The sequence below is a fragment of the Choristoneura fumiferana genome, chromosome 29 (assembly GCF_025370935.1).
Source record: "Choristoneura fumiferana chromosome 29, NRCan_CFum_1, whole genome shotgun sequence".
Lineage (NCBI taxonomy): Eukaryota > Metazoa > Arthropoda > Insecta > Lepidoptera > Tortricidae > Choristoneura > Choristoneura fumiferana.
In genome coordinates this window covers 11,477,999-11,550,087 of record NC_133500.1, presented here as the reverse complement: position 1 = coordinate 11,550,087, position 72,089 = coordinate 11,477,999, and the positions used below count along the sequence as shown (strand labels likewise).

Sequence of the window (72,089 nt, the reverse complement as noted above, 5' to 3'; positions counted from 1 at the left end):
CCTATATAAATAAGTCGCTGATAAGGTAGGCGGTAGGCGTCGTAATGTACGGTCTGGTACACACGGACCGCATTCCAATTGCAATCCGGCTGTAAAATGGCAGAACTACATCAGAACTGCGTAAGAACTGCACTCCGACTGCCTAAAATTGCAGTTGGAATGCAGTCCTCTGACAGTTGGGTCCAGTGCTGGTGCAGTTGTACTAACTGCGCAATAACTGCATCCAAACTCCCATTTTGCAGCCGGATTGCAGTTGGAGTACATGTTTTGTCAATAATTTACTAGTGCAACCAAGTGCAACCATCTTATTTTATTAAAATAATTTATGTTAAATAACTTGGCTGAATGCAAGATATTACCTTTGCCTGCAAAAAAGTGAGAAAATCTAAACTTAGATCGAAACTGTTGCATCTACTATCAGAAATGTCAGTGAAACTGTCAAAGGGATCAAGCAGGGCTACTACGAAACTCGAAACTAGAAGTTCGTGTCGTGCGTCCCTCTGACACTTATACTATTTAATACGAGAGCGAGAGGGACGGTACGATACGAACTTCGAGTTTCGAGTTTCGTAGTAGCCGCAAGGTTCGCCGCATGTTCGCCATGAGTAGTATAGGTTATACAACGTGCCTACATTTGTATGGCAGTCGCGGTAAATCTGGACGAAGCCGTCCGCGTCCGTGAGCAGCCGAGGCCCGCGCCAACCAGCTTGCGGTAGTAGTACGAATGTGAAATCCGCTCAGCAGGGCTGCTACGAAACTCGAAGATCGTGGGTTGCGGTCCCTCTGACACTTATACTATTTAATACGAGAGCGAGAGGGATGGTACGATACGAACTTCGAGTTTCGAGTTTCATAGTAGCCGCAAGGTTCGCCGCATGTTCGCCGTGAGTAGTATAGGTTTATAGAACGTGCCTACAATTTGTATGGCAGTCGCGGTAGAATCTGGACGAAGCCGTCCGCTTCCATGAGCAGCCGAGGCCCGCGCCAACCAGCTTGCGGTCGTAGTACGAATGTGAAATCGGCTCAGCAGTGCTGCTACGAAACTCGAAGATCGTGGGTTGCGGTCCCTCTGACACTTATACTATTTAGTACGAGAGCGAGAGGGACCGCACGACACGAACTTCGAGTTTGGAGTTTCGTAGTATCCCTGCTGACTCGCCCGACTCTGGCCGGTCGATTAGTGTGTGGTAGGTACTTACCGTTTAGGTACTCTAATGCTTCTCATATGTGCTCTGAGTTCACTTATGCGTTTCCTCTTTCGCTTAACTTTTTTAATACTGCGATTACCCATATTATTTGCTCTCAAAAGTAGTAGCGCGTTAGAAAAATGTGCACAGGTCCGTCGTCGACTACGTACACGCGTGTACTGGCGACTGGGAAATACTTGGCCGCCGCCGCGCGCTAGAACCGTTTTATTTGCCAAAGACGAAATAAATTGGTATGATTGATGTACTCAACCTATTGAAAATCTATGAAGCATAAATCGAAATCTACTAAAAACTATTTAAAAAAGCAAATTTTGTGTTGATATTCATAATAGTTTTTCATAATATTTGGTTTAACGTGTAAATGAAGGCTCTTTTTCAAAAAAATAATCTATCGAGGTTTTTGTCAGCAATCGTGTTTTTGATGAAGTCAAAAACTAGCTAATAGACTGAAAATATACATATAAAAAATTGCAGTTGTAAGTATTGTGTAAGTATATTTTAAATAGTTTCTAAAATTGTAGTTTTCACTGCGTACAGCGCCTTAAACGGAGTATAAGCGTGAAAAAAATCGTAACTACCGAAACGACTTTGATAAAACTTACGTGGGACTACCACTATTAACTTAAACTATCGAGCAAAAAACAGTTTTTTTTTCACTTTCTGTGTTCCTTAAACTTAATCTGATTCAATATAAACACGATATAAATGAGCATGCACTTTAAGAATCCAAAATATGATATCAATTACTATTCTATCAATGGTGGTATTTCAAATACAACTATCGTGAATGACAATACAGTGGAATATGAACAGTCGACCAATTAGATCTCTAGTCTCAGTATCTCGAAGCACATTGGTCTAAAATTAGTGTTCTCTTTCAATGTACATCAAGTGCAAAAATATTTACAGCCAAATATGTGGTCTACCACCTTAAAGTTGATAATCGTTTGCATGTCATAAAACAATAATGCCAATAGACGTGTCTGTCAACTTGAAAGTTCGACTTTAGCGACATATTCATTTGATAGGAATTTGTTTAAAAATTGATAGACCACTTATTTGGCTGACGGTACATATTCGAACCACTCACAAATATGTTAGGACCACGGCCTTGTTAAATCGGAGTAAGAGTTTGTGGTACAGTCACCAGCACCAATATTTGATACAACAAGCGTGCATAAATATCTGATACGACTCTATTTCTAGGGCCGGAAGGACGTGTCAGATATTTTTGCACACTCCGCTGTGGCAGATATTAATGCTGGTGATTGGATTGTTATATATTTTTGTTGGGTTAGATAAATCCGTATTTTTGCACTCGACTGTACGAATCAAAACAATGATAAGAAAGGAAATAAATAAAGAAAAATTCCATTACACTAAATGCCAATACACGAGTCTACTGCGAAGTAAATCGTAGATATTTCTCACTGGCGTCTATGTCGTAGGGGTCGACCCATATCGTCGACGTAGAATTGTCGCTCGGACTCTTGTATTTTATCTGTTTGGGGACCACTTGCTTGTCTGTACAGATAAGTTACAATAGGATTACACGCTAAGCAGCAGCGCTTGTACTGTTGTGCGGTCATTACAGGAGATTCTTTGAATTTTGACAATGATGCATAGATGCATTGAATAATGTTTTGAAATCGTATTCTATATCTTGCTCTGTCAATTAGCTAAAGTAAAGTTTAATAAGCTAGTTGAGACAGCAAGGTAAATGGGTATGAATTATAATACCCAAATACGAAAGATCGAATTTCACAAGACCTATGGACGGAAGGCCGAAAAATAATAATGCCGAACAGTCATAATTACTACAAATAAAATAATTGACGGTCAATATATCGCAAATCAACATACCGAAACCATCGTTACACAAAAGTCTGCTATATATTTTTAAATGACCCCATTCCGACTTTTTCAAGCGGGGGTAGATTGACATTTATCATTTTCTGTGCTGTTACAAAAAAATACCTAACATCGAAGGCTAAGACGGGAGCTACGCGGCGCTTCGCTCCCGCCTTAGCCTTTTTCTGAACCTAAACTATCCGAGTCGTTTCTGATCTGAAACGTCTTCCTCGATCGCTCCGTTCGCTCGCTGCTAGCGAGGTACCAAAAGTAGGTGTCATAAGGACATCATCCGTGACATTTATTGTAAGTCCTGGAGCTCCCCTTTGGTACACCCTAGCTGGTGCCTCGCTGACAGCGAGCGAGCGAAGCGAGCGAGTAAGACCTTTCACGGCAGAAGCGACTCGGATAGTTTAGGTTCAGAAGGCTAAGCCTTCGATGTTAGGTTTTTTTTTTGTAACAGCACAGAAAATTATTATTAGGGTATTGTGAATGCCAGTTAGTACTTTCGGTCATTTGAAAGTAGATAGCTTCGGTGTATCGGTTATCGACATTTTGTACTTTCGGTATTCTGAATTTCGATGTGTTAAGTGTCGACATTTCAACTGTAGGTATTATGATTTTCGGTATTATAATACATACCCAGATAAATACAAACTATAAAATAAAAAATACGATGGATGGATGGATGAATGTTCAGGGTTTAATTTCTCTGATAAACGCTTCGTCTTCGACTTAAAAAACGTGAGATCAAAAATTATTTTTTTATAACATCATCAATTCTAAATCATTATTTAATTAGTTTTAGAATATCTTCAAATGTAGTTTTGTTTCTCTTTAACATTAAAAAAAATGTTTTCGTGAAGGGGGGGGGGGAGGAGCAATAAGGAGAGGAGTGGGAGGAGACTCACGGGGATCTTCTCGGGAGGGGGCAGGGTCGCTCTTGCCGTCTTCCGCTTTCCTCTTGCCGGTGTTGGCCGACAGGTTACGTGCCCTCGGGGCGCGGGCTACCACAAAGCCTATAACCCAGGTGATGAGGTGACTGAACTGACTAAGGTGATTGGTATGGAAAAAGCGGTTTTTAAGCGGTAATTGCAAATATAAGGGTCCGGCCGACATAAGCTTTGTGGTCAGGTTCTCTAACCACTCGACTATCCGGTTGTCCTGGGATGGGGTTGGTTTACATCACGCACCGCGGAGCTCCTAGGTCATACAGTTTACGAGGACCCCACAGTCTAACCATCAATCATCATAGCATCAAGTATCACTTTGTTACTCTTTACTACACGGGTGACAACACCTGTGGCAGGGGGGGGGGGGTGCCAGGTGGCACGCTAGTTTAACTGAACCACTTAGTTTGAATACCTAACCTGAACATATTCATTAAAGGCTGACCAGGAATATAAAAAAACCTGACGCGATCGCAGCACTTCTACGTTTTATGACATGAAAAACATTCTTTACACTTAGGGGCTGTTTCACCATCTATCGATTACTGTTAAGTGACGGTTAAATGTGATGCCGTCTCTATTTGTTTTGTTCGAATAGACGGAGACGGCATCACATTTAACCGTCACTTAACACTAATCTATGGATGGTGAAACAGTCCCTTAATATCAGTCATATTGACAACGCTGTCAGTGATGTTATTTAAAGGAATTTTTTAATCCCTCGGACTTTTTCCCTTAAAAGGGTATCGAAAATCTTCGGAATTTTAACGCACAAAAAACACAAAATAACACTTTACGCGCACACAACGTTAAACTTTGACAGCAATAGACAAATGACATTTGAATTTAGTGTTATACCAGTGCAAGAAATTAGTTCTATAGGTTTTTCGCAATATATGGCGAGGTTTTTTATAATTCTGGTCAGCCTTTAGAATAATTTGAATCTCATGTAGACTTATCTTGTAGGAGTGACTATGAGTATTCTATGTCCAACACAGACGTGTCGTTTTGTCGCTTCATCATCAGCCGGAAGACGTCCAGCTGAACAAAGGCCTCCCCCTTAGAACGACAACTCGCCACTTGCATCACGTTGCCCGCGAGTCCAAGTTAGTCCACCTAGTGGGAGGCCTGCCAACGTTCCGTCTTCCGGTCGTGGTCGCCACTCGAGGATTATTCTCCCCCAACGGTTTTGTACACTTGTGGGAAGGCGGCCTTCCACGTGTCTTTTCATGCGTGTCTCAATCAGAGATGGACATTACTCGATTTTTTTTAATCAACTAATCAATCGATCGAAGAATTAATCGTCATAAAATTAATCACGATTAATTTAGTCGCGATTAAACTAATTGACGGAGTATTCGAATAACGATTAATCAATTACACGATTAAATTTCACGATTATATTTCGATTAAAAAATGGAGCACGCACGTTACAAATATTAAATAAGTATATTTTATCATGTGTTGTTCACTTGGAAAATCATTCTAGTATGTATACCGTGTGATATTTATCCCACTAATATAATAAATGCGAAAGTTTGTAAGTCTGTTTATTTGTTTGTTACTTCATCGCGTCTAAATCGCTGAACCGATTTGGATGAAATTAGGTATACACATAGTTTGAATCCCGGGGAAGCACATAGGATAGTTTTTGTCCCGAAAGTGCATAATTTCCGCGGGATAGTGAAAACCGAAATTTACGCGGACGGAGTCGTGGCTAATAAAATGTATTTATTCCTACCACCAATCGAGAGAAAATTAATCTAATTAATTAATTGATTAATAATTTAGTTGCTGGTAATTAATCGACGATTAATTTAATCGTGACTAAATCAATCGAAAGTCTTACGACTAAGACCAATCAATCGTAATTTTAAATTGTTAATCGGGATTTAGTCCCACGTCTGGTCCCGGTGCCGGTTGTGAAGCAACTGACCGACGTCCTCCTGCGCGCGGCGGCGCTGGGCAGGTATATCTGGTGGAAGACCTTCCCGGCGGCGGCGGCCCAGAGCGCGGCCTGGAGGCGCTTCTCCCAGGCGGCGGCGGGGATGGCCGACAGCTCGGCCGACTGGTCCAGCAGCTCGGCGCGCGCGCGCTCGAACAGCTCGTCGCGGTCGAGCTCGCGCTGCCTGCAACACAGAACAGACAACAGAGATAACTACGGTTACGGTCTCCCCACATCTATCGACGCGAAAACAGCTGTGGTCAGCTATGCCATACTCACACTCACCTATATATTCTAGTAGTTAAGTATACAATAATTATTGTATTGTCGCTTACAGGCAGAATAAACCTAGCTCTTTCGACCTAAACAGTTGTCTCTTTAACGCCCAACACCACACAGCAAAAAGGGTTTGGCTCGGATCGGCTCGGCCGACGCCTGCCGACGTGTTGACATCTTTTTCGCTCTTATTGCGATGACTTAATAGTAGATTCTTGTCGTGGCCTGAAAGTAGGCAATTGCTGGCTGAGTATGAAAATTAAACGGACGAGCTTTTGTCCGTTTACCTAATACGAAACCAGTAATTGCTATTCCAGCCGAGACTAATATAAACCTTTTCTCAAAAATGGTGCAGGTAAAAAACAAAATTAGAATAAACCTTTTCTGAACACAATATATTATGACATTTAATTGAATTCCAATAAAAAATCTCATTCTTTCCCACCTTTTTTTCATTAAAAAAAAACAGCACGTATTTTTCCACCGAAAACAACACAAGCTGTTTCAAATCCAATAAAAAAATGGTCTTCCAACAAAATAATTGATAGCAGCCATTTGAGTTGGCTGTATAGACTTGTGCCATGGCCGTTTTCACTTTTTAAAAAGTTTGAGACTCGACAATAGAGCGCCTGCAATATTTTAACTTTTTAATTTCTCGCTGACCATAAACTATGCACTTAGCCTTCTGATAAGTAAAAAGTAATGTAGACTTTTACAGTCATTTTTGAGAAAAGGTTTTTCTTATCGTTTTTTCCGATTCCGCGTCGATAGATGGCTCAGACCCTTATTATACTTTACTTCACCAAGTAACCGTGGTGGCCTTGTGGCTTGAGCTATTATTTCTCGAAGAAGAGTTATTCGGAATTTGCTCGTACGTGTGGTATCTGCAATTTATTCCGAGATTTACAGTGAAGGAAAACACGTGTGTGAAAAAGTATGCGTGTGTGCGTGTAAAAAGGTTCCATGGTGATCTAGAAATGAAATAGATTGACTGTACTGTTACCTGGGGAAGGTGTTCTTCCATTCTGTCTCGAGGTTGAACCGCATGGCCTTGAAAGCGTCGGCCTGTTGCTCCACGGAGGCCCGCACCATGCGCCAGAAGCACTCCGCCACCGCCAGCGACAGGTTGCGGGTCGTCACCTGAGACGGCGTCACCAGCCCGTCCCTGTCACACAACACAGTACAATACGACACCCAGCGACACTTTTAACGCATAACGAAATCGCCACGAGCGCGCAACGAATTCACTGCGTACGTACGGGAAAATCAGTATGGCGTCCCAGCTCTAGACGCAGCGAACTCGCTGCGCGCATGCGGCCAAGTCGTTACGCACTCGCCTCGCTTTGAATTCGCCCGCAAATCGCAAGTGTGATAACACCGTTAGGCTCCGTTTGCACCACGAATGTGGCGAGGATGTGTGGCGAGAAATGTGTTTTTCATGAACCAAAAGAAACGCTTCATTGACCACGCCCCGCTCCACTCTGTTGTTTCCACTAGAGATTGGTTAATGAAAATAGTAGGTTGTACAACAAGAGCATAAAACGAGCCATTTTACCCGAGCCGTTCAAATAGCTATCCGAGCCGGTACGGCGAGGGTGGATAGACATGTCGAGGTGAAAATGGGTTTAAAGCTCGAGTTTTACACTCTGCTTTTCACTTCGATTGCGAGGACATGAAATAACAACAGTCGAAACATTGTTCACTTACAAAGGTTCCTTTTATTTTTCACGCATTACTATTATAAATATAAATTTTTAGTTTTTTTAATCTAAAGTGATTGATTTGATTGATTTTTAGTTTTATATAAATTAAAAATTATTTAAAAAATATGTAGAAACTTCTTTGTTTGTGGATTTTACTTTATGCACTAGAGCATAAAAAGTCATTTTATGTCGCCTAGATCCTGCATAAACACGAACTTTACGAGAGTGAGAGGTGAAAACATATTTTTAGCAACACATCCTCGCACATTTTTTGAGGAAATGCACTCTGTAAAACGATCTCTGTAAAGTTACAACCATGTGGGCACTCACTTGAACAGCTTGGAGGATCGGAAGAACCGTTCCTCGTACTCGCGGATGCTCTGGATAGAGTCGTCCTTGCGGCTGCGGCCCGTCACCACGGCGTAGTAGCCCAGCGCCTTCATCGGGAACAGCTTGCCCTCCAGGATGCGGCGGATCTGGAACGACGCGGTTAATGTACCTTGACGACTTCCTGGCTATGTTCCAGTCCACGGTTACTTTAGTATCATTACGTTTAAACAGCAGGTGGTTTAAGTAGCAAATTAGCAATGACGACTACCGTTTTCGCGCTCACTGTAGATAAAGGTCCTGCCTGAAGTATAGTGGTTAGTTTGTTATTACGGGCATGAAAACATTTTACATTTAAATCATATTTAATATCTACCTTAAAACCTCTCTCTAGCGGCGAATTCATACGCGATAGATTCACCATCCACTTATGTAGGGAAAATTACCTCTTTACAACTACAAATGTGAGAAGTGCGTATTCGTAAAGTGATACTTCATTACTACCTCGGTTACTAGGAACATTATCACAATCATTTAAATTTCTACACTTTTTTAAAAAATATTTATCGAAGTTTAATAAAAGTCTTATCCATCTTATGCTTTCGTCACTATATGTATTGCACCCATCATCCGCCCTTCATCTATGACTTGTACCATCAGCCAAATATGTGGTCTACCACCCTAAAGTCGATAATCGTATGCATGTCACAAAACAATAATACCAATAGACGTGTCTATCAACTAGAAAGTTCGACTTTAGCGACATATTCATTTGATAGGAACTTGTTTAAAAATTAGTAGAGCAGTTATTTTGTGATGGTCGTTTGTGTCTGTCTGTCACTCACCCTGTTGGGGTTGGCTAGGTTCTCCTCGGCCAGATCGTTTGTGTCTGTCTGTCACTCACCCTGTTGGGGTTGGCTAGGTTCTCCTCGGCCAGATCGTTTGTGTCTGTCTGTCACTCACCCTGTTGGGGTTGGCTAGGTTCATCTCGGCCAGATCGTTTGTGTCTGTCTGTCACTCACCCTGTTGGGGTTGGCTAGGTTCATCTCGGCCAGATCGTTTGTGTCTGTCTGTCACTCACCCTGTTGGGGTTGGCTAGGATCACCTCGGCCAGATCGTTTGTGTCTGTCTGTCACTCACCCTGTTGGGGTTGGCTAGGTTCATCTCGGCCAGATCGTTTTGTGTCTGTCTGTCACTCACCCTGTTGGGGTTGGCTAGGTTCATCTCGGCCAGATCGTTTGTGTCTGTCTGTCACTCACCCTGTTGGGGTGGCTAGGTCTCCTCGGCCAGATCGTTTGTGTCTGTCTGTCACTCACCCTGTTGGGGTTGGCTAGGTTCATCTCGGCCAGATCGTTTGTGTCTGTCTGTCACTCACCCTGTTGGGGTTGGCTAGGTTCATCTCGGCCAGATCGTTTGTGTCTGTCTGTCACTCACCCTGTTGGGGTTGGCTAGGTTCTCCTCGGCCAGATCGTTTGTGTCTGTCTGTCACTCACCCTGTTGGGGTTGGCTAGGTTCTCCTCGGCCAGATCGACCTTGGTCAGCACGAAGATGGTCCGTTTGCCGCCAGGGTCGCACGAGGACACCAGGTCCGTCACGTTGCTCCTCTCAGCGTCTACGGAGCCGTCCTGTATAGACAAACCTCATAATTACTACATATACAGAAACACCATCATGTCAGCCGTAGGACGTCCACTGTTGGACATAAGGCCTCCTTCTTAGATCTCCAGTTGCTTCAGTTGGAAGCGGGCTGCATCCACCGTGAGCCCGCAGCTTTAAGGTCTCTGGGCGTTTTAATTTTTTTTTTATTTTTTCCCACTCAGAATTAAGAGCAGAATCGATTCTGATCGTTTAAAAAATGTCCCTATTTTTTTCATACAAAATTTGATGAGTCACCTTTGTCACGCCCATACAGAGTGTATGAAAGAAGCATCGCAAAACTGTAATTTTTAGGGTTCCGGAGCCAAAATGGCAAAAACGGAACCCTTATAGTTTCGTAAAGTCCGTCTGTCTGTCTATCTGTCCGTCCGTATGTCACAGGCATTTTACTCAAAAACTACTAGATGTATATCAATGAAATTTGGAGTACTCGTACAGATGTCTTGTCAAAGCCGCTATTTAGTTAAATTGCAAAAACAAATATTTATAGGGGGGTCACTAACAGAAATTGAAAAAAAAAAATTAACTCGCATCTACGTGTGGCACATAGTTCGTTTTTGAGTTATTGCCAAAAAACTGCGCTTCTCAACAAAAGGACGTAAGTGCCGTGAAGATACGCTCTTTTTTCGGTAATAAATTTTAAGACTGTAGTAAGCGTTTTAATTGTGTTATAACGCACATAAAATTACTTGATTTTTTTCGTAATGGCTACGGAACCCTATCTTGGGCGTGTCCAACACGCTCTTGGCCGGTTTGTTTTGATTAATTTGATAGATTTCGATTGGGCTCTTGATTGTGAGTAGGAAAAACTATATTCTTTCCAAAATTTAAAAAAAAAAGAACTATGACTTGACTATAGCACGCTAGCACGTTTCGTGACCAACCGTCGGCGTCGCGTATCGTGTATGCGCTTGACACTCCGTCTGACACGTGCCTATTACGGTCATGGTATGATACGGGTAATGTGGAGAGACCTTAATTAGTATATCTAAATAAAATACATAAATATCACGGGACACTTGACGCCAATTGACTTCCCAAAGTAGCCAAGGCTTGTGTAAACATAAACTTCGTCAGGCACAGGTGACAAGCAAAAGTCACTAACTGCAAAAAAACGATTAGTGGAATATTAACCTTATGACGCCATGCATAAGTTTGATTATCCCTCTTGACTTTATGTTAATTAGTGACGTAACGCCTGACTCAATAAATTATGCAATTAGTGACTTTTGCTTGTCATCCGACGATATAATGTATAAAATAAAATGTCTTCGGTTTCGAGTTTTTAATAATAATAATTAACACCTTGGTTAAAGTCAAGCAGCGCCCTCTTTAGTACAAATTTTAATTATTTGTAATCACGCCATCTGTGGGTCGTGTGTTGAAGTTCAGTGATGTCTAGCTTACGTTAGTTATGGAAGCGTCACTTAGATGGCGCTTAAATACAATTAGACTGTATGTATGGGATCTCTTGTGCCCCTTTCTTACCTGTATGCAGAGTATGATGGCATTGGGATTCTCCATGTACTGGCGGCTCATGTGTTTGATGGCTTCCCGCGTGTCTGACGCCATGTCCACAGTTTGCGTCTGGAATATAACGGTTCATTAAAACAGTGTTATAAATAAAAATGCTGCCCCAAGGTGTCAAGAAATAACTCTGAAATAACTCTGGAATGTTTCAGCAGATAGATTTCTTTGAATAAACAATCCTGTAACTGTTTTACATGATTGTTTATTCAATCTTTAAATTGACGTATTTATACAAATAGGAAGGGGGGGGGGGACTGACCGATATGACCCCCGGCAGGTCGACGAGCACCATCCGCTGTATGCCGGGCCCCTTGACGGACATGGCGATGACGTCAGTGGACACGGTGCGCCCGCCGCGGACGCTGTTGCGCATGCGCAGCTCCACTTCTCTGCAGACGACACAGTGCGGTTACCGACATGCGGACATAGTCAAAGTCAGAATATCTTTATTCAATTTATGGGCCAATCAAATTTTTCTTGTTTGTTATTCCGTCCCGTTGTCCAAGAGACAACAGTGACAGAGTTTCTTAAAAAAAAACTGCTTTGATATATGCGACTAATATGCTTAGAAGATCAAATATACTCGAAAATACAAACTGAGACATGGATGCACAGAAAAACCAGAAAAAAAGACCAGCGCTAGGAATCGAACCCAGGTCCTCAGCAATCCGTGCTGCGTGCTATAACCCCTACACCACCGCTGGACAGGAATCTAGACACGAATTTTTCCTATGCATACATATCTCAGGTTGCTTATTTCTACTACGCTACTTATGCAGCAGCACTAGCGACATCTATGTTCCGCTCTCATCGAGAGACGTCACACTCTTTCGGAACCAACCGCTCACCCAGACAAGAGATGTCGCTACTAAGCAATCAAATTATGAATATTAAATAAATTATTATGATTATTACGATGAAATATGATATGCATAGGAAAAATTCGTGTCTAGATTCCTGTCCAGCGGTGGTGTAGGGGTTATAGCACGCAGCACGGATTGCTGAGGGCCTGGGTTCGATTCCCAGCGCTGGTCTCTTTTTCTGGTTTTTCTATGCATCCTTGTGTCAGTTTGTATTTTCGATATGGTTTCACGGGATACCCGTAAAAGTATCAAATTTGGAGTTGAAATAAAAAATACAAAAAGACTCCAAAAAACGAATCATAATCAAATTTACTGTTGTATGGTTCCCTACACATCATACTATAACTATACCGGGTGTGCTCTGTAATATGAGCAAATAATTAAAACATAGATCATACTCCTCAAACTGACCAACATTAGTTCAGCGACTTTCAAAAATAATTAGTTTTTTAATTTTTATTACACTTAAGTTTATTTGAAGAAGCAATGTAAAGCAAAATGCATGATGTTTGTAGCGTGACAGGCGACGTCAGTTGTGTTCTAGGATGGCGTACATTGATAGCAGTATTTAATTTGTACGAAAAAAGGAAGATTCAAAGACTATTATTATTAAAAGTTGCTGAACTAATGTTGTATCTAAAAGGTCGCCAAAGCGGCCAGATGGCTGAGTATGGTCTAAAAGTGTCGTCTTACTTCCTGAGGTCGGCGAGATCGGACTCCTTGTTGAGGTCGAACTCGCGCGCCGAGTCGCGGAACTGCGCCACGTGGTACGGACCCTCCGACAGCGTCACCTTCACTGGAGCCCTGCACACACACACACACACACACACGGCAGTTAAAACACCGCCCAACTGCGAGTCGGACTCGCGCACGAAAGGTTCCTTACCATTACCTATTATACAACATTAGACATTAGCAACGGTAAAAAAACAGGTTTGTTGTATGGGAGCCCCCCTTAAATATTTATTTTATTTTAATTTAATTATTTATTTTTAAAGTGATTATACAACTAAATATTCTGTGAATATTTCAAGCGTCTACCTGTTGCCGTTATTAATATAAAGAAGAAAAAAAAAACGACAAAACAATCACGTTTGTTGTATGGGAGCCCCCCTTAAATATTAATTAATTTTATTCTGTTTTGCGGCCACACAGTAATACATAATCTGTGAAAATTTCATGTGTCTAACTATTACGATTTAAGAGCTAGAGCCCTGTGATAGAGACAGACAAACAGACAGCGGAGTCTCAGTAAAAGGGTTCCGTTGGCACCCATTGGGTAATAAAACAAATACCTGGTGCACATCTCTCCGGCGCCGCGCGGGAATATCCTCGCCTGCGCGATCATCTCCAGCACGGAGGTCTTCCCGGCGGACTGGTCGCCGACCACCACGACGCGCGGCAGCCGGTCCGTCTCGCCGGCCTCCCAGCCCGACAGCTCGTCCAGCACCGCCGAATACATGTCGATAAGGGAGCGCTGGAAACATCAACCACCATTCAAACTCAAACTCAAAATATCTTTATTCAATTTAGGCTATAACAAGCACTTATGAATGTCAAAAAAGAAATCCACCGGTTCGGAAAAACCTCCGTTGAGAAGAATCCGGCAAGAAACTCAATTCGATTCAGTTATTGTACAGTCTCACCATACTATAACATAACAATAAAAATTTCATATCGAAAATACAAACTGAGACATGGATGCACAGAAAAACGAGAAAAAGAGACCAGCGCTGGGAATCGAACCCAGCTTGTCTGGGTGAGCGGTTAGCTCCGAAAGAGTGATTACATTACATTTATTTATTACCTTTTGGAAAAATACATTATAAACACATGTCAGTTAATTACAAGAAATTCACAAAAGGATCGTCAAATGTATACAAAAAAATAAATCTTATTACAATAAATTGTCAGCCAGAATAAAAAATAAAAATTGAATTTACTTAGAATGTCAAATTAGAATTCAATTTAATAATAATAATTAAAAGCAAAACAAAAATCTAAGTCAAATTTATGCAATAGGAACAATCAATCAAACAAACAATAAAAAAATTAAAATGTCATGTGTTGACGTCTCTCGATGAAAGCTCAACATAGATGTCGCAAATGCTGCTGCTTAAGTAGCGTAGTAGAAAAAAGCAACCTGAGATATGTATGCATAGGAGACATGTGTGTCTAGACTCCTGTCCAGCGGTGGTGTAGGGGTTTTAGCATGCAGCACGGATTGCTGAGGACCTGGGTTCGATTCCCAGCGCTGGTCTCTTTTTCTGGTTTTTCTGTGCATGTCTCAGTTTGTATTTTCGATATGATTTTCACGGGATAACCGTAAAAGTAACAAATTTGGAGTTGAAATAAAAATACATAACCCTCCGTCAGGCGCGTACCTTCACCCTCCGCACCCTTCGTCAGGCGCGTACCTTGACCGTCCGTCAGGCGCGTACCTTGATCCTCCTGGCGGGCGGCTGCCGTCCCTGCCGCAGCAGCATGTTCTGTTGGCGCAGTTCACCCCCCGTCAGGCGCGTACCTTGATCCTCCTGGCGGGCGGCTGCCGTCCCTGCCGCAGCAGCATGTTCTGTTGCGCAGTTCACCCCCCGTCAGGCGCGTACCTTGATCCTCCTGGCGGGCGGCTGCCGTCCCTGCCGCAGCAGCATGTTCTGTTGGCGCAGTTCACCCCCGTCAGGCGCGTACCTTGATCCTCCTGGCGGGCGGCTGCCGTCCCTGCCGCAGCAGCATGTTCTGTTGGCGCAGTTCACCCCCCGTCAGGCGCGTACCTTGATCCTCCTGGCGGGCGGCTGCCGTCCCTGCCGCAGCAGCATGTTCTGTTGGCGCAGTTCACCCCCGTCAGGCGCGTACCTTGATCCTCCTGGCGGGCGGCTGCCGTCCCTGCCGCAGCAGCATGTTCTGTTGGCGCAGTTCACCCCCGTCAGGCGCGTACCTTGATCCTCCTGGCGGGCGGCTGCCGTCCCTGCCGCAGCAGCATGTTCTGTTGGCGCAGTTCACCCCCGTCAGGCGCGTACCTTGATCCTCCTGGCGGCGGCTGCCGTCCCTGCCGCAGCAGCATGTTCTGTTGGCGCAGTTCACCCCCCGTCAGGCGCGTACCTTGATCCTCCTGGCGGGCGGCTGCCGTCCCTGCCGCAGCAGCATGTTCTGTTGGCGCAGTTCACCCCCGTCAGGCGCGTACCTTGATCCTCCTGGCGGCGGCTGCCGTCCCTGCCGCAGCAGCATGTTCTGTTGCCGCAGTTCACCCCCCGTCAGGCGCGTACCTTGATCCTCCTGGCGGGCGGCTGCCGTCCCTGCCGCAGCAGCATGTTCTGTTGGCGCAGTTCACCCCCGTCAGGCGCGTACCTTGATCCTCCTGGCGGGCGGCTGCCGTCCCTGCCGCAGCAGCATGTTCTGTTGGCGCAGTTCACCCCCCGTCAGGCGCGTACCTTGATCCTCCTGGCGGGCGGCTGCCGTCCCTGCCGCAGCAGCATGTTCTGTTGGCGCAGTTCACCCCCCGTCAGGCGCGTACCTTGATCCTCCTGGCGGGCGGCTGTCGTCCCTGCCGCAGCAGCATGTTCTGTTGCCGCAGTTCACACCCCCGCAGGCGCGTACCTTGATCCTCCTGGCGGGCGGCTGCCGTCCCTGCCGCAGCAGCATGTTCTGTTGGCGCAGTTCACCCCCCGTCAGGCGCGTACCTTGATCCTCCTGGCGGGCGGCTGCCGTCCCTGCCGCAGCAGCATGTTCTGTTGGCGCAGTTCACCCCCCGTCAGGCGCGTACCTTGATCCTCCTGGCGGGCGGCTGCCGTCCCTGCCGCAGCAGCATGTTCTGTTGGCGCAGTTCACCCCCCGTCAGGCGCGTACCTTGATCCTCCTGGCGGGCGGCTGCCGTCCCTGCCGCAGCAGCATGTTCTGTTGGCGCAGTTCACCCCCCGTCAGGCGCGTACCTTGATCCTCCTGGCGGGCGGCTGCCGTCCCTGCCGCAGCAGCATGTTCTGTTGGCGCAGTTCGCGGTTCTCCTGTTCCAGACGTTGCAACTCCCGCTGGTAGCGCGCTTGAAGAGCCAACACCTCCTCTTGTAACGCATGGACGCGTTTTTCTGAAAATAAATTGCATTTTTAGGGTTCCGTAGCCAAAATGGCCAAAACGGAATCCTTATAGTTACGCCATGTCTGTCTGTCTGTCCGTCCGCGGCTTTGCTCAGAGACTATCAATGCTAGAAAGCTGTAATTTTACACGAATATATTTGTAAACTATGCCGACAAAATAGTACAATAAAAAATTCAAAAATATTTTTTTTTAGAGTACCTCCCATAGACGTAAAGCGGGGGTGTTTTTTTTTTCATCCAACCTTATAGTGTGGGATATCGTTGGATAGTTCTTTTAAAATCATTAGGGGGTTGCTAAACGATTTTTCGATACAGTGATTTATTTGCAAAATATTCAACTTTAAAGTGCAAATTTTCATTAAAACCGAGCGTCCCCCCCCCTCTAAAATCTAAACCGGTGGAAGGAAAAATTTGGAAAAATTCAAGATGGTAGTAAGTATATCAAACTTACAAGGAAATATATAACGGTTAAGTTTTCTTGAGAATTACTAGTAGTTTAAGAGTAAATAGCAAAACTATAAAATATACCTAAACTTGGAATATTCCGTACAAAATACGAAATCCTTGGAAAAATATTACTTATTTTTTTCGTAATGGCTACGGAGCCCTATTTCGGGCGTGTCCGACACGCTCTTGGCCGGTTTTTAATACAAACTTCATTATCATCCAAATTATACATATATCTGTACCAAAAATACCAAGTCGATGGCATTAACTGTTGAAGAGTTCCGTTCTGGTTCAAACCAAATGATCAAAACATTACAGTAATGTTGTGTTGACAACATTTTTTGTTGATTAATTTTCTGGTACAACCAGTTAGTGTGTTACCCATACTGACTCATCTTATACTGTTTGGGCCCTGTATACTGTTTAGGCCGGAAACAAGTTCTGGTATGTACTTACCATAAGTGTGTGCGTCCTCCCCCGAGCCCCGCGCCGCGGCCGCCGGCGCCGGCTTGCTCTGCAAATTGTTCGCGATCTTCGGCGCTGGCTCTGTACAAAAGACAATAAGTATTTGTTAATAAAGAATTAGCAACCATTTTTTGTCGACTTTTATTTAAAACTGAAAGTTTTTCGGGTGTTTCTCTGCTGCCACCGCCGCCGCTATGACCTTTTGGTCGCGGGTGAGCAAAGTAATTGTTTATAATTCAAAACAAAGTCAGAAATATATAGAGAAAAACTTAAACTTACCTGATCTAACCCATGGTTAAATTTTATAAAGATGTAGAGGGCCCCTTAGTCACGTACCATCAGCCAAATAAGTGGTAAACAAGTTCCTATCAAATGAATATGTCGTTAAAGTCGAACTTTCAAGTTGACAGACACGTCTATTGGCAACTTTAGGGTGGTAGACCACATGTTTGGTTGATGGTACCTAACAATAAGCATCTTAGGAGATAAAAACTAGTGATCATGATTAAGTAAAATTAAACGTGATAAATTACTATAGTACTGATGATTTAGGCAAAACTACAGGGGATCAAAACAAAATAGCACATTATTTTCTAAACATTAAGAAAACAAACCAATAACTTGTAAGTACTATGCAACCGACGACACAGTCTGTCTACAGTCAGCCAGTATGTCTCCTTGCAGTCCAAATGCAGTCTTATCAATGACGCTCTGCAGTGTCAATTGCCACCTACCATCGTGCGTTGGTTGCCAACCCACAGTGTCGCTTGCCATCTCACAGTGTCGCTAGCCACCTCATCTAGTGTCGGTTGCCACCTTATATAGTGTCGGTTGCCACCTCATATAGTGTCGCTTGCCACCTCATCTAGTGTCGGTTGACACCTACCGATATGCTGCGGCGTGTTTGAGGTGGCATTGACGACGGCGCCATCATACCGCTAAGCTAGCCAGTCCTTTAGGTGGCACTGGTTGCCACCTCATACAGTGTCAGTTGCCACCTCGTATAGTTACAGTTCCACCACGTAGTGTCGGTTGCCGTTGCCACCTAATAGAATGTCAAATGCCACCTCATAGTGTCAGTTGCCACCTCATAGTATCGATTGCCACCACATATAGTGTCGGTTGGCACCTCACACAGTGTCAGTTGGCACCTACCAATGTGTTGGCATTGACGACGGCGCCATCATACCGCTAAGCTAGCCAGTCCTTTAGGTGGCACTGGTTGCCACCTCATACAGTGTCAGTTGCCACCTCGTATAGTTACAGTTCCCACCACGTAGTGTCGGTTGCCGTTGCCACCTAATAGAATGTCAATTGCCACCTCATAGTGTCAGTTGCCACCTCATAGTGTCAGTTGCCACCTCATAGTGTCAATTGCCACCACATATAGTGTCGGTTGGCACCTCACACAGTGTCAGTTGGCACCTACCAATGTGTTGGGTGTTGGCGGCGGCGGCTGCGACGGCGTCCTCATAGCGCTGCGCGAGCCAGTCCTTGAGGTCAGCGGCGCGCGCCAGGCCGGCGGCGCGCAGGCGCGGATCTGCGGACAGCACCAGGGGCTCACCTACACAACAATACCACTGGCTGACGTCACAACAAGCCCACACACCTACTGGGTACAGGCTGATGGCTGATACGGGAGACGTGGCCAGGAACCTACACCCTACAATTGACAAGATTTCATTTTCCTTGCGTCCTGAACATGGGAATATATTTTTTATAATTTATTTCTCGATTTATTTAAAAAAATACAATAAATTGAAAAAAATAAATCTGAATTTGCCAATACTACCACAGAATAGATATGTTTCCTTTGCCTTTTTCACCAGAAAAAGGAGCTGTCATCATTTTGACAATATCAGATCTAAGTGATCTTTTTTTTTTTAATAGAGACTAGACAAAAGTAATGGGTCTTTCTCTTTCCAAACAGAATACAGAGAACGAATCAAATTATAGTCTTAGAAATATGAAATCTTGTCAATTGAAATACATTTTGAAAGTACATGTTTTTTTGAAAACGCCTAAGCATCACTAATAGCTTAAAGGGTTTTTAGGGTTCCGTACCTCAAAAGGAAAAAACGGAACCCTTATAGGATCACTTTTTGTCCGCCTGTCTGTCTGTCTGTCTGTCAAGACCCTTTTTCTCGGGAACGCGTGGAGGCATCAAGCTGAAATTTATATCAACTGTCCCTTGGAGCTGTGAAAAAATCACAACCCAACAATCTAAGCCAACGCAATCAAAAGATGCAGCCGTTTATGCTGCAAATTTTCGCAAATTTTTGAAACTCGCAAGGGAATCAGAATCTTGAAATTTGGTATGAAAGTAGCTATCTATAACACAACCAACTAGTAAAGTCTGAAAATCTTGATTTTTATTTCGAATATAATCTGACCCCACACTGCATACATTTTGCTTAAGAGTAGGGCTCTGCATACACTGGATGTATTAAATCGCTCGGAAAAAGCGAGAAATATCTTCAAGACACGATTCCCATTTACTTACATACCTATAAATGTGTACGGGACCCTCGGTGCGCCAGTCCGACTCGCACTTGCCCGTTTTTTATTCTTATTTTTAAATATAGATTTGGAATGGTAGTTCATCATACTACTAGTCTTAACAATAGCAGCTTCACTAGTATGGACCAGTAGACTTAGCAGATAAATTAAATTATTTTATTCATATGATAGGGGACAAACAAGCAGGCGGGTCATCTGATGGAAAGCAACCACCGCCCATGGACATCCATAACATAAGTTGCATTACCGGTTCTCGCTTTACAAACTCAGTACCGGGATCAAGCCCTAGTGCCAGCCCGTTGAGAAAAGAGAAGTCATATTGTATTCTGTAATTCTACTAAATACAGACCTTGGGGTCAAAGGCTACCAAGAACTGGCTCAAGATCGTAATCTGGTGTAGGACGCCAAGACCCACTTTACTTTAGGTCACTGCGTCTTGATACTAAGTAAGTACTAAATACTCAAAGGGATTTCTAAAAACTACATCACTCTGTTTAATTTTGAGTTTGTCTTACCTATCTGTAGGTTGTCACCGATCTTGTCTTTGGCGTTGATGAGCGTGGAGGTGAACCGGCCCCACTGCTCCTCGTCAGGCAGCAGCTCATTCAGCCAGCCCATGTCGGGCAAGCCATCCTTCCACTCTACATATTTCTGGAATATTTATAATTAAAATATTGAGAGTGCTTCTGCACCTGCATGTACAGTTGAGCTCTTAAACTTATGAGCAAAAATACAATCAAAAATATCTGAACATGCTTCTACTTCATTAACAATAGTCATAATCACATATTTTTTATAACCTTTTTGCTCAGAAGTTTAAGAACTCAACTGTACAGATCTATTCACAACAGCTGTCATGAATAGATACAATTAAAATAATGTAATTTGTGCTTTAATATGTACATTCAGTTTTTTTTTCTTTTTAAAGTATGCAAGGATTGACAAGGATATGTATAGTTCAATATATTGGCAGAAGATTGCATCATGAATTTGTTTAAGTTGTCCATTACCCAAAATATTAAAAAATAAAATATTTATTTGTCAGGTAGGCCACTTTTAGCTTGGCATGTTTAGTAAAGCTTGGATGGGTCCACTTAATGACCAGGAACCAAATAAAGAAGATTAGTTTTGCATAAAACAGTTCATAGTTAACTCAGCACCTTATTTAAGGTCATCCCCCCGCCGACAGCTCCTCCAAGGACTAGATATCTGATCTTGAGTAGACCTCGCACTGCACGAGCCACAAACATTCCATACTTTCTCTTCTGCACATGACTCGTGTCCACTGGCTTCCGGAGAAGCAAGCTGCGCCCTGACCATACTGAGAACGCTACCGCTCGCTTGTCCACACAAGACCATACCGGAGACTTTGTGAAGGATGATCTTAAAAAAACAAGAATTGTTATTGTCAGTACAAACTATCGAGTTGGCTTGAAAGCTTCTAGGAATAGAAGTCGTAAGTTACCTTATGCGATTATGTAGTATCCTCGACATAGTTTACGTAATTCTCGTGTATGACTTAAACATTAAAATGTTTTTAAACGAATCTTATTTCATAACCTCCAACTCCGGTGCTTGTAAAAAAAATAATCACGTAACAATCGAAAACACTTGATGGTGTATATGGGTGTATTACATTGGGTAAATATTACACAATCAACATGTAAATCATTATTAAATCAAACTCATATTTTGAAAATCTGACAATTTGCGGACTTCAAAAGACCACTTCGATTTCATTTTGGATTTCGCGTTTAGTTACTGCTCACAGCTCAGTACATTTTTGACGTTTAAGTAATGTGAAAAAGACAATTTTTTAACATTCTATGACCATTTCAGGAATATTTTTTTACAGCAGTAACACTGCGTAACTCGTCTGAGCCGAACGTCAAAAATGGACTGAAATTTTCTGCAGTGTTCACAGTTAATTTACGTAAAAAATAAGCACCTATAAAAAGGAATTAGTCATTTATAAGTAGGAAGCGACTGATACTAGGACTGTGTATGTGTTCAGTGATAAATAGCCAGTGGGAAGTGTTGGAATGACCTTGTTTTTCTAATGCGAGATACGTCGATATTTTTATTTCTGTGAGTACAATATCCTTCGAATTTCGTGAGCGAACGCTCTCTTTTACTAGAACGGTGGTTTTTGGTATCAATTAGCGTAGCAGATAGCAATCTACGGTGATATCACGGCCGGTTCCTTGAACCCTGCTGAGTAATGATGTAATTTATGACTTGTACATAGGGTTTCCTTCGATGGGTTGGTGTTATTTTTAGCTTTAGTATAGTACGCGCATGTCGGGCGCGTTTGTTTGCTTGTGCGCTTTAATATTCTGTTTACAGTGTGGCCCTTTTATGTCAGTGTTTGGGAAGTAAACTGGCATTCAAATGGACATGAAAAAGGGCTGCTGGATCTCAGGGTGAATAAACTTGGCATTTTATTTGAGAAATGGTTGTTTGTTTACTGATAAAAAATGCTGGTCTTATCAGATGGAGGGACATCAAATCGCAACTTTGATGTTTACTTATTTATTATGTGGGATATACCTACCAAATTGTAGCTAATTTAATAATAAAAAATTTAAACTTAATGTTAACAGCAAGGGTGAAAGCCACGAAAAATGTAATGATAGTCCTTCATGCCAAAAAGTCATTAAGTTGCATAATATTGTTTTGTTTATTAGTTTAATTAGGTACTCTATTATTATGGTAAAATGTTAAAATCTAAGTGGATTGAAATTCCATGTATTTTTAAATGTCTGAATTAACAAAAAGGGTTACAGTTTACTTGATGGTAAGCAATAAGCCATAATGGCAGACTTGCCCTGTCTGTAATTTCTATATGAGGTGTGATCTCAGCATTAATAAGGTCACAATTTAAGGATAATCTGTGAAGAACTAAAGATCCAAGTTATTATTTTGTATACCTATTAAAAAAGAAAAGCTGTTTTCCACAATCCCTCGTATGTAGGAATTAAACTTGAGTCTGTATTTTAGTCTCAGTTGTCTCAATATTTTCATTTGTGCACCCTACACATTTTAGTATGTGTTTTACTCAAATGTTACAGATAAGGACTAGTAAAGGAAAAGGCAGGAACAACTAGATGTTAATCTGTCAGTGTTTTCAAAAATTTCTGGTTAAAATACAATATACAATGACTCTACCAACACATACCAACACTGCAAGCAGTACAGGTTATAGAGATTTTACAAGGTAAGCATAGGTGGCCTTACTGCTTCAGAGTGATCTGTTCCAGGCAACCTCTAGCTACTTATTGTTACTTATTTTTTTAAGATTTTTTTAAATCCCTTTTTCTCTTTTTTATAAAAAAAAAACATTTAAAAAAAACCTTGTTTTAACAAGGACAAAAGCAATAAAACAGTATTTAAATACATTCAGCAATTGTTTTTATCTGTAAGCTATAAATTCTGTGGATGAATGAAGGTTTAGCTATGAACTTGTCATTAAATCTAACAAGAAAAATATTCAATGACAAAATACATAGCAATCAAACATAAACCATCTGTAATTCTATACAGGGTTTAAATTAACTTGTTTACTCAAAAGCTTTACAGTCTAATTTAGTTAACAGGTCACACCAAGGAATGTTATGTATAAACACAAAAGCAACTGTTTATTTTTAAATTTTTAATGAGTCTGCCTTGTACTTTGCTCTGTTAAAGTGCTTGTTATGTAAACATTGTGTACACTTTGTTTACCCAAGGTTCAGTATCAGCCAATTAGAATTAAAGAATTATATTTGTTTAAAAAAATACATCCTTCATTAAAATCAGACAATTTGTCAACAAGAAGGGGTCGACCTGGTCATTGAGGCTGTCTGTGACGGGAACAAACTGAGGCTGTTTGTGAAATACACATACATACAATACAATACAAATATTCTTCATTGCACACCATAAATCAGTACAAAAAACTTATAATATAAACACTTAGATTCATGGTAGACAATAGGCGGTCTTATAGTTCAAAAGCAATCTCTTCCAGACAACCATTTGGGTACAAGAACTTATGGTTATGTCAAACAAAAATAGGTGGCGGAAACAGAAACAGAAAACAAGAACAAACAAAAAATCAATAATATTAAAATAAATACAAATGATATAATAATTATATAAATACATACATAGCAATATAAATTGTCAAAAAGGCCGTAACGGGAGAAAAGGATAAGAAATTAGGAAATAAAATAAATAAACACAGAAAGACTGAGGACAGAGTTTTAAAGTTACATAGATGGGCTTGGCCATTTTATGAGTTAAATTCGGGTTTTATTTTTTACTGAGGTTTTTTTTGCATTGTCGTGTAAAACACTGACTGTGAGTATTTGATAAGGTCCGACCGAGACTACTTTTTTAATCTCGGCCAAAAAAAAAGTGCTTTTTTCTATATTATCATTTTATTATCTAAAAAAAAACCGGCCAAGAGCGTGTCGGACACGCCCAAGATAGGGTTCCGTAGCCATTTCGAAAAAATCAAGTAATATATTTCTAAGAATTTACTTGTGTACAGAATCTTCCAAATTTAGGCTGCTATTTACTCTTAAACTACTAATAATTCTCAATCTTAGCCGTTATATTTTTTCCTGTAAATTTGATATCGTTACTATACCTAGTGCCATCCACGATTTTGACAAAATTAGACATTGTAATAAGAACCACGGCACGCGTCATCGTGAATGACTCTACCTTTACCATCCTGAATTTTTTCAAATTTTTCCACCCAAGATTTTAAGTTGAATATTTCGCAAACAGATCACTGAATCGAAAAATCGTCCTGGCGACCCCTCAATGGTTTTAAAAGACCTATCCAACGATACCCCACACTATAGTGTTAGTCGAGAAAAAAAATCACCCCCACACAAATATTTTTTTATTTAACCACTGTCAGCGTGACTGATATGTATATTCATGCCAAATTAATTACAGCTCTCTAGTACAAACGGTCTCTGAGCTTAGCCGCGGACAAACAGACGGACAGACATGGCGAAATTATAAGGATTCCTAGTTGACTACGGAACCCAAAAAATACGCGTTATGAATGAAAAAAAAAGTTTATTATGGATTAATTAAACGTTCCACCGGGTCCTACAAACAAACTTAATTATCACCAACCATTACCAATAATAATCGTTATCGAAAAGAAAAGAACGAGGTGTCGCTTGTTACTCTAGTAAGCAAGTAGGTACCATACGCGTGAACCCGGGCGGGGCGACCAATCAAAATCCCAAAGAAAGCTCATGCCACCGCGGTAAACCGCGCGCCAATATTTAAATTCAGTGCCGTCGCGGAGTCTCGGTCGCGGCCGAGAATCTCGGCTGTTTTGGGCCGAGACCGAGACCGAGATCTCGGCCCGATTTTTGGCCGAGATTTGTCGAAACCGAGACCGAGACCGAGATCTCGGTCGGACCTTAGTATTTGATATGAATTTCAATTTGATATCTTCATGCGTTTCTGGGAAAGAGAGTTTCTATGTGCCTACAACGTGAAATCATATGTAACTCAATTGTTTTTAGGGTTTTGGAGCCAAAATGGCAAAAACGGAACCCTTATAGTTTCGCCATGTCTGTCTGACTGTCTGTCTGTCCGTCCGTCCGCGGCTTTTCTCAGGGACTATCAATGCTAGAAAGCTGTAATTTTGCACGGATATATATGTTAACTATGCTGACAAAATGGTGCAATAAAAATATTGTGTGGGGTAACGTTGGATAGGTCTTTTAAAACCATTGGCGGTTTGCTGAGACGATTTTTCGATTCAGTGATTTGTTTGCGAAATATTCAACTTTAAAGTGCAAATTTTCATGAAAATCAAGCGCCCCCCCATCCCCTCTAAAATCTAAACCGGTGGGTGGAAAAATTTGAAATAATTCATGATGGTAGTAAGTATATCAAAATCTCAAGGCAAACTATGGCGGCTAAGTTTGCTCGAGAATTATTAGTAGTTTCAGAGTAAATAGCAGCCTTAGGTATAAAATATACCTAAACTTGGAAGATTCTGTATAAAATACGAAATCCTTAGAAAAATATTACTTAATTTTTCGTAATGGCTACGGAACCCTATTATGGTCGTGTACAATCAAGACTTTCTGCACTTAACATTAAGGCCGTGTATACATATTTTTGAAACTTTGGCCGTGTCGATATCTTTGCCCTTGACTGTACGACACGCTCTTGGCCGGTTTTTTTTAAGTTAATAGCATGTTAATGTTATATTAACTTCAAAAGCTGTAAAGCTAGCAACAGACTGACGCTGGAGGCCGAGCGCTCCAGCGGTGTGGCGCGGCGCGGAAGCGGTACCGGTTGTAATATTCGAGCTAACGTGAAAGAGGGCACACATAATACAGCGCCACGCTTATTTCCCGCGCGGGAATCTGTGTGCCCTCTTTCATGTTAGCTCGAAGCCGCGCCGCGCCGCTCCGCCACCGCTCTTTGTTTGTGGCTTCTATGTTGTGGTTTTCAAGTAAAGCGGTTAATTGTAAAATTCCCAATCTGCATTGAGTCCACGCAGGAACTTCAGCCCCAGCCAGCTCTCTCAATCTGAAAATAAATCTGTAACCAGCAACAAGACGTCACATCGTCATTATCATCATCTTAAGAGATGTAAATCGAAATAGGCTGAATTATTAATAAGTACTAGTAGCCCGGTACGTGCTTCGCTACGTATACAAAAAATGTGATAAATGAAGAACCACTCTACCGATTTTGTGCAAACTTCACATAAACCATCTACTAAATAGTCCGAATAAAGCCTAAACATTTGGTTTGGATAGGTGAGCCCGTTCTTGAGTTATAAAATTACAACGAAAAGTGGCATTGATTTTTATATATATTGATAATAACATAGAAATTAGATCACCATTTTTTCAAAACTTCTACCAAATGCATTTATTATTGTAGGTTTTGTAATGATGTGATGTTCTTATTCAAAACATTCCTGCTTCTCATTACCGCAACTCTCAACCTTGTGCTACATTTATTTAAGTTCAAAATGGACTGAGCAGTAACACCACAAATGTATAGACACCCACTTGAGACTGAATATAACATTGATTTAGATGACCTCATGCTCATTGATAGCAGTGAACTCTATTGTGAAGGTCATAGAGTTGAGTTTTGACTGTTGAAAGTTTTATTTACTTTGTTACATTTGCATGTTTGAGATATTTTAATTTGATTATTTTTGAATCCTGTGGGTTTGGTATTATGTTATAGTTAGCATTAATTCAATTGAATTATTGTTTTCTAAGATGAGTTATGTTATGTATGACACTGTACAATTTTAAAACTTATTATTTTAAAAACATGCCATTAATATTATATTATAAATGCAATAGTTTGTGATTGTGTCACATCCAAAAACTTTTCCGTCTCTGTTGCATTGAAATTGAAAGTTCGTTGATTTTAAAAATTTACTTAAAATGTCTTAAAAACTACTTAACCAAATCCAAAGCGATTCTTAGTGTGGCTTTGGGTTGAGGTATCCCATCTTAGGCCTCTACGTTGGCAACGCATCTGCAATCCCCCTGGTGTTGCAGGTGTCTATGGGCGGTGGTAATCTCTTACCATCAGGAAACCCACTTGCTCGTTTGCCATCCAGTCAAATAAAAAAAAAACATCTCTTTTAATAATATTTGCCAAATAAGTAATGACGAAAAAGAAACGTCGCAAAAACGCCAAATATTTACCCAACAAGAAAGGTCACTTTTAGCACCATGGAACCCTAAGAAGACTAAGTAAACTCCCCAACCATTCAATGAGTAATTCTAACAATCTGTTCGCATGTCGGTAAATGCCGTAATAAATTCCAGCTTCCTTTCAGAAGCCACGATAAGGCGATAGCGAGGAACTGACAGAACATCTGACACTCTGACACCCACTCATTAGCTCTGTTTATAATAACATATTAGTTATCAATTCACTGACCTTTTTTATTTCACGTCTAAATATATTCAGTGGTTTGAAAAACAGGATAAATAATGTATAGGAAGAACAATTGTTCTGAGTTTATGACATATGCGTGGTTTCAGGCCCTGTACCGTAGTATCTTGCTGTCCCGCTGACGCTAATATTGTTAAATACGAGAGTGAAAGGGACGGTACGAGACGAACTTCGATTTTCGAATTAGCAGCCCCCCAGACTGGCATTCTATTTGCGCATACACCGTGTTTTTTTATTTCCGTTTACTTCATTGATATGAACTACTCTAATATCAATATTTGGCAAACAACGTATTTTGGCTAGACAATGCTGTTTTTTTCCGAGGTATGTCTTGAAGAGTTTTGGCTGGATTCGTTTTTATAAATACACATATTTCATATGTACTGTACTTATATGTATGATACCGACATTTACTTTAAATTTTTGTGCAATGATCTAAAAAATGCCATGACATCAAAATGTAAGTACCAATAGGGTCTCTCCACGTCCATATCGCCGCGGAATTGACTTCGAGAGCGACAAAGACAACGATCGACTTTTTTTGCTAGTTTAGACCCACAAACAGGGACTCATCCTTATCGCGCTAAAACACACGAGTAATATTTACCTCGATGTTTCGACCACATTACACTGGCCGTGGTCACGAGTATTTGTGAGTGTTTGTGGCAATTTGACTATGTGTGAAAATTACGAAAGTATAAAACGTTATATTACATATATCAGTCGCGCATACGTAGCTATCGTACACGTGTGGTCAGCGCTGGCTCTAGCTCTTGATCAGAGTAGAGCGAGGTTGTCGACACCGCTTCCGCGCCTTTCAAGAGGCGCCATCAAAATTTTATTTTTCACTGGAAACTGGAAGATGGCGTCCCTTGCCGCCTGGCGCCAAGAGCGACCGCTCCAGTTCTACCCCAGCAGGGCTACTACGAAACTTGAAGTTCGTATCGTATCGTACCGTCCCTCTCGCTCTCGTATTAAATAGTATAAGTATCAGAGGGACCGCATGACACGAACTTCGAGTTTCGAGTTTCGTAGTAGCCCTGTAGGGCCGGCGCTGCGTGTTAGAGTAGCGAAAAAACAAGGCAAGGTGGTTGTATTTCAATTATGTAATGGTGGGATTCTTCACCTAAACTTGACCTATTATTCGCCGCCGCCGTCGCCGGCGCAGCTGTCATATTGCGGTAATCGACTCATTCATTACGCACATGTAGCGCCGATAAATTTATCAGTATTGGATGTTATCTGTGAAGGATCTGAGTAGATATGGGCGAATGGTAGGGGAGTTTGTCGGTTCGTTGAATACGTTTGGGCTCACACATATATACTTATACACGAGACGATACGACGCGACGTCGTGGCGTGGAAATCTACTGAGGATTCCACCGTGATGTTCCATACGACATTGCATTGTGGAACAAGGTTTCGGGTTTAAAATGAAGGGTTTAATGAGATTGAGTTCGTTTTACTAAAAGACTGAACGACTTGAGCTGTTTCATAAAGGACTAGCGCCCGAGTCGTGTATAATTTTAATTCTTAGTACTTACCTATATAAGTTTAATTGCTCTATGTCCTATCCTACGTGTTTGGTTTATTGTCTATGTATTATCTAACTTAATTACTAGGCGCTTTGGTCTATACTATACTGTAAGCATATAGTATGTGGAAATAAATAAATAAACAGTATGGATCCTGCGGAGAATCGGAGTATAAAGTCCAATACTTTTAGCGCGAAAGAGTAATCTGTCATATTTTAAAACTAATAGTACTACCTTTGTACATGATCCCTAATTTGGTTAATTAAATCCGTCTTTAAAAATGTGAAACCGCAACAGGCAAACCCGCCGCAACCGGCTAGCTCGCCGATAAGAGTCGAAGACCTCGTGTTGTTGTAACCAACTAATAGTTATTGTATTATCCTGCGCATTATTATACGTGTTTAAACAATATAATATAAATAAATTATAAAATAATAATACTAAAGTGTTGGTCAAGTGTGATTACTTAGATTATTTTGTTTTGAGTGTTGTTTACAAATGTGTGTTGTTACGTGACTATGAGCATTACTGTCAGAGAGCGATGGTTGAAACTCAAACATAATGCTATTCTTTTCTTGAATGAGGAGAAAAGGAAGGTATTATATTTATTTTCTAATTATTTTTAAAGGAGGTAAATTAAAAGACACATCGTACTTAACCCCTCGTATGCGGAAAGTGAAAAAATTCTGCATTCTAGTTTCATCAGTTAAAGCACAAATTCTGTTAATTTCAATAAAAAAAATACAACTAAAAGCGTTTGGCACGGATTCGTGTATTAAGTACCAGAGGGCCTACTCCGAAATTCTAAAATCGAAGTTCGTATCGTACCATCCCTCTCACTCTTGTATTAAATGGTATAAGGGGCTGTTTCACCATCCATTGATTAGTGTTAACTGGCGGTTAGGTGTGATGCCGTCTCTATTTGTTTTGTTCGAATAGACGTAGACGGCATCACATTTAATCGTCGGTCAACGCTAATCAATGGTTGGTGAAACAGCCCCTAAGTGTCAGAAGGTCGGAACGACACGAACCTTCGATTTTCGAATTTCGGAGTAGCCCGCCATGCAAAAGAGTTAGATAGTTTAGTCGAAGGAAGTCCTTTACCGGGTGGTAAGGTTCAATATTAGTTGTATCATCATGCCGTAGAAAAACCATTGTCGGATATAGGCCTCTCCCCGTTCAGTTGTATCGTATGGCTAAAAACAACAAAGCGTCACTACTTTGAAAAAATCTCGTATCTAAAATCAATATGTCAACAAAATTGACGTAATGATCATAAAGTTCATTCGAAAAAATTGACCATTTTGAGGTAAGAGTTTTTTTTTAAAGTAGTGACGAAAGGCTACTATGTGATGGCTAATTATGTGAAATAAACATCCGCAATATGAATGGTATTTATAGGAAATGAAGTGATGACACAGGGATTTTAATAAATAACATGTATATATATAAAAAAAGAAGTAAATATTGTTCGCTTGATAAACGCGTCAGATTTGTCAAAACTAACAATAAAAAGATGAAATAAGAATCTTCATTTTTGGAGTCTTTTTTTTTTTAACAGGATTCAATCCTCAATCGAAATTAAGCAATAAGTTGCTTGAATAGTTTTGTTATTTGGCACACATTTGTGATAGGCTAGTGGTTTAATAGATGCCCTCTCAAGCAGAGGACCGTGCGTTTAATTAAACGCATAATCGCATCTCGTGATGATGATGATGATCAGAGAGATAATATCAGATAGATTCATCTATTACCTTCTGAAAAAAAAACAAAAGGTTCGTCAGATGAATACAAAAAATATGATGTGATGTGTTTTGAAGATGTGATGATGATGATGATGACGTGCCTGTTTGTCCCCAGCTGAGTTCTCGCGGCGCGCGCATGGCGTCCGTGTGGAAACGGCTGCAGCGCGTCAACAAGCGCGCGGCCAAGTTCCAATACACCGCGTCCTACCACCGCGTCGACCTCGACACCACGCCCAAATGGTAACTACAACCAGACCTTAGGCGTCAGCGCGGCAACGGCTGGTCACAGCGCGCTGACGGCTCAGCGCGTCAACAAGCGCGCGGCCAAGTTCCAATACACCGCGTCCTACCACCGCGTCGACCTCGACACCACGCCCAAATGGTAACTACAACCAGACCTTAGGCGTCAGCGCGGCAACGGCTGGTCACAGCGCGCTTACGGCTCAGCGCGTCAACAAGCGCGCGGCCAAGTTCCAATACACCGCGTCGACCTCGACACCACGCCCAAATGGTAACTACAACCAGACCTTAGGCGTCAGCGCGGCAACGGCTGGTCACAGCGCGCTAACGGCTCAGCGCGTCAACAAGCGCGCGGCCAAGTTCCAATACACCGCGTCCTACCACCGCGTCGACCTCGACACCACGCCCAAATGGTAACTGCAACCAGACCTTAGGCGTCAGCGCGGCAACGGCTGGTCACAGCGCGCTGACGGCTCAGCGCGTCAACAAGCGCGCGGCCAAGTTTCAATACACCGCGTCCTACCACCGCGTCGACCTCGACACCACGCCCAAATGGTAACTACAACCAGACCTTAGGCGTCAGCGCGGCAACGGCTGGTCACAGCGCGCTAACGGCTCAGCGCGTCAACAAGCGCGCGGCCAAGTTCCAATACACCGCGTCCTACCACCGCGTCGACCTCGACACCACGCCCAAATGGTAACTACAACCAGACCTTAGGCGTCAGCGCGGCAACGGCTGGTCACAGCGCGCTGACGGCTCAGCGCGTCAACAAGCGCGCGGCCAAGTTTCAATACACCGCGTCCTACCACCGCGTCGACCTCGACACCACGCCCAAATGGTAACTACAACCAGACCTTAGGCGTCAGCGCGGCAACGGCTGGTCACAGCGCGCTGACGGCTCAGCGCGTCAACAAGCGCGCGGCCAAGTTCCAATACACCGCGTCCTACCACCGCGTCGACCTCGACACCACGCCCAAATGGTAACTACAACCAGACCTTAGGCGTCAGCGCGGCAACGGCTGGTCACAGCGCGCTGACGGCTCAGCGCGTCAACAAGCGCGCGGCCGAGTTCCAATACACCGCGTCCCACCACCGCGTCGACCTCGACACCACGCCCAAATGGTAACTCCAACCAGACCTTAGGCGTCACAGCGCGGTCAACAAGCGCGCGGCCGAGTTCCAGACACTCTGTTGACCTTTAGGCTTTGCTCAATGAGCGAGAGGATAAAATGGGTGCTTGCAGGCGCCCCTTTAAGTCCGGCGCCCTGGGCGGTCGCCTCACCGCGCCCTACCCTAACGCCGCTACTGCAAATGGTAACCACAAGCAGATCTTAGGGCTACGCTCGCAGTTAGCGGTGCTCATACTATTTCTCATTAGGCGTCCACCAGCTCCGTGTAAACCGCGGCAGCTAGCGTGGGCCGTTAAGCGACAGCGCGGCAACGGCTGGTTACACCGCGCTTACGGCTATGGTCTTCTATTTTATGCTATACACGAAGTCTAAAGTCAGCGTCAACATTCCGATCGACGTCTGAACGCAACGCACAGCGTCGGCGACGGTCAATACGTCAGCAGTCGATGAGGAAATGAGGATGTTTTTAGGCGGTGCTCGCACAATTTTGTATATAACTTTACGCTGCAATTCTCAATGCGACTCAAGTTAATTATGTTCAGTTCCCTACATAAGTGTACGATAGCAACTAGTCCACGTGATTTTGCAATAATTCTCCCTCGAAAACATCCCAATATTGGTATTCTTTTTTCCAGGAAACCGAACAAGCTGTCCATAGTGTGGACGCGGCGGTCGCGGCGCGTAATCACCGAGCCGGTCGAATGGGAGCCCTCGCTTAAAGACCCCCTCAAGTAAGGACACGTACAGTCACTAGCACCAATATTTGACATAGCAAAGCGTGCATATATATCTTATACGACTCTATGGCTCTGTTTCCACCAGAGATGTGCGAGGATGTGTTGCGAGGAATGTATTTTTCATGAACCAATAGAAACGCTTCATTTATCTCGCCTCGCTTCGCTCAGCTGTTTCCACCAGACAGTGCCGGTATTAGCAGTTCTAGCGCCCTGGGCGAGATTTCCACGGCGCCCCCAAGTTTTGGGAAATTTCTAGAAAGTATAGGCTTCAGGCGCCCCTTTAAGTCCGGCGCCCTGGTATAGGCTTCAGGCGCCCCTTTAAGTCCGGCGCCCTGGTATATGCTTCAGGCGCCCCTTTAAGTCCGGCGCCCTGGTATAGGCATCAGGCGCCCTGGTATAGGCTTCAGGCGCCCCTTTAAGTCCGGCGCCCTGGTATAGGCTTCAGGCGCCCCTTTAAGTCCGGCGCCCTGGTATAGGCTTCAGGCGCCCCTTTAAGTCCGGCGCCCTGGTATAGGCTTCAGGCGCCCCTTTAAGTCCGGCGCCCTGGTATAGGCTTCAGGCGCCCCTTTAAGTCCGGCGCCCTGGTATAGGCTTCAGGCGCCCCTTTAAGTCCTGCTTTAAAATGTGTTTGTTTGTTGCAGAGGCAGCGTGGTGTTTGTCGTGCCGGCCAACCAGACGGTGGCCGTGACGCTGTTCAAGGATGCGCGCACCAACGAGCTCGAGGACAAGGACTGGACCTTCGTGCTGGAAGATGTGAGTACGAAGGCATTTCATTGCCCGCAGTCGGACGGGAGATTTCCATGAAGCATGTCGTACGGCCCGCATTCGGGGAACCGTTTTTATTGGTCGATAGGGCCGTAATGCGGAATACGGGAGGTTTCCATGAAGCATGTCATACGGCCTGCATTCGGGGAACCGTTTTTATTGGTCGATAGGGCCCGCATACGGCATCCGGGAGATTTCCATGAAGCATGAACCTTTTTAATTGGTCAATAGGGCCCGCATACCGAGTACGGGAGATTCCTATAGCGCATGCCTAAAGTTTTGATCGATAGGGCCGTTATTTTGATTGATTTTTTGGAGTCTTTTTGTATTTTTTATTTCAACTCCAAATTTGTTACTTTTACGGGTATCCCGTGAAACCATATCGTAAATACAAACTGAGACAAGGATGCATAGAAAAACCAGAAAAAGAGACCAGCACTGGGAATCGAACCCAGGTCCTTTCCAGGTCCAGGTATCTCAGGTTGCTTATTTCTACTATGCTACTTAAGCAGCAGCACTAGCGACATCTATGTTGCGTAGACAGACGTCACACTCTTTCGGAACTAACCAGGAGCCAGGAGGAATCAGGAGATTTCTGCGTGATGTCAACGTGATGCTGCTATTCGATACACAGAAAAAACACGTTAGGATGAAATAATAATTTAAAAAAAACATCGAATAGTATAAATTGGGACCTCAGCATAATGTTGCGGCAAGCCACAACGCTGTTTTTCAGTGGGACCCATTAAAACTAAACACATAAAATAAAGACATATACACACTAGAATGTATGGCAACACTTGCTCAGTTTAACCATTTTCGAACAATTAAACCTTATCAAGTCAGGCCAGGATATCCATTGGTAAAATGGAGATAGAGGAATTAAACCGTGTAATTCCTGCGCACTCTCACCAAAATATAAATAGTAGGAGATAGCTCATTATGTCATCGTCAAATATCTGTCCCAGGTGTCTCCAACGGGCAAGCGCCGCCGGCTGGCGGTATGCGCTCTCAACATGCGCAAATACGCCTCCCTGGAGCCGTCGCAACGCGCGTTGATGCTGACGCTGGAGCCCACCAGCTCCAAGATAGCGGCCGCCGCGTTGCATCTGACGCTGCACTGCGTGCTGCTAAGGGAGGGGCAGGCCACGTCAGTACTGCTACATAGATCTAAATAATGTCATTTTTAACCACCGACCCAAAAAGAGGGGTGTTATAAGTTTGACCGCTATGTGTGTCTGGCTGTGGCAACGTAGCTCTTAAACGGGTGGACTAATTTGAATGCGGTTTTCTAGCGATGTTTCTTAGACATGTTTCATTTAAATCGGTTTAGCCATTTTTGAGATATTGAACTTTGAAGTGACAAAGTCGGGGATTTTCCAACTTTTTGTTGGTTAGGTTATTAATACAAGTTTTTTTGTTGACCGTACTTGCATGGTATTATTTTTTTCTTCGACTGGATCGCAAACAAGCAAGTGGGTCTCCTGATAGTAAGAGATCACCACCGCCTATAGACACCTGCAACACAGGGGGATTGCAGATGCGTTACCAACCTAGAGGCCTAAGATGGTATACCTCAAGTGCCAGTAATTTCACCGGCTGTCTTACTCATCTTCGTTCGTTTGTCTTGGTCATCTAAAGTATCCCGTACCAAATTTCAAGTCGACGCTATTAACCATTGAGGAGTTCCCTCCTGCGGAGACGGTCCTGGCCGAACTACCAGGATGCCATCAGATATTTTTTTTACATAAAAACTGACCGTGATTAATCGAGTATTGATTGATTTATTTTTTTATTTATTGATTTAGGGTGACACTCTTTCCCGGCACGGATAATACCGACATGGAAATACCGACCCTGTTTTTCATGTACACGCCCATAGAAGCTCAAGTCATTTTCCCTTGATTTACATAAGTATGCTAAATTTCAAGTCAATCTGACCACTGGAAGTGAGTGAAAAACTGACATTTATATTTGTTGATTATTAAGTTTAATAAGTAAATTTGCTTTTTGGTCATTCTGTTAACTGCAGGCCACGTGGCCAGTATTCATTTATTTATATACCAACCATGATATTTAAAATATATTCTTAATTCTAACCAATACAAACATGGACCCTACAAGGGCGCGGGCATAGCAAAATCCATATTTTATGATTTAAATTCGGGTTTTGTTCCCCGTACCTTGTTTTTAGAGAAGCTCGATATTTCGGAACAAAACCCGAATTCAAATCATAAAATTATTAATCACCGCAATAGTCTTAAACATAGTGTTACATTCATATTTATATTCTTTTCTTCAACTATTTTTATTTCATTCACATAAATTACATTAAAATAAACAAAACAAATCCGAATTAAATTACAAAGCATACTTACCAGAAAATGAAAAAAATCATTAATAAACATGAAACTACCGTGAGACTCACTCATTAAATATAATGACCCGGATAACTCACGTCTTAAATCGAGTTTAGCTCGAGTTTAGACGTGAGTTATCCGGGTCATTATATTTAATCATTAATAAAATAATAATAAATAACACTAATAAAACAAATACAAATTTTTTTTTTATTGTATTGCAACAATTTAGTCATGAAAATCTGTTGCTGGTTCTACATGCGACTGTTGTCAAATGATTTAAAACTATATTCCGTCTGTCTCATGAATTTCAATGAGCTTCTGGCCCTGGTTTAAAAGTTGATTCTCTTCATATGTTTCTTCTCCAGCGACGAAGACATGCAGTCGCTGGCGTCGTTGCTCTCTGTGAACAACAATTCTGACATCGCCGTGTTGGAAGACTTGGACGAGGACGATTATACGCTGTCCGACAATTCTACAAGACAGGTAATCTTTCTGACTGTACATTCAGCTTTCGTTGAATATACTCGTGCCATTGTCTATATTGGCTAGCTTTATACACCGTATTTCTCTTGATTTCCGTTAACTTCGACAGATATCTTTGTTAGTTTGATAGAAACTACCTGGTAATTCACTTTTTGGGCTAATCTAAAAAATATATGCGTATTAACTTTATTTATAGAGCAAGAGCTCGCGACAGCCATGCCTTCGTTATTGTATAAAGGCTGAAAGTATTTTTTTATATATCCAGCTCTAGCACATCTTTTCTCTTTTTTAGGGTTCCGTACCCAAAGGGTAAAAATGGGACCCTATTACTAAGACTTCGCTGTCCGTCCGTCCGTCTATCACCAGTCTTTATCTCATGAACTGTGATAGTTAGACAGTTGAAATTTTCACAGGTTATGCCCTTGGAACTGTGGCCGCTATAACAACAAATACTAAAAACAGAATAAAATAAATATTTAAGGGGGGCTCCCATACAACAAACGTGATTTTTTTGCCGTTTTTTTTTCTAATGTCTAATATTGTATAGATAATGGCACGGAACCCTTCGTGCGCGAGTCCGACTCGGACTTAGCCAGTTTTTTTCCCAATGTGTGCCACTTAAAGTATATTTAAGTTAAACAAATATTGTCCTCAGATGTCCGATCTCCGGCAGCAGATGGAAGAGATGACCCAAAGCCTCACCAACAGCGACATAGCAGCCACCCCCAACAGCGTGCAGAGCCTCAACTTCGACAACTCGCGCACCCCCACCGCCCCTCTCACCCCCATAACCCCTATCACCCCCTCCACACCCGTCTCCGACCAGACTCCCACCAACGACCTCAAAATAATCGACACCATACCAAAAAAACATGAGTTTTTAAACAAACTAACGCTCAAATGCGAACCTAAGACGTCCACCCCCAAAGTGACTACCCCCCAAGAGAATTTCAAAAATGTAATGTTCAAACCAAAGATGATTTCGCGAACGAATCTGAAACCGCTGGAGTTGAAATCTAATTTTAATAGTATAGCCCTGGACAGAAATGAGAATGAGAAGGATGATTCGGATAAAACTCCTACTGGGGAGGAGAAGTTGGTGCCTGGAAGGGTGGACAAGGACAAAACGCCGGTGAGCTTATTTATTTTTTAACCGACTACAAAAAAAGGAGGAGGTTCTATGTTCCAATGTTTGTATTTTTTTTTATGTATGTTCACCGATTACTCAGTCGATTGTGGACCGATTTTCAAAATTGTTTTTTTATTCAAAAGGGTACTCTTCTGAGGTTATGGGATCCTAGGGAAATCGAGGGCAAAACTTCAAATTTTATAGGGACAACTATGACGATTTTGGCATTTTTAGCATTAAGATAAGCATGGGGACCAGTAATGCTCGACCCTATACTGCTCAGCCATCACTGTACGACCTGATAATACGAAAAATTTTTGGATTATAATTATCAAGTTGTACAATATTAGGTCGTACATTATTAGGATGTCCAAATTTTTGCTCGGCCTGTTAATGCTCGACCTGTTATTGTACGTCGTTATAATCGGAATCCAATCGAATCGAATGACCATAGATTTGTGTTAGGTTGTGTTAGGTCCAATGGTCCAATAGCGAGCGTGCCGCGGCAGCGGCCGGCGAAGCGCCAGGACCAAATTATTTTATTTTCTACTAAATTTATTAATATTCGGTATACACGAAAAACATGATCAATCGTGCGAATGCTTTCTGTCAAAAGTGTGCTCCGATTATTAGGTCGTACAAAATCAGGTTGTCCAATAGCACCTTGTACATTATCGGTACAGGGTGATAAAGCTCGACCCGTGTTCCAAGTGAAATGTGATTGAATTATCAGGTCGTACCAAAATCGGTCGAGCATTGTCCAGGTCGTACAATAACTACACCCATAAGCATTTACATTCAGAAGTATCATTTGGTAAACTGGATCTGATGAGAAGACCATAGATGACCAATGGAACTCGTCAAAGCTAAGTAATGCTCGCTCGTCATGAGACAAACCGAAACGATCATGATTAATATACCTAGATTAAGCGACAAGAAGGGAGCTATAAGTTAATGATTTTTTCGAACTGATCTGATGCAGAAGCCGGAAGGTAGGCAACGGAACTCTGTTATAAAACAACGTAACTAAGCCGTGTTTGGGCTTCATGAATCGTTGTGAGATGTACTTGGCTACGAATCACTAAAAAGTGAGAAATAAAGAAAGAATTTTTTAAGAAAAAAGTAAAACCGACTCCAAAAAAAAATAACAAAAAATGGAACCGTCTACAATACCCTTGAAAATATTATCCCAGTATACTTATATACCAGTATACTAATATTTATTAAAAAGTGAAAAGATTTGTATTTTTGGATGTGTGTTACGAATAAACTCAAAAACTACTGGACCAATTCAAAACAATCTTACACATGGGCTATATTTACCAGCAAAAAAAAATCCACCAATTTTCACATTTTCAACATTGTTCGGGTGACTTAGTTTGTAAAGCCATTCTGTCATGTTAATTTATTCATTGCATATAACATTAATACATAGCAGTTGTTACAATTCGTCAGGTACAAGACCTATTGGAGTGGTGCCAAGCCGTCACCGCGGAGTACAAGGCGTGTCGGGTCACCAACCTGACGACCAGCTTCCGGTCGGGCCTGGCCCTCTGCGCCATCATACACCGCTTCCGGCCTGATCTCATGTATGTCACCAACCTTACTGATGAACTGCTCGATTCACGACAATTGGCACGAATGGATTCGAATGACTGAATGAAGGTATCTGTGCGTAGGTTCATCCCCGAGTATCATAAAATCTAATTTCACTAGGCATACCAACGTTAGATATAATTTTCATTGGCCCTAATATCATGACAGCTAAACATGGTATGTCCGAATTGATTATTAGTCCTAAAGCTTTACATCCTAATGTTTACTTGTACTAAACATTAAATGCTCTAATATTACTAAAACTTACAATGATTATTCCTAATGATTAATAGACCTAATAGCCATAAGTCCTAATCATTGCACATGAAAAACAAATACTCAATTAGGTAAATTATATCCGCATGGGTTAGGTTAGGTTAGACTTTTGACAAGGCGCGGAGCGCCTGACCGACGCGGAACTTCAAAATTTGTGCGAGCGAGAGAAGCGGTTCGAGTGCAGAAGCGACTTGGATAGTTTAGGTTCAGAAGTCTAAGGCGCCTTAGCCTTCGATGTTAGGTTTTTTTTATAGCAGCCAGGATAACTCTCACTAGGAAAGTAGGTTGGACGCCGTTCAATATGTTGCTAAATTACAGTAAGTAAATGAAGGTATTCCAATCAATACATTTGACGAAAATTAGTGTTTCAGCTTTTTTATGTTAGGGCTTGAAATTAGGTACCACGTAATTTCGAAATGTTAAAATTAGGGCTAATAAATAGTTAGGAAAATTAAAAGTTCGGCTTCTTTGTTTTAGGGCTAGTGAAATTAGTGGTAGTGAAAATAGGATTAAATTTTTTCGGGCTACCATAGGAGAACCCTGTGCGTACCTATTTGAATACACTTCGCATTGTCATTTTCGAACAAAAATATCTAAATGACATTACTTTCGTTCAATCAATTCGTGCATAACTGCGATAATTATAATAATAATAATAATTATTCATCTTTCATAAAAATACATAAATAATAAGTCAGGAAGCGTAACTCAGAACAAATTCCACTCAAAAAGTGGCCATACTTTAAGATTGGTTTTTTGGAATCTTTTTGTATTTTTTATTTAAATTCCAAATTTTTACTTTTACGGTCATCCCGTAAAACCTAAATTGAAAATACAAAGTGAAATACAGATGCACAGAAAAACCAGAAAAATAAGACCATCACTGGGAATCGAACCCAGGTCCTCGGTATTCCGTACCGCGTGCTATACCGCTACACCACTGATGGTCAACGGTACCGACACGAATTTCCCCTATGCACCTCATATCTCAGCTTGTTTGTTTCTTATTTAGCCACTTAAGCAGTGACGCTAGCGACATCTATGCCGTAGCCCTCATCGAGAAACTTTTTCGGCACTCCATTCGAACTAACCGCTCACCCGGACAAGAGATATCGTTACTAAGCAATCAAATTAAGATTGTTTTTTTTGGCCATACTTTAAACAAAAAACTTGTGATTCAAATACGAATCACTTTCGAGATTGCAAATAGACGTGCTTTTTGCTTGGTTAAAATTCAGAAACAAACCAGGGATTGGTTTGCGCGCGTGATGCCATGTCAGATGCACGTCAAGTGACGCGCAGAACACGGTTTTTATGCCCCGCCTACTAGGACACGCAAGGCCATTTTTCTAACGCAATAACAATTCCTGACTTATTATTGATTTGTAGATTTCGCATCATATTTTATCGGAAAGTTTTTTTTTTACTTTCACGTGTCCCGTTGTCTGTTTGTTGTAATCAAATCTTGCAAGTTAAATTTGACCAACTTCCAGTAGTCAGATTGAGTTGAAATTTTGAATACTTAAGTAAATCGCATGATAATACAATAATTTAGTAGTGACATCCTGGTAGTCCGGCCAGGATCGTCTCCGCAAGATAACTCTTCAACGGTTAACAGCATCGACTTTAAATTTGGTATGCAAATGTAGTTTGGGTGACAATGCAAGTTTAGTCAACAAAAAGTACAGTCAGCAAAAAAGCTTGTATTAAAAATTAAATTTTTATGGTTAGGTTATTAATGGTTATTTTTGTCTGCTTACAGAGACTTCTCCGGGCTTCAGCCTGAAGAAAGCGAGCGGAACCTCCGGGTAGCGCTCGAAGCGAGCGCCACGCTCGGCATCTCGCAGGTGTTGACCGCCGCCGACGTGTGCAAGCGGCAGCCCGACAGGCTCGCGGTCAGTATACAGAAGGGAGCGCCACGCTCGGCATCTCGCAGGTGTTGACCGCCGCCGACGGGTGCAAGCGGCAGCCCGACCGGCTCGCGGTCAGTATACAGAAGGGAGCGCCACGCTCGGCATCTCGCAGGTGTTGACCGCCGCCGACGGGTGCAAGCGGCAGCCCGACAGGCTCGCGGTCAGTATACAGAAGGGAGCGCCACGCTCGGCATCTCGCAGGTGTTGACCGCCGCCGACGTGTGCAAGCGACAGCCCGACAGGCTCGCGGTCAGTATACAGAAGGGAGCGCCACGCTCGGCATCTCCAATGGGGTTTCCAATCTGCTCTGGGCCTGCGTGAGAACTACAGCCTTAGTCTCTCTCTCTGAGAGGAAGCCTAGAAAAAAATATCAGGGAAATTGTGTGACGATTCGTCTGGTATTTATTAAATGTGTTTGTTTTAGATAATGACGTATCTGTTCCAACTGCGGGCGCACTTTACCGGCAACGAGCTGCAAGTCGAACAGCTGGGTGAGTTCAATTGCGTATATTCTTGGGTACGACTGTGTTTTATGGAGAGATTGAGCACTGACTTTGTCTCCACAGATTCAGTAATACAGTCCGTTCTGTTTTGGCAGGCAACGACGAGACGGAGTCGTCCTATTTGGTGGGTCGTCACGACACGGACGGGTCGCTGCCGCGCGAGCTGTTCAGCCGGGAAGTGGCCACGCGGCGCTCGCGCAACCTGGAGGGACGCCCGCGCCCCGGGTCAGTACTGTACAGTAGGGCCACTGGGTTCTGGCTGTGTTAACGCACTAATCGATCTGTCAACAATCGATGGTAGAATGGATTAGGTGACGTCGATCGACTGATTCTGCCACACCAGTCGATCGTTTGATGATCAATGCCACCCATCGATGGTTGAATGGATTGGACTTCAATCGACTGATTCTACTACACCAGTCCAGCGATTGTTGATCGAAGCCACCGATCGATGGTAGAATGGATTGGGTAGCGTTGCTCGACTGATTTACAACACCAATTCATCGATTATCGATCAATGCCAACGCTCGATGGTTCAATGAATTGGACGTCGATAAAATGATTCTACTACACCAATCGATCGATTGATTATCAATGTCACCGATCGATAACCGATACCGATCGATTGGGTGGGCGTTGATCGACTAAATCTACCACACCAATCGATCGACATTGAAATGTACCATCGATCGGCAGTCGATCAATCATTTTCAACCGGTATCCGTCGATCAGTAAAACCTACCACAAATAGATCGATTGGTGTGGTAATACCGTAAAGCATATTTCGTTCTGGGAACAATAAAAATCAGTATGACAACGACAATTTCAATGTGTGATGACTGGATAGCCAAGTGGTTAGAGAACCTGGCTTTAAAAGTTGAGGTCCCAGGCTCGATCGCCAGTCGGGGCAGATATATACGAATTCGCTAATATGTATATTCATTTTTAAGTTAAAAACGATTTTGATTATTTCATAGATATTCGAAAACACACACTAAAAAACTGCATAATGTAAATTATTTTTGTTCTTATAGTGTTTAAATCAATATGTTTATTTTTCAGGTCACAAGAATCTCAAGTATCCGTGCCCTCGCGACAGTCTCAAGAGCGGTATACTCCTGAGAAGGTATTTAACAATAAGTTTAGCTGACTTTTATACAATTATATATGTACCTCCTTTCTCCTACTAGCTATCTATCTCTATCTAGCTTCGCGACTATGGACAGACCCAGTCCGCACGTCTACTCCGCATTACTCCCTCGCCCTCCTCCAGTGGAAAGGCAGAGTAAATGAACTGCAGCGTGTAACCTTTCCATTTGTGTGCAGTCCCCGCCGCGGCCGGCGCGCCTGATGACACGCAAGGAGCTGACTGACCCGTTCGGCTCCGACGACGAGGACTCCCCGCCCGCCCCCGCCGCCCCGGCCGCCCCCGCCGCCGCCCCCGCCCTCGCGACCGCCAACGGTGCACACACACGCAGCCTCAGCGACACAGGTATACCTTTACACGACAATCTGGTCCGGCCGGTTTAGGATAAAAGAGTACGCACACACACACACACGCATACACATACACAAGTTTTCGCATTTATAGTATTAGTAGGATAAAGGCAGGGTTTCTATTCTAGGCCTTACAAATGTATCTAGATACGGGTTTTTTTGTCTACAGTAAGTAGTGGTTTATTCACGATGGTTAGCCAAGTTTCATAATCGGTTTGGACGTTTTAGAAATAATATATAGACTTCGCATATTCGCATAATTTAGGATGACTGCTTATTTGGCTACAGTTTTGGAAAGGTCCTGACACCGTGTTCGTAGATAATGGACTACAATTCACAGGATCTGAGTTTCGCGTGATGATCCATACCACGATATGCGCCCGAAATGAACCTCGTGGAAAGTTATAATAATAAAATCGTATCATTAAAATCTATAGTTTTATTATTGAACGTGTTCGTTTTTCCCATCTCATTATTATTTATTATTAATATTCCACAGAACCTCCTGAACCGAAACCAAAAATAGAACCAGCGATATCCGATCCCTTGTCAGTGCAAGACACAGAAAAGCAAGAAACAGAGAAGTTACACATAAAAGAAACAACGCCGGAGCTACCGAAACCCACACCGGTGAGTGACTTTACTTCGTACGCTATGGCTTACTGTTTTGTTTGGAACTTCTAAGAAATTTTTGTTGACTTAAATTGTAGGTATGTTTTTGGGAATCGAATTGAGTGTAAAATTATTGGCTTTTATATGCTTGAACATTTCTTAATACAGAAGTTGACAACTGCTGTGGTAACTGAGAAATATTCAAGTACTGTGTATTGTTTTTTTTTGTCAAGACTGTGAAACTGTAAGTTACAAAATTGTGGGGTCCCATTGTTCTGGCGCGTAGAAGGGAATCACAACAATACATACATTATTAATCGCTTATTTTTCAAGTTTTTTAGAGTGCATTAGTCTAAAAATTACTTATTTTTCCCCATCCACATATCATCCACCGACATCGCTTTAAAAATGTGTGATACGCTTGCTATTGGACGAAAACGGGACGCTCTGATTGGTCCATTAAACGCTACGCCGTCATTGGTTGGATTGGCCCGCGCTTTAACGTGATTGGCTAAAGCAATTGTTGTCGCGGCACGACGAGCTGAAGGAGCGAGCGAGACAGCTCCTGGAGGCGACGAAGCGCGAGGCGAGAGCGAAAGAGAAGAAACGACAAGAGTCTAAGGAGAAGGACGAGAAGGAACAGAATGGGATTAGGAATGGAGATCTGAGCCCGCAAAAGGTATGTGCTTATGGACAGAATTGTTACAGCTACAAAAATAAATACAGTAAATTCTAAGAGTTATTTTTTTATCCGACGAGATCTCTTGACACTAAAAAATTAAGACCTTATTCTTTGAGTAAATTTTCTATCAATAATGCAGCACTTTTTTCCCATAGCCAATGACTGAGGAAGAGAGACAACAAATGCTGCGAGAGCGAGCGAAAAAGCTGATCGCCAACGCTAGAGCGGGTATTATAAGGTAATTAATAATATCGATTTACTTATTTATTTATCGATATTCATCAGCAGCAGGGGAAAAAAAGAGACGGAGAGAGATTTAAACATCCAATATACAGAAAAAAATATGAAATAGAAAATATAGAATTCAGTGGAATTATATATTTCTACACATTGTCTGTCATCTTGCGCATTAGTGTACAGTCACCAGCACAAATATCTGACACAACATAGCGTGCATAAATATCTGATACGACTCTATTTCTAGGGCGGTAGGACGCGTCAGATATTTTTGCATGCTTCGCCGTGGCAGATATTATTAATACAGGTGACTGTGCAATAAAAAGTCATTATAGTATTGTATTGTAAAAATCATTTTATTCAGTCGCTTAAACCCAGATTTTTAATCCACGGAAAAAATGTAAACAAAGTTTCGTCATTGTCAAAGTGACATTTCAGGGGATTTCAAGGTATGGGCCCGCTAGAAATATTATATAAAGTTCTGTTGTTGCCATGTTTTTTTCTTTTTTACAAGTCGTGTTTTGACCGAGAAGTAGGTACTCGGACCGGAGTCCATCCTCAAATACAAAATTGAACGAAAAACAACGGAAAACGTAACAATGAACAACTTAACTACAATAAAAATATAACAACAACGTCGACAGTACAACACGGTACGTTTGCCTCCTCCATTGACATCCTCGCACATCTCTGGTGGAGACGGAGTTTTATGCCGCAAACGATTTCGTTGAGCCGATTGCACGGTGCTATGCGTTTATTTTCGGGCGGCACGTCTTGACGATGGACACTGTTGCAGCCCGACGTCGCCGACGGGCGGGCCGCGGTCCCCGCGCGGCACCGTCGAGATCATCAGCAAACAGTCCGTCATGGACGAGATCGCTGCTGGTGAGTAAACTATAAGGGCGCGGCCACATGCACTCGCTCGACGCTCGTTTACAGCGATAAATCTGGTCACGTGACCCCATTTTGAATTTCCCGCGACTCAAAAAAGTAGCGTCAAGTCGCCGCGTCGAGCAGCAGCGACAAGATGGCTGCTTGCAGGTATGATCTTGGTCTTGGAAGCTGATCTCTTAATCTCATTTAGTAGCAGTGGTGGCAGTGGTACAAATAAAAGAAATTGGAGTGAATGAAAAAAAAAGTGTTTGCCGAAATTGAAGTTTTTTTTTTCAGCGATAAAGCTGAACATTTTCAGCTTTATAGCTATATGACACTATATTTATAGCGACTGCATGTGGCCACACCTTAAAGTCAAAGTAATTTTACACATACTGTTACATGAAGAACTGATTGCACAAATGGAGAATGAATGAAATTAATGAGTGAATGTCAAAGTCCCGATATCATTACATGACATGTTCGTGTGTGCGTGACCTCAATACGGTATTTGACAACTCCTGAATTTGGCATGTCTTTTATCCTACTAATATCCTATTAATATTATTAATGTGAAAGTTTGTGAGTGAGTGAGTGAGTATGTCTGTTACTCCTTCACGCTGAAACGGTTGGACGGATTTAGATGAAATTTGGCATGTAGATAGCTGAACATCTGGAATGAAACATAGGCTACTTTTTATTCCGATATTCCCATTGTTTTAATCCAGGTTATAAACTAACTTTTTGCCAAATTTCATCCAAATCCGTCCAGCCGTTTCAAGTAACAAACATACTCACTCACTCACTCACTCACAAACTTTCACATTTATAATATTAGTAGGATAATTCCACTAAAAAATAAAAAGCCTAAATATAATTTCTTGTTTATAATTATAAATGTTAATAAAAATACTTATACGAGTAAAAAGTTGTGTTGTCATTAATTGTCACGCGACAATGAGGGCTATCGCGAATGAATTCGCCGCTAGAGGCGCTAGTGTAGTGTGAGGTCTCCGAAATGTCAAATCTCATAGTTTTTGGGTGAGCTACGCGGGTTTATTTATAATTAGAATAATTTTGTGAATATTTTGCAATATCTGAAATTAATTATGGCAAATATGCGTTCCGGGGCAATGAATGTCTGTGTTTTGAGACAGTTTTGTCTTTCGGAAACCTTTGTCCCCTCTTTTTTCCGAACAAAACGGGACTATGCAACACTGTGGCATGCTCGATATTTTATGGTACGGTTTTAAGGTGTATTAAATATGATTTTAATCTAATCTTTGTTTTCACGCCCGTAATAACCGACTTTCAAAACCATACTTACTTAAAAACTTCACGCAACAGTGCGCCATCTAGTGAGACAAAAAACGATAGCCCTCATTGAATTAAACCAATTAATAGAACCTAAATCACACCTAAATACCAATTATTAATTATAGTTACAGTGTCAATCAGAAATTACTGATAGATTTTTTTATTAATATGTGTGTATAATTTATTGTACCTTTTAAATGATAACATAACTGATAACTCACGTCTGAAATCGAGTCGAATCGAGTGCCGTAAGGTACCGTCAGCCAAATATGTGGTCTACAACCCTAAAGTTGATAATCGTTTGCATGTCACAAAAAAATAATGCCAATACTGTCAACTTGCAAGTTCAACTTTAGCGACATATTCATTTGATAGGAACTTGTTTAAAAATTGATAGACCACTTATTTGGCTTATGGTACATAGATGTCAATGAACTGCACAATGCACATGTTATCATTTAAAATGAGTGAGTCTCACGGCAGTTTCATGTTCAGTATTCTGTTGTTTTTTTTTTACCAAAAGTATACCTACACTTCATTTTGATTTCGGTTTTTGTTTAAAGTTTATTTGTGCACCTACGGTAAACTGCCGCATTATCGCCACTTTTTTCAATTATCCGAGAGCGAGAGAGAGGACAAGAAAAACTTATTCAAAATCAACCTTTCTCTCTCATATATTTACACTCTTTATTTTTTAATTTAATAGTAATTAGCAAAAAAAACAGCAAACAAGAGTGAGTGAATGTGTAACTATAGTGCCGATAATAAGGTATTGTTTCCTTTTTTTACGCCTTATTTTTTCTTTTTTGTTTTCCACCATCAAATAGACTTACTAATGATGAATGCAAACGGGCCAGCGGGCGGCGTGGAGCAGATAGAGGCGATGCTGTCGCAGAGCTCTCACTCCAGTCCTGGCTCCAGACACTCGGCCAGCCCCGACCGATCAGGTATGACCTAGAATAGACCCATGGTAGACCTATAATTTTTCTGAATAATCCAATCTCCTGTCTGAACCAGGAATTGAACCCGCCAAATGGTAAAAAAAACCCACCCGTAATTTTACGACAGCGATCGAAAGCTGCAATAGGAAGTTTTTTTTTCCCAAGTAACTAACATAGCATCTTAAATGGGTTTAGACGAAGCACCATGAAATTTTACATTTATAATTTCAGGAAAATAAATATATATTTTTTTATTCGACTGGATGGCAAACGAGCAAGTGGGTCTCCTGATGGTAAGAGATCACCACCGCCCATAAACATCTGCAACACCAGGGGTATTGCAGATGCGTTGCCAACCCAGAGTAAGTGCTACAAGAGACTTACTTCTTCTTTGACTTTGGTGCGCTTACTTACACTTGGTTGTTTTTACAAGGTTTTATTTAGTTTTACCCGTTGTCTGTCTGTAGTCAAATCTTGCAAGTTTAGTTCGCCCAACTTCCAGTAGTTGGATTGATTTGAAATTTACCATGTATATTGCGTTACAATACAATAATCTGGTAGTGACGTCCTGGTAGGCCGGCCAGGATCGTCTCCACAGGACGGAACTCTTCAACGGTTAATGGCATCGGCTTGAAATTTGGTATGCAAACGTAGTTTGGGTTACAATACAAGAACAGTCAACAAAAAGTACAGCCAGCAAAAAAAACTTGTATGAATGAAATTTTTACCAAAAACTTATTTATGTCCAGAAGGGTCCGGCGCGGAGCCGGGCGCGCGGCGCCGCTCGCCGCTGCACTCGTTCACGGCGCTCGTGGAGAACGCGGAACAGGTAACCGTGTGCGGCGATCACAGCGCCCTCTACACAATCATTTATTCATTGCATATCCTCTTGAGGCCGGACTTTTATAACAGACATACTACTTAAGACCTGGGCGTGGTTCACCAGCTTTGTTATTTTGTTATTTTTTTTTATATAAGAGTGGGAAAATGAGCGTGCGGGTCACCTGATGGGAAGCAAACACCGGGTCCGTTACCTAGTAGGGAATCAGTACCTGTCAAGCTGACCTAATTTGGCAGACACTCCGATGACTTCTACGGGGAGTAAGACAACGTGTCAAGCAAATTGTCAAAGACCAACGCCCATGGACACCTGTCAAGACGAGGAGTGTCACAGGTGCGTTGCCGGCCCTTTGAGAGACTGCTAAGCTCGTTTAAAGATACCTAAGTTTCAAGTTTAGATTTCAAAGTTCTTGAAACTCTTTATTCAATGAACAATTTGTACTTTATAAAGTACATTCGGTCGTTATTCTTAGTATTAATTGGTCCTTTATAATAAAGTACGGTGGGGCTAAGGAGGATATCACATTAACACACAGCAGGTGCCGTGTTACAATTCGGTACAATCACATGTGACGCCCTGCAAGGGCACCGCAACATGAGCGAGGTTACCACTACATACAAATATCACTCAATATCGTCTTAAAAATGTAATTATCCAAATTTTTTGAATTGAGATAAAAAATACAAAAAGATTCCAAAAACCAATCTTAATTTTATTGCTTAATAACGACATCTCTTGTCCGGGTGAGCGGTTAGTTCCATTGGGGTGCTGAAAGTTTCTCGATGAGGGTTACAGCATAGATGTCGCTAGTGTCGCTGCTTAAGTGACTAATTAAGAAAACAAACAAGCTGAGATATGTGGTGCATAGGAGAAATTCGTGTCTGTATCACTGTCCAGTGGTGGTGTAGTGGTATAGCACGTGGCACGGGATGCCGAGGACCTGGGTTCGATTCCCAACGCCGGTCTTATTTTTCTGGTTTTTTCTATGCATCTATATTTCAGTTTGTATTTTCGATTATATATTTTGCCATTTTAATAATTTAATTGAATACTTTAACTTTTCATACCTAATTATTGTTATTGTGTATCCTTACTGGATATCATAGACTGACTAATAACTATAATATTTTTCACCTAGGATGACTTCTGTGACGTTTCGAGTTTGAAAGTTTTAGAGATGTACCATTTATCGAGTGAACTATCGATTTTTCAACGAGTTATTAGTGCCTATTTTTAGAGAAGTTGCATTATATAAAAAAAAAAAAAGTTTTTCCAGTTTTCCGCCCACCGGGACACCGTTTTCTCGTTCTCGCTCAAAATAATCCTTCAAACGAATTACAAACTCCCGACTCTAGGGTTTCAAAACAGTCTTTTTAGACCGTTTCGGCATTTTGCCAAAAAATAACAACAAACCTAACGAAAAACAGTAACAAAAGACAGCAACAATAATAACAGAAATGAACAATAACAAAATACAATGCAAAGAAAATGCAATGGAGACTCAACTCGTATACAAGGCAGACGCACTCGTACTGACAGTGATACTGACAAGCACTGGCCACAAGAGGCACAAGATGGCTGCGGCCGTGTTCCAAATAGCCGCGTTTACAAAATCTTGCAAGTTTTGTTTAAAAAATTAAAATATCTAAATGTTAATTGTTATTGAATAATGCACCGCGGCAATTACCGATAATGTTGTGTTACGTCACTACTCTGTTCCGTTTCACACATTGCGTCATTTAGAAAAATAAATATTTTTCTGTCGTATTCGATGGAGACTATTTAATGGACACTGATATTGCTATATATATATTAAAAATGATAAATTTTTATGGTTATTTTGCTTCAAACTAGAAATTATTTTTAAAAAATATTTTGCGAACAAAATTTTCAAGTGTCACAGAACTCATCATAGGTGAAAAATACAATAGGGCCCGGAATTTTGCACGCGGCTATTGGCAGATTGTAGGGAGAGAGCACAGCTTTTAATCGATATTATCGATACTGAAATTAACAATGAAATAGACTTTGAATACGAAATCGACAACTGTTAATTAAGTTGTAAGTTTAATACATAATTGTAAATATATTTTTTGCTTGGAATATTATTATAAAATACTTTATATTGGCTATGGTAAGAACTGAAGGAATACAAAACAATATTTTTTCTTTTATTTTATCAAAGGGTAGGCAAACAAGCTACCTAACGTTAAGTGGTCTCAGAGGGATCTTTTGTCAAGTTATAAAATATAAAGGTATTCGTAATTATAGTGATTTCAATAAGCAATTTAAACGGATTAAACTTTACGATATTTTGAACTTTTTTCATCATTGACCGCTGTAAATACGTATCATCGGAATGTTCGAGGTTTTATACAATGAAAACATAAATTTAAAAAAAACTATCGATTTGTCGATTATATCGATAAAAAGCGGTCCTCTCTCCCTACAATTTGTCAATAGCCGCACGCAATTCCGGGCCCTACTAATAACAATCATAATATAACACCTTTTATAACTATGAACAGCACCAATATCTGACATAACAAAGCGTGCGTCAATATCTGATACGACTCTATTGCTATTGCCGATAAAACGTGTCAGATATTTTTGCACGCACCGCTTTGGCAGATATTAATGCCACCTTACAATGGGTACATGACTTTACGATGAGTAAATGGTTATGAATATGTTTCGTGAATAAACAATCCATTCGTTAAATCTTGACGGCGAGTTTATCTAATGGATGTGTGTGTCTCGGATAAACCTTTTTCATTAATAAATTAATTCGTTCGTTCATTCAGGAGCGGGAGACGGGCTCGTACATACAGAGCGAGTTGGAGGCGTTGGAGAAAGAGCAGAGCGCCATCGACGAGCGCGCCGCCGCCTTAGAGAAACAGCTGCGCGGCGTCATGCAGAGTGCTGACAACACGGAGGTACGGGTACGGTCACGGGCGAGCGTTGGACAAAGAGCAGAGCGCCATCGACGAGCGCGCCGCCGCCTTAGAGAAACAGCTGCGCGGCGTCATGCAGAGTGCTGACAACACGGAGGTACGGGTACGGTCACGGGCGAGCGTTGGACAAAGAGCAGAGCGCCATCGACGAGCGCGGCCGCCTTAGAGAAACAGCTGCGCGGCGTCATGCAGAGTGCTGACAACACGGAGGTACGGGTACGGTCACGGGCGAGCGTTGGACAAAGAGCAGAGCGCCATCGACGAGCGCGCCGCCGCCTTAGAGAAACAGCTGCGCGGCGTCATGCAGAGTGCTGACAACACGGAGGTACGGGTACGGTCACGGGCGAGCGTTGGACAAAGAGCAGAGCGCCATCGACGAGCGCGGCCGCCTTAGAGAAACAGCTGCGCGGCGTCATGCAGAGTGCTGACAACACGGAGGTACGGGTACGGTCACGGGCGAGCGTTGGACAAAGAGCAGAGCGCCATCGACGAGCGCGCCGCCGCCTTAGAGAAACAGCTGCGCGGCGTCATGCAGAGTGCTGACAACACGGAGGTACGGGTACGGTCACGGGCGAGCGTTGGACAAAGAGCAGAGCGCCATCGACGAGCGCGGCCGCCTTAGAGAAACAGCTGCGCGGCGTCATGCAGAGTGCTGACAACACGGAGGTACGGGTACGGTCACGGGCGAGCGTTGGACAAAGAGCAGAGCGCCATCGACGAGCGCGCCGCCGCCTTAGAGAAACAGCTGCGCGGCGTCATGCAGAGTGCTGACAACACGGAGGTACGGGTACGGTCACGGGCGAGCGTTGGACAAAGAGCAGAGCGCCATCGACGAGCGCGCGCCGCCTTAGAGAAACAGCTGCGCGGCGTCATGCAGAGTGCTGACAACACGGAGGTACGGGTACGGTCACGGGCGAGCGTTGGACAAAGAGCAGAGCGCCATCGACGAGCGCGGCCGCCTTAGAGAAACAGCTGCGCGGCGTCATGCAGAGTGCTGACAACACGGAGGTACGGGTACGGTCACGGGCGAGCGTTGGACAAAGAGCAGAGCGCCATCGACGAGCGCGCCGCCGCCTTAGAGAAACAGCTGCGCGGCGTCATGCAGAGTGCTGACAACACGGAGGTACGGGTACGGTCACGGGCGAGCGTTGGACAAAGAGCAGAGCGCCATCGACGAGCGCGGCCGCCTTAGAGAAACAGCTGCGCGGCGTCATGCAGAGTGCTGACAACACGGAGGTACGGGTACGGTCACGGGCGAGCGTTGGACAAAGAGCAGAGCGCCATCGACGAGCGCGGCCGCCTTAGAGAAACAGCTGCGCGGCGTCATGCAGAGTGCTGACAACACGGAGGTACGGGTACGGTCACGGGCGAGCGTTGGACAAAGAGCAGAGCGCCATCGACGAGCGCGCCGCCGCCTTAGAGAAACAGCTGCGCGGCGTCATGCAGAGTGCTGACAACACGGAGGTACGGGTACGGTCACGGGCGAGCGTTGGACAAAGAGCAGAGCGCCATCGACGAGCGCGCCGCCGCCTTAGAGAAACAGCTGCGCGGCGTCATGCAGAGTGCTGACAACACGGAGGTACGGGTACGGTCACGGGCGAGCGTTGGACAAAGAGCAGAGCGCCATCGACGAGCGCGCCGCCGCCTTAGAGAAACAGCTGCGCGGCGTCATGCAGAGTGCTGACAACACGGAGGTACGGGTACGGTCACGGGCGAGCGTTGGACAAAGAGCAGAGCGCCATCGACGAGCGCGCCGCCGCCTTAGAGAAACAGCTGCGCGGCGTCATGCAGAGTGCTGACAACACGGAGGTACGGGTACGGTCACGGGCGAGCGTTGGACAAAGAGCAGAGCGCCATCGACGAGCGCGCCGCCGCCTTAGAGAAACAGCTGCGCGGCGTCATGCAGAGTGCTGACAACACGGAGGTACGGGTACGGTCACGGGCGAGCGTTGGACAAAGAGCAGAGCGCCATCGACGAGCGCGCCGCCGCCTTAGAGAAACAGCTGCGCGGCGTCATGCAGAGTGCTGACAACACGGAGGTACGGGTACGGTCACGGGCGAGCGTTGGACAAAGAGCAGAGCGCCATCGACGAGCGCGGCCGCCTTAGAGAAACAGCTGCGCGGCGTCATGCAGAGTGCTGACAACACGGAGGTAGAGTTGTGGATAACGCTCATTTTCGAGGCTTAAAGACTCGAGCCCTTAAGACTCCAGAGTCTTAAAGACTCAACTATATTTGACAATTAAATTGGCTTATTTTATGCGTATGGATGCAAGGAACCGTCTTTGCGGCCTTTGAGTCGTTAAGCCTCGAGAGTCTTTAGGGTTCGAGTCTTTAAGCCTCGAAATGAGCGTTTTTCACAACACAACACGGAGGTACGGTCACGCACGAGCGATCATTTGGGACACATTTTGAATACGGTATTTGACTATTTTGTATATGTTTTATAAATTAAAACTACACAATGCCTGTTATCGAATAGAAAAACAATTTTTAAGCTACCTTTACAAATAACAAATTACAAAATTACAAATTCAAGATTAGACAGAGAAAGACATACTGGCATGTGACGTCACACGCCAGTACCGCCATACTTGCTGCATTGAGAAAAGCGTTTGAGACAAAGACAGGTATATAGATTTTTCAAAAACCCACTATAAATCCAATTTTCAACCGATTTAAATTTTCTCTTCGCTAAACACTAACCCCCTTATTCATAAAACTTAACAAGCCTATGTTAACTAACAAATGCTTTGTCCCTTTCTAACAAATACAAATGTCGAAGTGACAGATAAGGACAAACGAATTTTAGCGGCATTTTAACTAAAATAGGTTTGATTGTCGTTTATGAATAAGGGGGTATCTGTATATCTATATTTTCATAATAATATTAAGATATGGCAAAATCAGGAGTTGTCAAATACCGTATTGTCATACAAATGATCTTAAGCGGGTGCCTAATTAACGCCTAGTGACTGTAAGCCACTAGTTAAACTATAATAAACAATTACTTTGCACCTCCCGAGTCCCTAGGTTTCTTTATCCTTCGAAATCTGCGTGGAAAAGCGCTTTTTCTCATTAATAATTTGTTCATTTATTATATTCGTCATTTGGCAAAACCACGTGTGTCAAATCAATGTTTGGCAAAAAACGTTTAATTAAATGCATCATTTGGTAAAAACTAAGTTTGGTAAGAATAATTTAGAGGTGTCTGTAGCTCAGGTTAACTTGGTTAAGAAATAGGTTAGGTTAGAACTGCGACCCTAAGAAAACGAACTGCTGCCAGTACAGTAGGTTAGGTTAGAACTGTGACCCATATAAAAAATAACTACTCTCAGTACCTATAGTTCAGAACTGCGATCTGAAGGAATGCGAAACAAAAACGAGCCACGAGAACCAAATCTTACCAATTTAAACATGTAATGTAACTAGTTTGTCAAATTTATATTCATTTATATAATGATGTTTTGTAAAATAGCTACGAGTTGTTTGGGTAAGGGACATTTTTAAATGATGTTTAAAAGTATATTTATCAAATGCTCATTTGTGTTATGGTTGTGAAATGAATAGTATGCGAAACGTTGTTTTTGACATGGTCATCTGTTAAACGCTGTTTGCCAAATGATAGTAAACCGTACCTGTTACTCACCTGTCCCGTCTCGTTGCAGCGCAAGTGGCGTCGCGTGGCGCTCGCCTGCCTCGCCCCGCCGCCCGACGCGGTACCCTTTTCCTTTCCTTTTTCCTACGACATGACTGAATACGGTACTCAGGAGTTGTACCTGAGTGCCGTGTGCTCTCATAAACCACTATAACCCACTAGTATTATAGCCTCGTAAGTCCCCATTGTACTTCACAAAGTTGTAAAAATAATTGGCGAATGTGCTTGGCGGAGTACAAATTTTTCAATGAACTTGAAATAAATTTATCTAAGGAATTTCCAAAATTACAAAACTTAGAATTCTTGGCTCGGTCTGTAGAACTATGTATGATAAAAAAAAGTCAGGACTTACGAGGCTAATTGCGAAAGTTTGTAAGTCTGTTTGTTTGTTATCTGTTTACGCCAAAACGCTGAACCGGTTTAGATGGAGATGGAGTTTCAGAGAAGGACATTATGATAGTTTTAATCCTGGAAAATATTTCCCGCGAGACAACAAGCTAGTTAAATATATATCAAAACAAAGCGAACCCGTCAAATTTTTGAGACTCTAAGGGCCACATACACTCGGAATACCGTTTCGGTCGAAATTCCGACTCGGGATTTCGAACGCAGTAAATCCATACTAATCTATGGACCTACCACATACGGACAGTAGTTTTCCGTTCGAACTTTTCTCTGATTCTGTTCTCCGTATGGTGGCCCGTGCCTTCAGAATGAGGGCTATCGCGTATGAATTCGCCGCTAGAGGCGCTAGTGTAGCGTGAGGTCTCCGTAATGTCAAATCTTATAGCTTTGGGTGAGCAACGCGAGTTTATTTATAATTAGAATAATTTGTAAATATTTTGCAATATCTGAAATTACGAGTAATTATGGCAAATATGCGTTCCGGGGCAATGAATGTCTGTGTTTTGAGACAGTTTTGTCTTTCGGAAACCTTTGTCCTCCCTTTTTTCCGAACAAAACGGGGACTATGCAACACTGTGGCATGCTCGATATTTTTATGGTACGGTTTTAAGGTGTATTAAATATGATTTAATCTAAACTTTGTTTTCTCGCCCGTAATAAAAGACTTTGAAAGCCATACTTAAAAACCTCACGCAACAGTGCGCTATCTAGTGAGACAAAAAACGATAGCCCTTATTGAAATAAACGTACTTGTGTGATATTTACGGAATTCCGAGTGTATTTGGCGGCCCTAAGAATAAACATCTAAGATTTGTTATATCCTTATCATTCTAGGCGATTTGGTATTGTATTGAAAGTGTAAAGCCGAGTTTAGACTTGCAAGAAAGATCGTGCGAGCTGCATTACATTGCGGCGCTCGATTGACGAAATCGTTGTCTTTACGGCCTGGCAATGTAATGCAACTTGCACGATTTTACTTGCAAGTCTAAACTCCGCTTAAACTAATTTATTGAATCAGGCGTTACTTTGCGGAGGTCCATATCAATGAACTAAAATAATTTCCTTGCTCACCCGCGACCTTACGATAGCTAAGCTTATGCAAAATATGCGTGTTCATGCAGTTCCTCCACCTCCACACTGTAAGAACACACACAAATCACACAAACCGATCTATCACCACCACCACACACCCTGAACCACCCACACCCTGTTGTGTCACTCTGAAGATGAGCTCTGGTTGAGTTCGAAACGCGTCAGTGTAGTGTGCAGTGATAGATGGGTTTGTGTGATTTGTGTGTGTTCTTACAGTGTGGAGGTGGAGGAACTGCATGAACACGCATATTTTGCATAAGCTTAGCTATCGTAAGGTCGCGGGTGAGCAAGGAAATTCTTTTAGTTCCGCTTAAACTGTTATAAATAAATCAGCTATCCTTTGCGACGTCCATAGGTGATTCTTGCCTACCAGCAGACCCGCTTGCTCGTTTTTCCGTCATTGTTCTTAAATGTTTGTGTTCGCAGGAAGAGGACAGGCTGATGTCGCAGTGGTTCAACCTGGTCAACAAGAAAAACGCGCTCTTACGGAGGCAGATGCAGCTTAACATACTGTGAGTATTAAAAAAAAAATTATAACAAAAAATTGAACCGATTACAAAAAACCATGAAAATAATTTTCTACCAGTCTGAAGTCAGCAGGAGTGGACCTATAGTCATCTACCTCACCTACGCACTTTATATTGTGCTTCAATCACTCCTGCTGGCTCGTGCTGAGGCACCGACCGACTTCAGACTGGTAGAAAATTATTTCATGGTTTTTTGTAGTCGTTCAATTTTTGTTATAAAGATTTTTTTCACGCTTTTTGGTGTAAATAATATAAGATACAATAGTTTAATATCAACTGCTCGTCACCTTTTACGAACGATTGCTTTTTCCGATGCGGAGTTGTTCATTATTGAGGAGTCCTGGTGCTTCGGATCACCACCCGTTTACCATATGCATTACGAGGAGCATAAGTTGCTTAGCAACTGTGTCAAAGTAATTAAAATTCAACCCGTGAAATACTTGTTATTGAGTAGTAACTCCGATGGTCAACTGTGGTCTTCGTCATCAATTTCACTTCACCAAATGATGATTTTCAATAGCAAATGCACGAGTTACTGCTAAATATATCCAAATTACCATAGGTGTCCCTACAATATTTGAAGAGTTCCCTCGATTCCCTTAAGATCCGATCATCAGATCCAAATTTGCTGGTTATGGGACCTAATTGAAATCATTCCTAGACGAACTAAAAAAAAAAAAAAAATGGGTTAATAAATGACGGAGTTCTGAGGTAACAAACATTAAAAAAAAATACAACCGAATTGATAGCCTCCTCCTTTTTTTGAAGTCGGTTAAAAAACGATTTACAGGTGTAGTGAATCAATACCCATCAAGACAGCGTAAAGGAAGAAGCATCGATAAATAGATATATTTATTTTTCCCTTCTGAAAAAATACATTATAAACACAAGTCAAGTAATTATAAGAAAAGGACCGTCAAATGTATCCAAAAGAAATAACCTTTAAAAGTCGAATAGTAAAAATTATAAGTAAAAAACATAAATATAGAGTGGTTAACCTAAGTTAAATATTTGGTATGCACATACACACAGCACACTCACACACATATAATCACAAACTTTCAGATTTCTAACATCAGTAGGATAACTTTTAAAAAATACATGTCACCACAAGAACTTATCTTTGTTTCCACAGCGAGCAGGAAGAGGACTTGAGTCGGCGGTGCGAGCTTCTAGCACGCGAGCTGCGACTCAGTTTAGGCGTCGAGGAATGGCGCAAGACAGACGGACAGAAGCGACGAGAACGGCTACTGCTGCAGGTCACTACCTAGTTTAATTAAGAGCATGGGAATCCGTTACATCTCAATAATCAAGCATCATAATCATAATCATTCATTTATTCGCTGTAAACATGGTCACATCCACGCCAGCCTGTACACGTCCCACTGCTGGGCACAGGCCTGCTCTCAGAATAAGAGAGCTTGGGCCGTAGTACCCACGCGGGCCCAGTGCGGATTGGGAACTTCACACACACCATTGAATTGCTTCGCAGGTGTGTGCAGGTTTCCTAACGATGTTTTCCTTCACCGTAAAGCTAGTGGTAAATTTCAAATGTAATTTTGCACATGAATTTGGAAAAACTCAAGAGGTGCAAGCTGGGGTTTGAACCCACGATTCTCTGCTTCATAGGCGATATGTCAAATCACTAGGCCAACAGTGCATTTTTTTCAGATTCACATGTTTAGCCATGATTGGCGTGCAAATTTTTACTTAAAATCGAACATCAAATTAAATACTGTATTTGACAAGTCTTGATTTTGACATATCTTAATATTATTATGAAAATATAGATATACAGATAGTGTTTAGCGACGAGAAAATTTAAATCGGTTGAAAATTGGATTAATAGTGATTTTTGAAAAGTCTATATACCTGTCTCTTTCTCAAACGCTTTTCTCTATGCAGCAAGTATGGCGGTACTGGCGTGTGACGTCACATGCCAGTATGTCTTTCTCTGTCTAATCTTGAATTTCAAAACTTTATAACTTTGTTATATGTAAAGGTAGCTACAAAATTGTTTTTCTATTCGATAACAGGAATTGTGTAGTTTTAATTTATAAAACATATACAAAATAGTCAAATACCGTATTGAAATTGAAAAAGTCACTTATTATAAATGCGAAAGTTTGTAAGTTTTGTTTGTTAACCATTTATTGGAGCATACTACCACAGAATCAAAAAGCAGCTATCGAATACATACCTGACAAAGAATATTTTTAAAGCTAGTCGTATTTTCAATAATTACAATGGAAATTGTGACGTATTATGAAAGGTTCAGTTTCCAACTCAATGCAAGTGGTCGCTAAATCGCCTCTGCCTTATTAAGGGTTAATTTATCATGTCTAAACCGCTGAACCGATATGGATTAAATTCGATATAGATAGATAGATAGATATAATCTTTATTCTTCAAAACAAAGACATGGCTTAGTAGCTAAAGAGTAATAAAACTAACAATTAAATAAAAACATAAATTAAATAACAATTAAACAGATCAGACACATAAATGAGAAGCCATGTGATGCACTGAAGAACAGGCGCTGGCGCAGCATTGTGCTGCGGTAAGCCGCAGCGCTGGTATTCTGCCAGTAGGTACCCATACCGAGTAAGCACGCCGACCAACGTGATAAACTCAGCGCAATCTCGTCATCAAATGAGTTTTATATACAGATAATTTGAGTCCCGGGGCCTTCGATATTGCATGCCTATATGCTTGCATGCAATAAGTATTATAAATAGAATAGGTAATAGAATAGATTGTAACAGTCACAAATTGATTTATAAGGGCTGTTTCACCATCCATTGCTTAGTGTTAACTGGCGGTTTGGTGTGATGCCGTCTCTATTTGTTTCGTTAGAATAGACGGAGACGGCGTCACATTTAACCGTCGGTTAACGCTAATCAATGGATGGTGAAACAGCCCCTAAATGTAACACCATCTTAGTACGGTCAGCGTCAGAAGTAGCTTTGTTACAAATACGTAACGCCATGCAAGTGATAAATATGTATTATTGCGGCAGAGTGACCGGCTGCTTTAGATGCTGACTGTACATGCATACTATAACTATAGAGGAGCGGTGCCTCCTGACACAGGCTTTATCAAGCTTAAAAGGAGGCTCCAGCCATTAATAAATGTCATGTAAAAGAAATTGTTATTGAAAAAAAAATTGTTTTGTTGTTGTTTTTTTTGTTTCTGTCCTTACAGAAGATATTTTTGTCCTGGATAATCGCATAGTTCTGGCGGGATAGCGATAAACAAACTCTACGCGGACGGAGTCGCAGGAAACAATATATATTTAGAAATCACTCACACTTTACTGATCTAGTGAATATCGTAAATTGATGTAGCGATTTGACATTTTGACAGGAGCTCCTGGCAGCGGTCAACGAAAGAGACAGGCTCGTGCAGGAAATGGACGAGCAAGAGAAAGCGTATGTTTGCTTAATATAATATATCCATACATATAGTATGACATTTTCACTTTAAATGCACTTAACTATTTTTTTTTTCAAGAATTAAGTAGTTCTGGGTTCTCTTTACTCGAACCACGAGCACTGTTGATTTTGACGAAGAAAAAAAATGTTGACACGCATTTTGGTCTAAATTAAATCTAATTTTAGTTAGGGTAAATCGTCAATTACTGGCCACCTTACATTAAAAATGAATTCTAGTTACCTATAAACAGAGTTCATTTTTAGTATAAGGTGTCAATTACTGGTCACCATTCAATAATAACTTAGGCCACCTTAAAATGTATTCTGGTCAGCTATAAATAGAATTCATTTTCAGTATAAGGTGGCCAGTAATTGACAATTTACTCTATTTGTGTTTTCTACCTATTTGCATAAGCTAATAATATTATTATTTGACACAGGATAGCAGATGACGACGCCATCCAGCGAAACTTGTCCAATGTCGAGATACAAAGGAAAAACAACTGCATCCTGCAGTGAACAAGGTTCTAACTACGCTGTACGTTCCCTGTGACTTATTATTTTTAGTGTCGCGGCTTTGAACCGCTCGGACTGTAGCCGTAACAGACGATAGAACGAGACGTCGCTATACAATAGAACGAGACAGTACTATATAAATGCATTGAAAACATATTTTTTATTAATTTATCTAAATAAAACAAGTGTGATTACTTTGTAAGACCCAGCGTACTAAATTTAGTACATTGAAGCAAAAGTCAACTTTTTTGATTGTCATAAGTTTTAAACTATGTTAATTAAAATTTGACGTGAGCTTACGAGGTAATATAAATCGAAAGAATTTCAACCTGAAGTAGGGTTGTTGTAGCAAATCTGTTAGAATCATGGGAATTGTCCTGTATTATATAAAAAAAGGACATTTGAACCCATTTGGCCCAGTCCCAAAGTAAGCATATGTTTTCAGTGCGTTTATCATTCGGTCTTATTGGGAAACAGAATCGTCTGTTACAGTTACTTTATAAATTTTTAGATAAATCAAGCAAAATATGTATCATTGAAGTGTTTGACTATGCCTTCGCCATGACTTTGGCTTGATATTGAGCGAGTGAAATCTAGCGAGTGCGACGACTACTGGACTTATTGCTTCTTTCATTCCTTGGCAAACGAGCAATGAACGGATATCACGATATACGTCAGATACGTTTTGGTCAGATTAGTCAGTCGTCAGTTATACTTAGCAGATTCGCTTGTCGTCAAGATTTATTTGCCAGACGCGTTCTCTGTTAGATGAGCTTATTGACAAATTTCTTTTTCGCCAACTTTAGCAAATAAATCTGACGATTAGCGAATCTGCTAAGTATAACTGACGACTAACAAAACTGACCAAAATATATCCGAAGTGTATATCTGTATATAATATGTATAGTTGTTGGTTAAGTTTGACTGAACGCACCTGCGTTTTTCATCACTTTTACACTTTGACGCGACTTTGAACATCGATCAATGTATTGAAGCATTAGTTAACCATTAATATCCCGAAAAACATGGGGTGGTCAGTCACCAACCTAACCTGCTGATATATTTTGGAAGACTTTAATTTCACCTTGTGTACTCGTATGTTATTAAACCCTGACTTACGTAGGTCGGCTGTTTAAGGCTGCGTTTACACCAGAGATGTGTGAGGATGCCTTACGAGGAATGTGACTGTCATGAACCAATAGAAACGCTTCATTTGCTTATCGTCGCTCAGCGCAGCTCTAGTGGAAACAGCTCAGCGGTGCGAGTATAGGTAAATAAATCGTTTCTATTGGTTCATGATGAACACATTCCTCGCGCATCTCTTGTAGAAACGTAGCCTAAATAAGTAGAGGCTTAAGTGCTACTCGCCAGTTTTAAACTCGCTCATGGAGCCTTTTGATTTCAGACGCTAGCTCGTCCCTCTCTAATTAAAAGTGTGTAAAAGAGACGCAACCAAGTCTTTTACTAACACCAGCGTCTCTGGCAGTCCATTAGAGTAATTTGAATATTTAAGGCGTGATATAATGTAATAATTGACCATTATTTGGACTGGGCGGTGCTTGGAATTCAACTTTTAAAAATATATTTCGTGCTGTCAAAGATATTAATCTGACTAATACAATGGAGTCTGAGAGAAACTGACAGTGTTAGAAGTTCATAAAGAAAATATAATATCGGCTTCAAAAAGCAGGTACAGTCAGTTGCGTTGCTCAAAATAATCTATATAAACACTCTTATTACCTTGGCAGTAGAGCCGTGTGTAGATTATTTTAAGCACCACAGCTGCTCGTCTACTTCTGCTGTTGACTGTACCTACTCAGGTTTTTTAGTTTTTTTCTGTAGATTTGTACGACGATATCTTCACAATCCGTAACATAACCTTTTGATCAAAAGCGATTATTTGTAATATTATTCGCATTTGAAGTCGGTTATTTCCAAGAAAACCATCTTAACAGTAAGACATAAAAAGTAGAAACTGAAAGACAACACTTTCATCGTTACAGTCAAATTTTTGACATAAATTTCTTATCAAAAATTTAAATACCTCGTTCATTAGTTTTCTACTTATGTCCTACTCTAACAATGTTTGGTTATGGTTAGTGTACGCTCGAGTAATTATTGCCTTGGAATGAACGATCTAATAATAATAAGCCATTTATAATGCACGTATTGATAATTTGTCCCGTTATGTGATTTGAATACAGTACACGAATTACCAGTGCATCTATTATTAGGTCGTACAGTTCGGGACATGCATTACCCGCACCCCTCTAACTGTCAGATCTTTAAGTCTTAGGGGCTGTTTCACCAGTTATCGACTAACTTTAAGTGACGGATATCAGTGATGCCGTCTCAGTTTGTTTTGTCCGAATAAACAAAGACGGCATTACTTTTATCTGACACTTAAAGTTAGTCGACAAGTGGTGAAACAGGCCCTTAGGCTGCGTTTTCACCAGAGATATGGGAGGATGTCTTGTGAGGTGTTTGTTTTTCATGAACCAATAGAAAAGCTTCATTTGTCCTCGCTCCACTCAGCTGTTTCCACTAGAGCTAAGCTGTGCGAGGATAGATAAATGAAGCGATTCTATTGGTTCATGAAAAACACATTTCCCGCAACATATGCTCGCACATCTCTGGTGGAAATGGAGTCTAACGGTTTTTAAAAGTTTCATTCCAATAATAACCCTGCTAACTTATGAAAATTTTTGACGTATTGACATTATCCAAATCGTTCGTCGAGCGAGGTACGCTTTTTGTAAACTAGCTTGGAACCTTACTGTTGTAAGACGCGTAATACTCATTGTAATTGTTTCCTGTAATATTATTTTTGCCTATTTATAGCATGTTACCTTTGCATGTGATAGAAAATTCAAATGATACATTAATAATAGAACGAGAGACAAAAAATCGGAACATAATTATGAAAAACAAAGCAAAACAATAGGGAATACATATAACTCCAAGCTCTGCGCAGGGGGCGGCACTAGCACAGACCGTAAACAAACCGCCATTACAACGTCAGTTCTCTTTACTTATAAGTAACAAAATAACATGATATTTACATCGAAAATTTAATTGAAATAATAATGATATTATGGCATCATACGTACATTTAATAGTTATTTATGTGGCTGGTGCATAATGAGAGGCATTAAAGTACGAGTGTGGTTTTGGTTTTGTGGTTGAGCCGAAGGCGAGTTTCATAATAATATCACACGAGTGTTTTAATGCCTAATTATGTATAGCCGCATACATAACTATACATGCATATCATAAGTTTTCTATAATGTGTTCAGATTTGGCCTGTATTTTGACTTTGACTTTGACTTTGAATAATAATTATTATCTACATGCATGTCATAAGTTTTCTACAATATGTACAGATATGCATTGTTAAAAAAAGTATTACCGATACTTTAATGTAAACATTAAGATGCACCCGCAGATACCAGGTTTCTTAATAAAGGCCATTTGATAGTCGTTTCTGAACATATAATAGGGAAGTTATGATATGCATGTAGATAAAATAAATTTAAGACATTCAAAGAACTTATGGCTTGTGCTAGTGCTGCATTCTGATCTGACGGCAGAACATTGCAGTAATGTTCCCTATTTAACAAAAACTACCAAAAAGCGCAACACACAAAACAAAAAAACACTCGCTATTTAAATTTTGAAACTCATTAGTCATTTGTCACTGCTATTGTACAAATCTAGTTATTTTTTAATCCCGAAACGGAACAAATCAATTTAAGTCATTCGAGTTTGGTTATTATTAAACTCTTTTGGATATATATGTTTGAATGAAAACAACCGTTAGAGACAGACAAAATCGGTAAAAAACTTACGACACCCATGCCTGACTTGTTTCGAATCAAGCCGTGGTTCCATTTCAAGGCGTAACACGTGAATGGCCCGTGTATTTATTTTAATAGTTATTGGTAAATAAAAGCCCGTCGATCCGTCTGTCTGAATGGACACTTGCTTAAATTTTATAACATTTGAATTTTCTATCGCCCGTAAATTATTTTAGGATTGTGTAAAGTTCGTTTTGCACTAAGTCATTGTGTATAAGTGTGGACACGGCTTAGGGCCGGGGTTCGGCGAATATGAGCTAGAGTTCGGTTTAAAACTGTATAAATATTAAATAGCTTTATAGCTTATGTTTTGGTATCGATATACCAAAGAGTCCCGTGTCACTCCCTTTTAATACCTTTACAGTGGTATCCCCTGACTGATTTGTCCTAATCGAAATTTGTCCTATAAAAAGTTTGTGAAAAGTGTAAACTTATGGCATGGTTTTAGCTGACGTTATGTTAGGTAAATTGATGATTAGGCCAACGGTGTATTAGGGCTGTTTCAGACAGACTGCATTCTATCTGCAACTGCCGACTGCACATATATTTCAATCGCAGCTAGTGTGCAGTTTGCGTGCAGTTTTGTCGACTGCAATGGAAAATGTATGGGCAGTTAGCAGTTCCACTGCAGTTATTGTGCAATGAGGGCTATCGCGTATGAATTCGCCACTAGAGGCGCTAGTGTAGCGTGAGGTCTCCGAAATGTCAAATCTCATAGTTTTTGGGTGAGCTACGCGTGTTTATTTATAATTACAATCATTTTGTGAATAATTTGCAATATCTGAAATTATATATGGCAAATATGCGTTCCGGGGCAATGAATGTCTGTATTTTGAGACAGTTTTGTCTTTCGGAAACCTTTGTCCTCCCTTTTTTCAGAACAAAACGGGGACTATGGAACACTGTGGCATGCTCGATATTTTTATGGTACGGTTTTAAGGTGTATTAAATATGATTTTAATCTAAACTTTGTTTTCACGCCTGTAATAACAGACTTTGAAAGCCATACATAAAAACCTCACGCAACAGTGCGCCATCTAGTGAGACAAAAAACGATAGCCCTCATTGGAATGCTATAATTCCTTTTTAAAAGGGGAACCCTTTTTAACAATCTATCAAATACTAACCTAATGTATTAAGTTATTTAAATCATTTCCTAACCCAGTTTTAAAGGTGATAAATAAGTACAATTTGCCATAGATAACCGAGCGCTGAGGCGTTTTTTTTATTTTTTTAGATAGTTTTTGTAACGATCAGTTTTTTGAATGTAAATATTATTTTAGTTAAAAGTGATAATTTATTGGTGGATCGAGGCTTTGCAAAGATTTTATTTTTGGCCTAAATTAATTTCCAAGAATATAGAGCTGGCACTATTATACTATGCTATACTTTACTATAATACATAACTATGAATTAGCGAAGACAAAGCACATGTAGCTTACACGACATACAGTCTAAATTGCACTGGTACTGGTAATGAAATGAAACAATCTTGTGTAATAGTTACTATTTAGGTACGAACATACGTCCTATTAGAATTAAAACTCAATATTTTCGTGGAAACTTAACTTTTTAACTAGATATTTAGATTATTTATGGAACCACGTAGATCTGTTTAGTTATGAAATAAAATGGGCTGTTTTTCTATATTGTGTAGCGTGGTAATTTTACCTTTTTAATCTGTATTCGGGCTCATAAAAATGTAATAAATTTGTATAAAATTCTTACCTACTCGAGAAAATTTAACATTATTGAGGAGTCCTAAATCAGATTGTATGTTTGTTCGTATTCCCGTCGGGTCATGTAAAATAACATACAATCTGCAACATTTTAGGTCGTATTTTTATCGAAATTTTAACATTAATGTAGCTTTTTTTACCAGATTTAAAAAGGTTAAAATTACCCCATCGTGTAGTAAAGAGGGCGTTATTTACGTGAGGTGATTGTCTAGACCAGTAGTTCCCAAACTTATTTTTCTCGTGGACCACTTTCAAAATTTTACTGGTTTCGGTAGACCCCCTGCTGCTACATTTCTACCACATTCTTAAAGTCGCCAAAAAATAAAAATTGTGTCGCCGTGTCTGTACAAGCATTAAGCATTGTCGGGCGGATAGCGCTTTGCAAGTCTGTACATGTACACGAAATTTTACGTAATATCGAATACGCAAGTTTGGACAAGTAACAGTCGCTTGCCTTATTAAAATATTATCTGCTTAGTTAGGTACTTAAAACAATGTAGGTAGGCCCTTATAAAAACTATGCTTACATTTTTGCTCTTTACTATCAAAAGCAGATAAATTTCGTGGACCCCATTAACATCTTATGGACCCCCATTTTTTGTTCACGCCTACGTAGACCCCCAGGAAGTCTCCGTGGACCCTGGGGGTCCACCTGGACCACTTTGGGAATCACTGGTCTAGACGAATCCAGCTAGTCTATGTATAATTGCGAGAAATTATGTAAAACATATAAAACACTTTCACATTTTGATCTTCGAACGAATCGATAAAAAAACAAAATCGCTTCACGTACAGTCACGTCTAAAAGTATGTATACACACAAAAATTTGAAAAATATGTAGCCACACATTTTCATCATAAATATGTATCTATTACTGACACCAAAAAATTGTATTCATTAAACTGTTTCAGTATTATGTAATCACAAAATGCTTCAGAAAGTTGCATACTTAAATAAATTCCATTAAAATGTATCCACCTCGTAGGCAAAAATAAGTATACATGAATGGGTTCCATATACATATAACCACACCAATTTGGCAAATATTTGTATACGCCGTTTGATTCATAAATATGTATCCAGACTGCAACAACAAACCTTGTCTGACTGGCATAGAATCGTAAGTTGTATATTTAACTGATTTGACAATTCACGAAAACAGTGCGGACTTGTCACTGCATACGTCTATCTCACGATTATTCTATGACGCACTTGACAGTCCTTAGATTGAATTGACTTGTAAATATTGAGTATTTCAGTTTAGGGTCATTCTCAGAAAGGTGCACTAAGCATTTTTTTGTTTTGATTTTAATTATATTGTTAATTGTTAGTGGTAGAGCCGCACTGTAGCCAGTTCTTGGTTTGCAGTACGAATGGGCGGGCTCGACCGGGGTAGTACCACACTCTCACAGAATATCGACGTGAAGCAATGATTAAAGATTGCAAATTATAGATGCTTCAGTGGATCTGTCCTCAGTGGAACAACTTGATCGCTTTGGCTTAGTCGATATTAATGACCACTCTGGACGTTTCCAAGTATTTGGTGATCTTGATGGTGTATAAAAAATTAAATATATCCGTACCAAATTTCATCCAGCTCACTCCAGTCAGTTCATCCCCCATTTTCTCCCCTTAAGGGTTGCTTTTGGAGATAAAAACTAAGTACCCTATGTTCAGCCCCTTGACAGTCGAAACCAGTCGGTTTCGACGTGATACCGGAACAGACAGAGTTACTTTCAATTCATCACTCCATAGTATAAAACAAAGTCGCTTTTTTTGTCTGTACGCTTAGATCTTTCAAACTACGCAACGGATTTTGATGCGGTTTTCACAAATAAATAGTGTGATTCACGGTGTCTATGTATACCGTAACCGTGTTGTGCCGGAACGGGTCACCAGTATATAATATTATTTTAATGGAGTATGGATTCGTAGTATGTATGTCCCTGCCCGCATGCAGGTTACGAAAGAGACAGACATGTAATCTTAACAAAACAGTAATTCTTCAAACTGAATCAAAATATCAAATCGTGTTTACATATTTATGAATCAAACGGCATATACAAATATTTGCCAAATTGGTGTGGTTATATGTATATGGAACCCATTCATGTATACTTATTTTTGCCTACGAGGTGGATACATTTAAATGGAATTTATTAAAGTATGCAACTTTCTGAAGCATTTTGTGATTACATAATACTGAAAAAGTTTAATGAATACAATTTTTTGGTGTCAGTAATAGATAAATATTTTTGATACAATGTATGACTACATATTTATGCAACCTTGTTTTTGTATACATATTTTTAGACGTGACTGTACTTAAGAGCCAGTATAGATGAACTGCATTCGAACTGCAACGTAACTGCCAGCCGACTGCCCATACAGCGTAGTTAGCAAAACTGCACGCAAACTGCAATCGAAATGTATATGCAGTCAATAGTTGCAGTCACGTTGCAGTTTGCAGTCCGTCTGTACTGGCCCTAATGAACGCCCGCGAACGTTCCCGTTGCATAATTTGTTATTATAATACATTTTAAACTGAAAGCTGCACGGCTGACACCCTGTATAAACGTTTCCTTTCTTTCTTTGTACCTATATACGATATCAGACTGTTTTTGACACAATAATTTATAGTTTACGCTTTTGAAGTAAATACATTGGTAAAGTTAGGTGCTATCGGGCGTCGTGACTCCGTCACTGTCTGTGCAATTGTATTGGTTCGTGAACGCACGGGCTTTTGCAGTTGAGGAACGTGAGAGTGGAGTCTTTTCAGTCAATTTCACAATTTATTTTCGGTGGATGTTTGAAATGTACAATCGAGGGCATAGATATCTATACAGCCATAGCGTCAATAATAATATATCGACCTTATGGTTAGAGGTATAAAGGTTTATGGATATTTTTGACGTCTTGGTAACCTAAGTACATATATTTGACCGTACATAATTTGCAACGAAAAGATTCCACCCTGACAGCCTACTCTGAAATTCGAAAATCGAAGTTCGTATAGTGCTTTCCCTCTCACTCTCGTATTAAATAGTATAAGCGTCAGAGGGACGGAACGACACGAACTTCGATTTTCGAGTTTCGTAGTAGCCGTTCTGGTACGTGATACAGTTTCTTCCACTATACACCACGGTGGCACTGTTCGGGCGAGCAAATCGAAGGCGTTCTTAAAATTCGACCAGAATATTTCGCCGGACGGTTTTGCAATACGGTATTTGACTATTTTGTATACTTTTTATAAATTAAAACTACACAATGCCTGTTATCGAATAGAGAAACAATTTTTAAGCTATCTTTACAAATAACAAAGTTATAAAGGTTTGAAATTCAATATTAGACGGAGAAAGACATACTGGCATGTGACGTCACACGCCAGTACCGCCATACTTGCTGCATAGAGAAAAGCGTTTGAGACAGAGACAGGTATATAGATTTTTCAAAAAATCACTATAAATCCAATTTTCAACCGATCTAAATTTTCTCTTCACTAAACACTATCTGTATATCTATATTTTCATAATAATATTAAGATACGGCAAAATCAGGAGTTGTCAAATACCGTATTTTTCGAAGGTTTGGCATAACCGTCGTTCATGCTACAAACGATGTACTCGATCTCTTTCGGTCATAAAAGCACTATGACCATGTAAAAACGGTGCCATATATTTTGCTGCCCCGGCAGTGCTGTGGTGTGGTCGCGTTGCGTACGAGTGAGAAAGCAATAGCTCGTCGCTGCGGGCTTCGCGTGTTCGTGCGAACGATGTTTATAAAGACTTTTTTTAACCGACTTTAAACAAAGAACGGTCTTGATTCGGTTGTATTTTTTTAAGATTTGAGAACTGATTTCGTTTTTTTTTTTGTTTTTAAAGGGTTATTTTATTATACATTCTTTTTTAGCCCCACTTAAATTTGAAGAATAAAGTCATTAATGAAAATTATTTTTTAATCTTTTTTTCAGCAGTAATTTAGGTAGTTTTGATTTTTGATCTCGGAATCTCGAGTAGAAGATTTAATTTAATATTATAGAATAGAGGAAGATTATTAAATATAATTAAAAAAATAAATTGCAAGTATGAGGAGAAATAACCTACCAAATTTTAAATTGAGCTTGATAATGTTTTTACTAACAACTTTCACACGAACAATGTATTTATTAAATAGCTTTTCTAAATCTGTAAATAGTTTAGTTTTAAGAGTGACTGTTTGATTATTTTAAATATTTACCATCTGTTGGTAGTGGACATATGTTACAACAATACCTGAGCTTCATATAACCTAACCATCAAAAAGTTGGAAAACCCCCGACTTTGTTACTTCAAAGTTCAATATCTCAAAAACTGCTGAACTGATTTTGATAAAACATGTCTAAGAATCATCGCTAGAAAACCTGCTTCCCAATAAAAAAACCGCATTCGAATCGGTCCACCCGTTTAGGAGCTACGGTGCCACAGACAGACAGACACGCATATAGCGGTCAAACTTATAACACCCCTCTATTTGCGTCGGGGGTTAAAAAAATTGACAACCGCTACAGCTGACGCAAATATGCTACACGGTCCCCTCGATAATCTGGCCTTTCTGGCGTATTAAATGACGTAAGCGTCAGCGAGACGGCAACATACGAAGTTCGAGTTTTGCACTTCGTGGTATAGGGCCAGCTCTTGTTCGGCTTGTGCTTTTTGTTGATTAAA

The 72,089-nt window shown here is 41.3% G+C and overlaps 2 protein-coding genes across 2 annotated transcripts in view; one reads left to right on the top strand and one right to left on the bottom strand.

Annotated features, from left to right (window-relative positions):
- The window catches only part of LOC141444082 (dynamin-like GTPase OPA1, mitochondrial), a 33,561-nt gene extending 11,644 nt beyond the window's left edge, over positions 1-21,917 (bottom strand). The window contains 15 exon segments of the mRNA XM_074109514.1: positions 5,946-5,963; positions 5,966-6,138; positions 7,234-7,395; positions 8,264-8,409; positions 9,754-9,885; positions 11,405-11,503; positions 11,706-11,835; positions 13,003-13,113; positions 13,605-13,786; positions 16,236-16,387; positions 17,301-17,390; positions 18,739-18,873; positions 20,345-20,480; positions 20,990-21,212; positions 21,295-21,917. Coding sequence (XP_073965615.1) covers positions 5,946-5,963; positions 5,966-6,138; positions 7,234-7,395; positions 8,264-8,409; positions 9,754-9,885; positions 11,405-11,503; positions 11,706-11,835; positions 13,003-13,113; positions 13,605-13,786; positions 16,236-16,387; positions 17,301-17,390; positions 18,739-18,873; positions 20,345-20,480; positions 20,990-21,212; positions 21,295-21,323 — 1,918 coding nt within the window. The 5' untranslated portion in view covers positions 21,324-21,917.
- Positions 21,918-29,766: 7,849 nt separating this feature from the next.
- On the top strand, positions 29,767-67,941 carry Ehbp1 (Eps15 homology domain containing protein-binding protein 1). Its single transcript, XM_074109691.1, has 24 exons — positions 29,767-29,919; positions 31,184-31,308; positions 33,075-33,170; positions 33,818-33,929; positions 34,910-35,091; positions 36,670-36,787; positions 37,443-37,919; positions 39,372-39,505; positions 41,551-41,683; positions 42,126-42,192; positions 42,300-42,429; positions 43,267-43,330; positions 43,531-43,696; positions 44,201-44,331; positions 44,831-44,992; positions 45,151-45,233; positions 46,029-46,117; positions 48,280-48,369; positions 49,113-49,192; positions 52,009-52,140; positions 57,739-57,824; positions 58,975-59,098; positions 61,206-61,270; positions 61,714-67,941. The coding sequence occupies exons 1-24, from the start codon at positions 29,842-29,844 to the stop codon at positions 61,790-61,792; spliced, it is 3,003 nt and encodes a 1,000-aa protein (XP_073965792.1). The 5' UTR covers positions 29,767-29,841; the 3' UTR covers positions 61,793-67,941.
- The last annotated feature ends 4,148 nt before the right edge of the window (positions 67,942-72,089 follow it).

Bases quoted from the DNA above. Each gene is read 5' to 3' on its own strand.
- Ehbp1 (XM_074109691.1), top strand. From the start codon at position 29,842: ATGAGCATTACTGTCAGAGAGCGATGGTTGAAACTCAAACATAATGCT. The intron at 39,506-41,550 runs GTATGTCACCAA...GTCTGCTTACAG, and splicing joins CGCTTCCGGCCTGATCTCAT to AGACTTCTCCGGGCTTCAGC. The intron at 45,234-46,028 runs GTAATTAATAAT...ACACTGTTGCAG, and splicing joins GCTAGAGCGGGTATTATAAG to CCCGACGTCGCCGACGGGCG.